At 46.7% G+C, this 72,089-nt stretch overlaps 1 protein-coding gene across 1 annotated transcript; it reads left to right on the forward strand.

Moving 5' to 3' along the window:
- Nucleotides 1-3,031: 3,031 nt before the first annotated feature.
- LOC140720738 (uncharacterized) lies at nt 3,032-47,282 on the forward strand. The gene is made up of 8 exons (XM_073035567.1): nt 3,032-3,130; nt 7,625-7,762; nt 10,096-10,181; nt 32,338-32,486; nt 38,520-38,633; nt 45,485-45,627; nt 46,058-46,122; nt 47,093-47,282. The coding sequence occupies exons 1-8, from the start codon at nt 3,032-3,034 to the stop codon at nt 47,280-47,282; spliced, it is 984 nt and encodes a 327-aa protein (XP_072891668.1).
- Nucleotides 47,283-72,089: the final 24,807 nt, after the last annotated feature.

The following is a 72,089-nucleotide window of genomic DNA, read 5'->3' on the forward strand; positions in this document are numbered from 1 at the left end:
CTCTGTGCCTGACATTGGGAGAGTGTGATGGGACGGTGTGGAGAGAGCTTCAACATCTTTCTAACCTTGTGAGTTGGGTGCTTCGACATAATTCTGATCCCGGGAGTGTGTGACCGGACGGTATTGAGGGAGTTACAACCTATGTCTGGCACAGGGAGTGTGTGATGGGACGGTGTGGAGGGAGTTACAACCTATGTCTGGCACAGGGAGTGTGTGATGGGACGGTGTGGAGGGAGATTCACTCTCTGTCTGACACCGGAAGTGTGTGATGGGACGGTGTGGAGGGAGCTTCAGTTTGTTGTATCTCACACATGCCTCTTCCTCTTTTGAACTTACTTTAAGACGCCTGGAATCTGATTTATAACAATGTTGCTTCGGCCCATCATCTGTTCTGGAAAATAGGAACATTGAGCAGTGAATCTCTCCTCAGCGTCCATTCCATCCTCTGGTAGACAGACAGAGAAAAGGGAATCATTCCCACCGGCCCATCAGACATTCACGGCTTCTGTTGTAAACTGAAGATCACTCCGAACCGTTGGATTTCACAGACTCACCGGGTTAGTGATAGAGTGAAGCTCCCTCTGCACTGTCCCATCAAATACTCCTGTTGTCAGACATAGAAAGAATTTCCAAAAACACTATGCCCAAAACACATTCCCGGGATCGGACAGAGTCAGGATCCCAAAACACAGTCCCAGCTCATACAAGCAGCTTTAGACACAGAGTAAAGTTGTTTCCACGCCGTCCCATGTCACACACCCCGCATCAGACACAGATTGAAGTTCCCACAACACCGTCCCGTCACTCAATACCTGGGTCAGACACAAAGTGAATCTTCCTCCGCTCCGTTGCATTACACAGTCCCGCGGTCAGGCACAGAGTGAAGCTCCCTCCACACCGTTCTATCACTCACTAGCGGTGTCAGACATGGAGTGAAGATTTCCTGCGCACGGTGCCACAACCCTCTCCCCGGATCAGTCACAGTGTGAAGCTCCCGTCCACACGTTCCCACAACCCTCTCCCCGGATCAGTCACAGTGTGAAGCTCCCGTCCACACGGTCCCAACACCCTCTCCCCGGATCAGTCACAGTGTGAAGCTCCCGTCCACACGGTCCCAACACCCTCTCCCCGGATCAGTCACAGTGTGAAGCTCCCGTCCACACCGTCCCATGACACTGTCCCAGGATCAAACACAGGGAGAATCTCCTTCCACACCGTCCCATCACACAGTTCCGGGATCAGACACAGAGTGAATCTACCGCCTCACATTGCGACAACACAGTAATGGATTCAGAAACAGAGCGAATCTCCTTCTTCAGTCCCTCTCTCCCCTCTCACCAATCACCAGTTTTCAGCGTTCCTGTAGTCTCCAACAGTGTGTCTATCTCAGAGATAATAAGTGTGTGTGAGACCAGAGGTAGAAAAAAGGAGAGGGGGGGAGGTGAGGGAGGGCTGTGGAGGGGTGGTGAGTTTGCAGACACTGCGAGGAAATGGTGTGAAACCACACCGCTGCCCTGTACTCGCAGAGATGTAGAGAAACTGTGAACCGAGAGATCGATATCCGGTGGAAGTGAGCAGAAATAACACCAATAGTATGGAGGGAGCTTGAGCCTGTGTCTGACCTGGGGATTGTGCAATGGGACGTTGTGAAGGGAGCTTCACTCTGTGTCTGATCCCGGGAGTGTGTGATGGGACGGTGTTAACGGGAGCTTAACCATGAGTGTAATCCCGGGAGTGTGTGATGGGACGGTGCGGAGGGAGATTCACCCTGTGTCTGACACTGGGAGTGTGTGATGGGATGTTGTGGAGGGAGCTTAACCATGTGCCTGACCCCAGGTGTGTGTGATGGGACGGTATACAAAATAGAACAGAAAGCAGTACAGCACAGTCCAGGCCCTTCGGCCCACAATTTTGTGCCGACCCTTATACCCTGCCTCCCATATAACAACCCACCGTAAATTCCTCCATTTACCTGCCTAGTAGTCTCTTAAATTTCACTAGTGTCACTGACTAAGGCAGTGCATTCCACGCATCAATAACTCACTGACTAAAAAAGACTTCCTCTGACAGATTCTATCTCTAAGATACATTTCCAACAGCCCTCCCACCACCGTCCAATCTCACACGTCCGGGATCAGAACCAGAAAGAAGCTCCCTGCACACCATCACATCACAGACTCCCGAGGTCAGACACAGATTGAATCTCCTTTCAGGGCGTCCGTGAAATCCCTGTTCAAGCTGATCACATGATGGTTAAGTGTTCTCTTTCGAAGTGGAAAAGGGACAATGGTTGACCAAACGCCACGTTGAATAACAGGGTCTGGTTTTGCAGGAATTTGACTTTTAAAAAAACTTGTGAACGATACTAACAATATAGCTGATTGTTTATCCAGATGTTAAGTTAGAAATTGTACACGTTTTGTTCTGAAGATATTAGAGGTATGGATTTAAACCTTTGTAATTTTTACGTGTGATGAGAAAACCACGGGGAGATGGGGTCCAGAGTTGGACCCCCCGTGAACTATGCTGCTAACTAGAGAGAGAGAGAGAAAGATAAAGAGGAAGAGAGGCACCATGCTGCACATGCTGATAATGAGAGAGAGAAACAAGGATTTAGAGTTATGGCTTCTTCGCTAATTGTTGACTTTACTTCCAGGGACTTTGCCTGCTCGTGTGAATCCCTGCTGACACAGCAGAGTGGATGCCAGTTGCCTGCTGAGACAGGGGGGAGTGGCCCAGTTTGATGGACATGATCAGTTGATGGATGGCTTGTACCTTGGCTGGGGAAATAACTGACGAGTCTGCTGAGACAGGGGGGAGTGGCCCAGTTTGATGGACATGATCAGTTGATGGATGGCTGGTACCTTGGCTGGGGAAATAACTGACGAGTCTGCTGAGACAGGGGGGAGTGGCCCAGTTTGATGGACATGATCAGTTGATGGACGGCTGGTACCTTGGCTGGGGAATTAACTGACGAGTCTGCTGAGACAGGGGGGAGTGGCCTAGTTTGATGGACATGATCAGTTGCTGGATGGCTGGGACCTTGGCTGGGGAAATAACTGACGAGTCTGCTGGGACACAGGCAGAAACGCCACTGGACACTGAACGAGTGTTGTGCACCCGCAGGAAGGTGAGGGCTTGGAGGATCGATTCCGGGGAATCGGTCTGAAGCTCACAGTGTGTGAAGGCAGGCCGGTGGGGAACTTGTGTGTGTGTCCATCCTTGCCTGGGTGACGTCTACCACTGAAGACCGGTCTCGCCGGGAACGGAAGGGTCATAATCGGTGACCACAACGGTACAACCGAACAAGAAGACAACGGAAGGTTTGCCTGCTTCAGCTGCTCATCTCCCGTTCGCTCTCTCTCTCTCTCTCTCTCTCCCCAACGGCACAATAGCAACAACCTCAACCCAAACTGATCTCTGCACTATTTTAAGGCTATTAATTTACCCCTAGACTACGACAGAGCTTGGTTATGAATCTTATTCCTACACTCCTGTATTTATCATTGCTAACCTATTTTATATGTATATTTGTATTTTTCATACTGTATTACTTAGGTTACTAATAAAAACCTCTAGTTACTGTACAATCAGGTCCCAACGTATCATTCCATTTCTGCTGGTTTGGTAACCCGGTTACGGGGTACGTGACACTTCCAAACATTAATAAATACAGCAAATAGAGGAGTATCGAGTGTGCTCATGGATTCAGAAGCGTTTAGTAATCTGATGGTGAAAGGGAAGTAACTTGGTTTAATTTGTTGAGTGCGGGTCGTCAGGCTCCTGTACCTCCTCCCCGATGGTACGAATGATGACAAGACATTTCCCGGGTGGAGAAGGTCCTCAGTAATGGATGCGGTCCCTCTTGAAGATGCCCTCGATGGAGAGGAGGGTATTGCCTGCGATGGAGTTGGCTGAGTCGAAAACCCTTTGCAGCCTCTGACGACCCTGTGCGTTGCAGCCTCCACACCAGGCGGCGATGTGACAAACCAGAATGCTCTCCGCCGTATATCCGGAGAAACTCGCGAGTTTTCAATGACAGACCACATCACCTCAAACTCTTCGCGTTGTAATCCCTTCTGTAAAGAGAGAGATATGGACGGTGGTGAAGGTACGTGCAGAGTCAGGTCTGGAATACACTCAGACTCAGATTAGAAATAACCAAGACTAGAGTAAATAAATCCAAAGAGGAAATAAAACTCATACCGTTGAGCACAGAGTGCTCAACGCGAGTCTTTTAACTACAGACATTCCACGAAGGAATGTGCTTGGCAATGAATGGCAGTCTGAGTCTCAAATGGAAAGTAACACTCTCCATACTCCGGGGAATGGGAGCGCCGAACTTGGATGCACGTTCCCTTGAAGGTTAAACCGCATGCTGTTCCAGAAAGCCATCACGGCTGCAGTCTATGAAACCCTCCTCAAGACTGCCTCGAACAAATTGATTGTGCAAGTTAAAGTCCCCCATGATAACTGCTGTTCCATTCTTACATGCCTCAGATATTCCTCTGTTTCCTGTCTGTGACACTGTAATGATATTATTCGCCGTTCAATTGACAACTCACACCAGTGATTTTTCCCCTATACTATCCGTTATCTCTACCCAGATAGATTCAACATTCAGCTCCTTAGAGCTTATGTCTTCTCTCACATTCACCCTGATCTCATCCTTTATGACGAGCACTACCGGAACACCTTGACCTTCCTACCTGTCCTTCTGTATTACGTATTACCTGTATATTTAATTCCCAATCCTCTCCACCATGCAGCCCCTCTCTTCACTGGCCACTATCACTTCCCCTTTGTACTAATTTGTGCCACAAGTTGACTGACCTTACTTGGAAAACGACAGGAATTCAGATAAAGTGTTTTTACACTCATTGTGCTTTTAAAATCATGTCATCTTTCTCTCTTTACACTTGAAGTTTCTTCGCTTCACTTCACTCCACTCTTATTTTTCTTTTTTTTTAATCTTTTGATTTTACTTCATCTTTATCCACACTTGTCTCTTTTACTTTATTCAGACTCCGCCACTCTGTTGAACCCACCAACTACTATTTAGTTTTATTCCACAACCCTTGTTATGCGACTCGCTGGAATCCAGGTCCCATCACAGTTCAGGTGTAGCCCGTCCAATTAGAACAACTCCCTCGTCCCATATACTGGGGCCAATTTCTCATGAATTCAAACCCACTTGTCACAAACCAATTCTTGAGCCATCGATTTACTTCTCGAATCTTCTTTACCCTCTGCCAATTTGCACGTAGCTCGGGAAGTAATCCTTTTCGGTTCTGCTTTTCAGGTTAGGCCCCAGCTGCAGAAATTCCCTCAACACAACCTCTTCACTCGCACGTCCTCTGTCCTAAATATATCTAAATATTTGCAGTGATTTGACCTCCACCGACGCCTACTGCTGACAATTCCAGAAATCCACTCCTCGTTGGCTGAAGAAATTCCTCCTAATCTCCGGCTAGATTGGCATCCTTATATTCTGAATCTCCCCTGCATGTCTTAGTCTCCCTCAACAGAGGAAGCCTTCTCTCCCAGTCCTTCCACCGAGTAAATGTTTACGTTGGATAGGTTTCAATGAGGACAATTACTTAACTATTTTTGTTAGAAATGTCTAACCTGAAGATATTGTAAAAAGTGTGAGTATGAAGGAATATTTATCAACCATTTTTTCAAAAGACCAGTCTATCTTCTTTAAATAGATCTAAAAAAGAAGAATTAATACCTTTATTTTTTCAAAATAAAAAAAATGGATCACTCAAGAAGGCTTAAAATAATTTCTATAAATTAAACAACAAATTTAATTTTTTTTAAGATTAAAACATTACAGAACTGGAGCAAAATTTCTGAAGAATACTTAATCACAGGGCATAAGTTTAAATTAGCAACTTTACCTAAGAGGATAGGTAGAACAGCTCCCAATAACGAGGTTAAAGAAAACTGTTTCACGGCTTTCAGTTCCAAATCCACTCAAATTGGCCGCTCGTTCTTATCAACCCAGTGTAACCAAAAGGACATATATCGCACAGTAACATCCCAGAAATACATTCTTAAATTAGGCACAGCCAGACCTCCATCCTTTTTCCAGTTTTGTAAGTGACATTTACTAATAATTGGTCTTTTATCAAAACTATTTAAGTAAATCTCCTTACATATTGGATGCCGGTACTATTAAGAGCACGAACCCTTTGATGAAGGGTTCCATTGGAAGAATTTATAATTTATTATTACAATGGGAGAAGCGTCCTTTTTGTAAGATTAAACAAGATTGGAAAAAGGAACTTAATTTGACTTTTATGACGGAGGACTGGATGCGGATTCTGACGTTGGTGAACTCTTCTTCGATTTGTGCTGGTCATTCGCTGATCCAATTTAAAATTGTACATCGTTACTATTTCAGTCTTTTTTCTGTATGAGTTGTTAAGAAGAGCTGTGGTTCTTACATTATATTCGCTAAATATTATACTCTACATGATTTGACAGTGTATATTCTTGTCATTGTTTGTACTATTATTGAAATATGTATTTGAGATTATTTCTCCTCTGACTTGTATCTATCCTTATTTTTAAATAAATAAAAAGATGGAAAATGAAAATCTTTCCTGATGTTGGCAGTTATCGTGATAGATGTAAAACTGAGACAGCTACACTGGTTCACATCTTTTGTCCCTGTTCTATACTGGAACAGTTTTCGAAGTCAGTTCTTTTTTACAATTTCTGAAGCACTTAAAATTAATTTACAACCTGAAAGCTTAGCTGCACTCTTTGGAATAAATCCTCAAAATATCCGCGGTATATCTTTGTCTGACCAACATGTTGTTGCGTTTGTCACGTTGATAGCTGGGAGGGCCATTCTGTTGAAGTGGAAGGATACGTCGGCTCCCACTCTGTATAATGGCTCTCTCCAGTGATGTTTTGTCTTAGTTTGGAGAAAATTAGAAACTCGAACCTTCGAACCTATGTTTGATATTGAGAAAAGATGGGGTTCATTTGCTCGTTACTACCATTTGACTAAATTGACAGATTTCCTCCACGATCTAATTGTAATTTTTTTTTTTTAATGGCGGTTTGAAGTTTATCTTTAGAAGATTTTTGTATGGCGCATGACTTCGGGGTTGAACACCTAATGGCTTCTACTTTTTTTCCCTCACTTTTCTTTGCTTTACCAGAATTTATTTTCTTTTCTTTTTTGTGTTATCATAATTTTCAATCTTTAAAACATTCTTTAATTTTCATTTCAGACATTGTAAGTGTTACCTATTTCCATACGATTTTGGATAATAATAATAATAATAATAATAATAATAATAATAATAATAATAATAATAATAATAATAATAATAATAATAATAATAATAATAATAATAATAATAATAATAATAATAATCTGGAAAGATAGGTTACAATGAAGTCAACACAAAGCTGTCTGAATCCCAGTGAGCACAGGCACAGATCCATGCTTTTCCCGACACTGTATTCCATCAGCCACTTTTTTGCCCATTTTCCTCTCTGTCCAACTGCCTGCTTCCTCAACACTATCTGTTGATCAAAAATGTAATGACCGATCTACACGGACTGTGGTTTCCCGATGAGGAAGTCTTACATTCTGTTGCAGGGGGAGATACATTGGCCCAGGATTTGGATCCCGTTGATTATAACTGAAATGATCGTGTTGAGCACGGAGCTGTTGTCTATAAACCGCAGGCGTAAGTATTGCTGTTGTCCAGAGGGTCCAAGGCCCGGTGGTGAGCAGGTGAGTTTGCACCCGCCGTAGACCTGTTGTGGAGGAACATGATGCAGCGGGTCAACGTGTCGGGCTCAGTGTAGATCCTCTGCGATGCGAACATCCAGGAAATTTCAAGTAATTCACGAGGCTTACAAGATGATAGATGGGACATATGGAGATGTATAAACATAGAAGCATAGAAAACCTACAGCACAATACACGCCCTTCATCCAACAAAGTTGTGCTGAACCCAATAAATTACTAGGCCTACATATAGCCCTTCATTTTTCTAAGCTCCATGTACCTATCCAAAAGTCTCTTAAAAGACCCTATCGTATCCGCCTCCACCAGATAACAGATTTGGAAAGATAGGTTTCAATGAGGACAACACTAAGCTGTCTGAATTCCAGTGAGTAGAGGCACAGATCCATGTCTTTCCCGACACTGTATTCCAGCAAAAATGTTATGACCGATCTACACAGATGGTAGTTTCCCGGAGAGGAAGTCTAATATTCTGTTCCTGGTGGAGATACAATGGCCCAGAATTTGGATTCCGTTGATTATAAGTGAGGAAATGAATGTGTTGAACACTGAGCTGTTGTCAATTGACCGCAGCCTGACAGAGGTATTGCTGTTGTCCAGAGGGTCCAAGGCCCAGTGGCGAGCAATTGAGTTACCACCCGCAGGAGACCTATTGTGGAGAAAGACAAGACGCAGCGGGTCAACGTGTTGGGTTCAAAGTAGATCCTCTGCGATGCAAACATCCAGGAAATTTCAAATAACTCGAGAGGCTTACAAGATGATAGAATGTACATATCGAAACGTGGAAACATAGGAACATAGAAAGCCTACAGCACAATACACGCCCTTCGGCCCACAAGGTCGTGCCGAACATGTCCATACCCAAGAAATTACTAGGCATACCTATAGCCCTCTATTTTTCTAAGCTCCATGTACCGATCCAAAAATTCTCATAAAAGACCCTTTCGTATCCGCCTCGAACACCGCCGCCGGCAGTGCATTCCACGCATTCACCACTCTCTCAGTAAAAAAAAAACTTATCCCTGAATTCTCCTCTGGACCTACTCACCAGCAATTTAATCCTGTCTCCTTTTCTATCAACCATTTTAGCCCTGGGAAAAAGCCTCTGATTATCCACACGATCAATGACTCTCCTCATCTTGTACACCTCTATCAGGTCACCTCTCATCTTCCGTCACTCCAAAGAGAAAAGTCCGAGTTCACTCAATCAATCCTCAAAAGATATGCTGCACAATCCAGGCAACTTCCTTGTAAATCTCCTTTGCACCTTTTTTATGGCTTCCACATCGTCCCTGTAGTGACGCGACCAAAACTAAGCACAGTACTCCAAGTGGGGTCTGACCAGAGCCCTAGAGAGCTGCAACATTATCTCTCGGCGCCAAAATTCAATTCCACGATTGATGAAGGTCAATACACCGTACTCCTTCTTAACCACTGAGTCAGCCTGCGCAGCTGCTTTTCGCGTCTGATGGAATCGTACCCCAAGATCGCTGTTATCCTCCACACTGCCAAGAGTCTCACCATTAATACATTATTCTGCCGTCATATTTGACCTACCAAAATGAACCACTTCACACTTATCTGGGTTGAACTCCATCTGCCACTTCTCAGCCCAGTTCTGCATCCTATCAATGTCCTGAATAACATCTGACAGCCCTCCATACCAACCACAGCACCTCCAACATTACTGTAATCAGCAAACTTGCTAACCTATCCCTCCACTTCCGCATTCGGGTCATTTATAAAAATGCCGAAGAGTGAGGGTCCCAGAACAGATCAGTGGGACATCCACTGCTGACAGACCTCCAGGCAGAATATGACCCGTCTCAATCCACGTTTTGTCCTCTGTGGGCAAGGCAGTTCTGGATCCACAAAGCAATGTACCCTTGGATCCCATGCCCTCTTACTTTCTCAATAAGCCTTGCATGGGATACCTTATGAAATGCCTTGCTGAAATCCATATATACTACATCCACTGCTCTTCCTTCATCAACAAGTTTACTCACATCCTCAAAAAAGTCAATCGGGCTCGGAAGGCACGACATGCGCTTGACAAAGCCATGCTGACTATTCCTAATCACATTATACTCTCCAAATGTTCATAAACCCTGCCACTCAGGATCTTCTCCATCAAATTACCAACCACTGAGGTAAGACTCACTGGTCTATAATTTCCTGGTCTATCTCTCCTCCTTTTCTTGAATAAAGGAAAACATTCGCAACCCTCCAATCCTCTAGAACCTCTCCAGTCTCCCTATTGATGATGCAAAGATCATCGCCAGCTGCTCAGCAATCTACTCTCTCGCCTTCCACAGTAGCCTGGGGTACATCTCATCCGGGCCCGGCGCCTGGTGGTTACACCCAAGGTACAGGACCGAGGAAACTGGGAGACAGCCAGGAAGTGGTAAGCTGTTAAGGAACCAGTACATAATACTGCTGTGGCTATCCCCCTGAACAACAGAAATATCACTTTTGGATACTGGCAGGGTGTGGGCGGAGGACCACCTAAAAGAAAAAAGATACGATAGTCAGGTCCCTGGTAGTGAGTCAGGATTGTTAAGTGTGAGGGTCAACAGCTAGATGTCTCTTAACTGAAAACGCAGGATTGGACTCACACTTCACTCTGAGATGCAGAAGCATAAGTCACAGGTATTAGTATCACAATGGAATGAACGGAATTACAGACACGTGAGAGAGGAGCTTGCCCAGGTGGATTGGAGGAGGTTACTGGGAACGATCACCAGCTGGATTTCCTGGGAATAGTTCACAAGGCGCAGGATAGAAATGCCCCTCAGAAGGAGAAGTTCTCATATGGCAGGGGTAGGTTACCGTGGGTGATGAGGGAAATTAAGGACTGCATTAAAGCCAAAGGAAGGGCATGTAAGGTAGCAAAAGGGGTGGGAAGTTGGATGATGGAAACGTTTTCAAAATTGTCCTTACCTCATTAGCTGCGAAAATATCAGTGTCTATTATTAAGGATAAGGATTATAGTCCTTTGAAAGGAATGGTTAAATAGGTCAGAGTCAGCACAGTGTCAGTGAATGAAAATCTTGCCTGACGAGCATGTTAGAGGTCTTAGATGAAGTAACAAACAGAGAGCACAGAGGAGAGACAGGGGATATCATGTTCTCGGATTTTCAGATGACGTTTGAGAAGGCGCCACGCATTAGGAAGCTTAAACAGAGAAAGTCCGATGGCATTACAGGAAGGATTCTGGGATGGAGAGCGGAATGGCGGGCAGGCAGGAAGCAGAAAGCGGGAATAAATGGGTGTCTTTTCTGGTTGGCTGCCGGTGAATAATCGTGTTCCTCAGTGGACAGAATTGGGACCGCTACTTTTAACCTCGCTTGTCATTGATTTGGATCAAAGAGTTGGTGGTTTTGTTACGAAGAAACAAAGGTAGATGGAGGGGTATTTCGTGCCGAGGAAGCAATACGAGTACAGCAGGAAACAGACACAGTGGGACGAATGGGCAAACAATGGCGGATGGAGCCAGTGTTGCGAAACGTATGCGAATACATTTTGGTAAAACGAACAACAGGGCGGACTATTATCTAAATGGGGAGATGTCTCAAGCATCAGAGGAGCCGAGGAACATACGAGACCAAATGTAAGAGTCCCAGAAAGTTACTTTACAGTTTCGGTCTGTGGTACAGAAGGCAAACGCAATGTGATCTCATTGAAGGGGAGTGGAACAGAAAAACAAGGAGATAACGGTGAGTCTCTTTAAAGCTCCAGTCAGGCAGCATCTTGTGTATTTGTAACAGGTTTGGGTCCCATATCGCAGATGGGACGTGCTCTCTTTGGAAAGAGTCCAGAGGTGGTTCACAAGGATAACTTCGGGAATGAAGGGGTAACGTTTAAGGAACATTTGATCGCATGGGGCCTGTACTCACTGGAATTTGGAAGAATGCGGAGGGGGCGGGGGAGAGATCTCATTGAGACCTACCGAATGCTGAAAGAACTAGATCGGGTGCATACGGAAGAATGCTCCCTTTGCTGGGTTTATCCGAAACCAGCGTACACAGCCACACAATTGAGAGGCACGCTTTGAGGAAGGGAGGGATTTTTTTTTTCTAGCCAGGTTTAGTGAAACTGTTGGAATGCTCTGCCACAGACTTCGGAGGAGGCCACGTCCGATGGTACCTTTCAGTCAGAAGTTGATCGTTGATTAGGAGAATATTCCTAATGCTGACATTCTATTTGCCTTCCTCACCAACTACTCCTCCTGGAACTTAATTTTGAGGGAATACTGCACAAGGATTCCAAATTCCCGTTGTGCCGTAGGTCGTTGAATTGTCTCTCCATTTAGAAAACAGTCGACACTTTTATTTCTTGTAACAAATTGCATGTCCATTCACATGCAGACACGGTATTCCAAGAGCCACTAGTTTGCCCATTTTCCTAATCTGTATAAAACCCTCTGTAGCCTCTCTGCTACTTTAAAACTGCTCTACACTGACTGTGGTTTCCCGATGAGGAAGTAAAACATTCTGTTGCAGAGGGAGATGCACAGCCCGGGATGTGGAGCTTGTTGATAAGAACTGAGGAAATGATTTTGCTGAACTCTGAGCTGTTGTCAGTAAACCGCAGCCTGATGTAGACATTGCAATTGTCCAGATGGTCCAAGGCCTAGTGGGGAGCAAGTCAGATCGTGTTCCATTTGGTTACCAATGGCTTGGGTAGGATAGGTGAGGAGGGAATACAGGGAGTTAGGTTAAAGGAAAGGATCTCCAATCTTGCTACCCTTGCCAGGTGCCAGTGATGCAAGAAGCAGGAAGATTATACAATGTACACTCATGGGTTTCAGATAGTTACAGAGAGATGGGGGACAGAGTTCCAGAATTGTTATTGGAGAGGTTGTGGAGGCGGATGGTGGTAAGAACTCACAAAAATATGGAAATCAGATGGTTGAGATCAGTGCAAATATTGTCCTGGGCTACACACATTTCAATGCCGAAGGATCTGCATTGGCTGAAAATAGTGCTGACGATGAGGAAACCGGTTTACAAACAAAGGCAATGTTTACTGAGGAGAGGCTGTTGAGGGAGCAACACTGCAGTCAATTGGCTGAATTGTAGGGTAAAAGGTGGACACCACCGAAAAGGATGAATACATGAGTGAAGGTTTTGAACTTTCATGAGCGGAGTACTTTACTTTACTTTTATTGTCACCAAACAATTGATACTTGAGCGTACAATCATCACAGCGATATTTGATTCGCTGTATAATGGACAAAGCGGTGTTTCAGTGGCAGGAGGCAAAGTGTGGGAATGAACGGAGACTTTTTGGTTGGCTGCCAGTGGTTCATCACTTTCCACAGGGGTCTGTGTTGGAACCAAAACGTTTTACCTTGTATGTCAATCATTTGGACGATCGAGCTGATTGCGCTGTTGCGAAGTTTGCAGAGGATTTGAAAATAGGTGGAGTGGCTGGCATGGTTTACAATGCATTGGTGAGGCATCTCGTGGGGTATTGTGAAGGGTTGTGGGCCCTTTATTTAACAAAGTATGTCCTGAAGCTGAAGAGGGTTCGAAGGAGAGTCAAGAGATTGATTCCATAAACAGAGTTTGATGACTCTGGGCCTACATAGGAATTATGTAAATGAATTTTGACTGCATTGAAACCTCTAATGGTGAATGGCTTTGCTCGAGTGGAGGTAGAGAGGATTTCCCCGCTGCTGAGAGAGTGAAAGACCAGAGGGCTCATCTCAGAACAGAGAGGCACCCTCTAAGCACCCCTTATTCTCCGATTTCCAGTGCACACAGTCCCAGAGCCGTGAAAAGTTCCCCGTATAACAAGTCTTTCAATCGCAGAATAATTATTGTGCACCACCAGTGCACCCTCTCCAGTGTAAGTACATCCTTTCCTCTATCAGGGGTCCGAAAATGCTCACAGCACTTAAACTGAGCCTCATCTGTGTCTTATAATGTCTTAAAATTATCTTTGCTTATATATCCCAGTCCTACGAAATAAATACTGACATCACATTTTCCTTCCTCAGTACCGACTGAACCTGCAAATAAATCATAAAGGAATCCTGCACGATGCCCCTTTGCACCGTAGATGATTCTCTGTTTAGAAAATGGTCAACTCTTATATTTTCTCCACCAAAGTGTATTACCATAGTCTCTCCAGCACTGTAATCTATCTGCTGCACATTTGTCCATTTGCCTAATCAGTCTAAGTCCTTCTGTAGCCTCTCTGCTACCTCAAAACTGTGAAGAAGTCTAATGGAATGTTGGCCTTTATTACAAAGGGAATTGAGTACAAGAGCAAGGAAAACCTCTGGCATTTGTACAGAGCCTTGGTGAGACCACACCTGGAGTATTGTGTACAGTTTTGGTCTCCAGGGTTAAGGAAGGACATCCTGCCTGTAGAGGAACTGCAGCGTAGATTCACGAGGTTAATTCCTGGGATGTCTGGACTGTCTTACGCAGAGAGGTTCGAGAGACTGGGCTTGTACACGCTGGAATTAAGGAGATTGAGAGGGGATCTGATTGAAACATATAAGATTATTAAGGGATTGGACAATATAGAGGCAGGAAATATATTCCAGATTCTGGGAGAGTCAGTACAGAGGGCATAGTTTGCGAATAAGGGGTAGGTCATTTAGGACAGAGTTAAGGAAAAACTTCACCTCCCAGAGAGTTGTGGGGGTCTGGAATGCACTGCCTCGGAAGGCAGTGGAGTCCAATTCTCTGGATGCTTTCAAGAAGGAGCTAGATAGGTATCTTATGGATAGGGGAATCAAGGTATATGGGGACAAGGCAGGAACCGGGTATTGATAGGGATTGATCAGCCATGATCTCAAAATGGCGGTGCAGGCTCGAAGGGCCGAATGGTCTACTTCTGCACCCATTGTCTATTGTCTATTGTCTAAAACTGCCTCTAGTTCGGTAATGTTATTATTGGTCTACACTGAGTGTGGTTCCCCGAAGAGAAAGTCAAACATTCTCCTGCAGACGAAGGTAACAACTTAACCGTACGTTTGGTTAGATGGGGCAGAGCTTCGGTAGTGTATCCAGGACGGATTCCTGTCACAGTATGTTGACAGGCCGATTAGGGGAAATGTCATACTAGACCTAGTATTAGATAACGAACCAGGTCAGGTCGCAGATCTTTCAGTGTGTGTGCATTTGGAGGACAGTGACCACCGCTCTCCGGCCTTTAAAATGATCATGGAAAAGGGTAGAATCAGAAAGAACTGTTTTTCTTTAAGTGGGGAAGTGAAAATTATGAGGCTGTAAGGCTAGAACTTGCAGGTGTGAATTGGGGTGATGTTATTGCAGGGAAATATACCATGGACATGTGGTCGATGTTTAGGAATCTGCATCTTAGTAGTAAATTTGTCCCGGTGAAGAAGACAAAAAATGGTAGGGTGAAGGAACCATGGGTGACAAGTGAAATGGAAAATCTAGTCAGGTGGAAGAAAGGAAGAATACATGCGGTTTAGGAAACAAGGATCAAATGGGGTTATTGAGGAATATAAGGTACCAGGAAAGGAGCTCAAGACGGGGCTGAGGAGAGCAAGAAGGGGGCATAAGAAGGGTAAAGAAAACTCCCTAAGGCATTCTTCAATGGTGTGAAGAGCAAAGGTATGACTGGAGTGAAGATAGGACCAATTAGAGAAGGTGGGAATGTGTACCTGGAAGCTGTGGAAGTGAGCGAGGTCGTCAATGAATACTTCTCTCCGGTATTTACCAATGAGAGTGAACTTGATGACGGTGAAGTCAATATGAGTGAGGTTGATGTTCTGCAACATATTGGTTCTGGGACCCTTACTTTTCGTGATTTTTATTAAGGCCCTGCAGGTGGCGGTAGAAGGGTGGGTTGGCAAGTTTGCAGACGACACAAAGGTTTCTGTTGTGGATAGTGTAGACGATCGTCGAAGATTGCAGGGAAACATTGACAGGATGCAGAAGTGGGCTCAGAAGCGGCAGATGGAGTTCAACCGGAGAAGTGTGAGGTGTTAGCCTGTAGAAGGACAAATTCCAAGGCAGAGTCAAAGTAAATGGCAGGACATTTGGTAGTGTGGAGGAGCAGAGGGATCTCGGGGTACATGTCCACAGATCTATGAATGTTGCCTCACAGGTAGATAGGGCAGTTAAGAAAGATTATGGGGTGCTGGCTTTCTTAAGTCGAGGGATAGAGTTTAAGTTTCGTGAGGTAATGATGCAGCTCGATAACACTCTAGTTAAACCATACTTGGAGTACTGTGTCCAGTTCTGGTCGCCTCACTAGAGGAAGGATGTGGAAGCATTGGAAAGGATACACAGGATATTAACCTGGATTCTGCCTCTTATTGAGAGTGTGATTTATACTCTTTGGAGAAAAGTCGTCAAGTCAAGTCACTGTTTATTGACATTTCGACCATAACTGCTGGTACCGTACATAGTAAAAATGAGACAACGTTTTTCAGGACCATGGTGTTACATGACACAGTGCAGAATCTAGACTGAACTACGTAAAAAAAAACACAAAAAAAAATCTACTCAAAATTTTACACTGGACTACGGACCTATCCGGGACTGCATGAAGTGCACAAACAGTGCAGACATTACAATAAATAATAAACTAGACAATAGGGCAGTAAGGTGCCGGTCCAGGCTATGGGTATTGAGGAGTCTGATATCTTGCGGGAAGAAAATGTTACATAGTCTGGCCCTGAGAGCCCGAACACTTCGGTGCCTTTTCCCAGACGGCAGGAAAAAGAGTTTGTATGAAGGGTGCGTGGGGTTCTACATAATGCTGTTTCCTTTGCGGTTGCAGCGTGTAATGTAAATGTCTATAATGCCGGGAAGAGAGAAGGAGGATGAGAGGAGACATGATAGAGGTATACAAGATATTCCGATAATTAGATAGAGTGGACAGCCAGCGCCTCTTCCCCAGGGCACTACTGCTCAATGCAAGAGGACATAGCTTTAAGGGAAGGGGTGGGAAGTTCAAAGGGGATATTACAGGAAGGTTTATTTACTCAGAGAGTGGTTGGTGCTTGGAAAGCACTGCCTGAGCCACTGGTGGAGGCAGATACATTAGTTAAATTTAAGAGACTACAAGACAGGTATATGGAGGGATTTAAGATAGGGTGTTATATGGGAGGCAGGGTTTAAGGCTCGACACAACATGGTGGGCCGAAGAGCCTGTACTGTGTATTCTATGTTCTATGTTCTATGTTATGTACCCTGGCCCAGGATTTGGAGCTTGTTTTTAAGAACTGAGGAAATGATTGTGCTGAACGCTGAGCTATGGACAATAAACCGCAGCCTGGCGTAACTATTGCTGTTGTGCAATGGTCCAAGGCCCAGTGGAGAGCAAATGAGATTGCACCCGTTGTGGACCTATCGTGGAGAGAGACAAAGTGCAGCTGGTCCACGTTCTGGGCCTCTATAGATCCTGTGAGATGCTAGCATCCGGGATATTCAAATAATTCGTGAGGCTTGCCGGGTGACAGACGGGACTGATAGAGAGGCAGTTACACCCAAGGTGGAGGACACAGGAAACTGCGTAACAGCCAGAAAGGGGAAAGCGGTTAAGGAGCCAGTGAAGAGTACCCCTGTGGTCATCCTCATTAGTAGCAGGTATAAAACTTCTGATACATTCGCGCATACAAACTAAAAGATTTAGGTCCCAGTTGTCGGCTGTTTGGCAGAGACTCTGCCTCTTGATTCAGAAGGGAAGGAGGAAGAAGGGACACGCTGTAGTGATAAGGGATTCGTTAGATAGGGGAACAGACTGTAGGTTGGCTGTGCCAGAATGAGATTCCCGAGTGGTACGTTGCCGCCCGTTTGCCGGGGTCCGGATATCTGAAACCGAGACCTCAGCATTCGTCAGTGCGAGGGTCAAAAGCCAGAAGTCTGTTTACTGAAGAGGAATGATTAAAATCATTCTGCAATTTGTGAGGGAGCACCATCAGTCACACGCATCAGTATCTCAATGGAATGATGGAATTTACAGAGACATCAGAGTGAAGCTTGCCCAGACAGAACGGATGCGGATACCGGCGGGGATGACGGCAGAGCAGGGATGTTTGACATTTCTGGTAATGGTACACAATTAGCAGGATAGACATGTCCTGCAGAAGAGGAAGTTTTTAAGTGGCAGAAGTGGGCAACCGTGGCTGACAAAGGAAGTTAAGGAAAACAGTTCAGCCAAGGAAAAGGGCGTATATGGTAGCAAAAGTGAGTGGGAAGATGGAGGGTTTGGAAGCTAAAGCCAACTAAAAAGGCTATAAAATGGAAAGAATATACTAAACAAACTAACCATTAATATAAACAGGACAGCATAAGTTTATTTTCAGTGATACAAATGTCAATAGGAAGGTGACAATTGATATTAGGCCACTGGAAAATAATGCTGCTGAGTTGTAACAGGTGCGAACAAATGGCAGATGAACGTAATGTGTACTTTGCATTTGTCTTCGATGTGGAGGAAACCAGCACTGTGCCAGAGACCCATGAGTGTTAGGGAGCAGGAGTGAGTGTCATTGCGATTATAAGGGGCAATGTGCGAGTGAAATTCAAAGGTCTTAAGGTAGATCAGTCACCTAGACCAGACAGACCACATCTCAAAGTCCTGAAAGAGGTGGCCGAAAAGAAAACGAATGCATTGGACACAATCTCCAAGAATCTCTAAATTCCCTGAGGACTGGAAGGTTGTAAATGTCGCTTCAGTCTTTGAGAAGGAAGGAACGCTACAGAACTGAAATTATGGGCCAGTTTGCCTAACCTCAGTTGTTGAGAAAGTTTTGGTGTCTATTTTTAAGGATGAGCTTTCTGGGTTCTTGGGGAGGAATGATCAAATAAGTCAAAGTCAGCATGGATTCTGTTGAGGGTAATCTTGCCTGTTAAAGCTGTAAGCATTCTGAGAGGAAGTAACAAACAGAGTTAACAAAGGAAAGGCAGTGGATACCATTTATATAACATATACCAAATACAGCACGGAAACAGGTCATCTTGGTCCTATTAGTCCTTGCCGACGCTTACGCTCACCTAGTCCCAATGGCCCGCACTCAGCCCACAACCCTCCATTCCTTTCCTGTCCATATACCTATCCAGTTTTACTTCAGATGACAATACCGAACCTGCCTCTACCACTTCTACTGGAAGCTCATTCCAGACAGCTACCCCTCTCTGAGTAAAGAAATTCCCCTTCGTGTTACCCTTAAGCTTTTGCCTCCTAACTCTCAAATCATGTCCTCTTGTTTGAATCTCCCCTACTTTCAATGGGAGAAGCCTATCCACGGCAACTCGATCTGTCCCCCTCATTATTTTAAATACTTCTATCAAGATTTCCCTCACCATCTGCGCTCTAAAGAAAAAAGACCTAAATTGTTCAGCCTTTCACTGTAACTTAGGTTTCCCTGTTACTTGGAAATTCAGAAGGAATCTAATAAGGTGCCACACAAGAGGCTCCTTAACAAGACAAAATCTTGTGGTGTTCCGGGAAGGATACTGCCATGGATAGAGGAATGGCTGCAGGCAGGAATCAGCGAGAGGGAATAACAGCGGCCTTTTCTGGTTACCTGCCGGTGACTAGTGGTGTTCCTCAGCTGTCAGTATTCGAACCACTATTTTCCTATTGTTTGACAATTACTTGGATAATGATTTGGATGGCTTTCTGACAAAATATGCGGATGATACAAAGATAGGTGAAGGGGTAGGTAGTGCTGAGGAAGCAATGTGATTGCAACAGGACTTAGACAAACTGGAAAAATGGGAAGAAAGTGACGTATGGAATACGGTGTTGGGAAATGTATGATCATGCCTTTTGGGAAAAGGAGCAATCGGGCAGAAAATAATACAATTGTGGAGTAGCTGCAGAGGGATTTAGAATCCCTTGTTCAAGACTCCAAAAGTTTAATGTATTGGTTGAATCAGGGGTAAGAATACAAATGCAATGTTGGCGTTTACTTCAAGGGGAAACGAATAAAAAAAAACAAGGAGATAACGGGGAGGGTTTATAAGGCAACAACAAGCCGCACTTGGAGTATTGGCAACAGATTTGGGCCCCACATCGCAGAAAGGACGTGTTGTCGGCGTAGAGAGTCCAGACGAGGTTCACGAGGATAATTCTGGAAATGAAAGGGTTAACCTATAAGGAGCGCTCGGCTACTTTGGGCCTGTACCTACTGGAATTTAGAAGAATGCGTGATGATCTTGTTGAGACTACCGAAGGTTGAGAGGACTAGACAGGGTGGATGTGGAGAGGATGTATCCTGTGGTCGGAATGTCCAGAACTAGAAGGCCCATACTCAGAATTGCGGGGCGACATGTTAGAATAGAAGCAAAGAGGGGGTTTGTATTCAGAGAGAAGCGAATAGGCGGAGTGCTCTGCCAAAAACCACTTCACAGTTTTCTGATTGGTCAGGGCATCTAATTATACTGCGAGAAGGCAGGTGTATGGGATTAAGTGTGATCCGGGATCAGCCATGAACGAAATAGCAAAGCAGTTTCGATGGGCGGAATAGCCTAATGTTTAGCATATGTCTTCTGCTCGTGTGATTTCCAATTTCAGCAAATCCATTTTATATAAGGGCACCAACGTTGCTCAGAATGCCACACATGAACCCTCTGCAGTGCCTTGTAAAACTTCAAAAATAAATCTTCACTCTTATATTCTTGTCATGTGGAAATGAATGCGAACATTGCATTTGCCTTCCTCACTACCGACTTCCCCTGTAAATTAACATTGAGAGACTCCACCAGGAATTCCAAATCCCTTTGCGCCGTAGATTGTTGATTTTCTTTCAGAAAATAGTCTATACTTTTATTTCTTCCAGTAATTTTCATGACCATACACTTCCAGGCACTGTATTCCATCTGCCCTTACTTTTCCCATTTTCCCTCTCTGTATAAGACCTGCAGCCTCTCTGCTAATTCAACACTGCCTGTAGATGGGAAATGTTATGACCGATCTGCACGGACTGTGGTTTCACGATGAGGAAATCAAACGTTATTTTGCAGAGGGAGATGCAACGGCTCAGGATTTGGAGCTTGTTGATGAGAACTGAGGAAATGACTGTGCTGAACGCTGAGCTGTTGCCAAGAAACCGCAGCGTGACGTAAGCATTGCTATTGTCCAGATGGTCCAAGGCCCAGAGCAGAACAAGACAAATGGTGATCCTTGTGGGTATCATTGCCATGAATAGGACGCATGAGGAGGGAGTACAGCGAGTTAGGTTCTGAGTTAAAGGGCAGCATGTCCGGGGTATTGATCTCAGGATTGCTGCTCAGGCCGCGCGCTAGTGAGCCCAGAACCAGGAAAACTGTACAGTTGACAGTTATCGGTTTGAACCGGTTTGCAGAGGGATGGGAGCCAGATTGCCGGAACAGATTATGGAGAATTTGTGGAGGCAGATGGTTGTAACACCTCAGACGATGTTCGGAATCATTTGGTTGAACACAGTGCAACTCGTGTCCTGAGCTGCATAGATTCCAATGTAAAAAAAAACATGTAGGGAAGCCGATAATAGTGCTGGCGATGAGGTGACTGGTTTACGACCAGAGGCAATGTGTGGTAAGGAGAGCCTATTGATTGGTGGAAATGGCAGTTAATCGGATGAGCTGCAACGTATAAGGTGGACAATATCGAAAAGGAAGAATACAGGTCAGAAGGTGTTGAATTTGAATGCGCACTCTAACTAAAACACAACGATGAACTTGCAGCACATGTGCAGGTAGGCATGTACGATGTCACAGGCATCACTGAATCATGGCTGAAAGATTGTAGCTGGGAACTTAATGCCCAAGGATACACGTTCTGCCGAAGGCACAGCCGGGAATGCAGAGAGGGCGTCTGAGCTCTGTTGGTAAAAATGGAATTAAGTCGGAAGAAAGAGATGCCATCCAAGCAGCAGACACAGTGCTGGAAGAACTCAGCAAGCCGGGCAGCATCTATGGGAAATAATACAGCCGCCGTTTCGGGCCAAGTCCATTCATCAGTGACCTAGGGTCGCTAGGTGTTGAATCATTGAGGGTAGGGATACGGAAATGCTCGGGTAAAAATATCTGATCAGAATTGTATGCAGACACACAAACAGTGGTAAGGAAATGGCCTCCAAAGCATAACGGGACGCAGAAAGCACATGCCAAAAGGGCAACGCTGCAATCGACATGGGGGAACTACGATATGTAGGTAAATTGGGAAAGTCAGGTTGGTGCCGGATGGCAGGAGGGGTATTTCTAGACAGCGGACGATTTGGCTTTTCAGAGCAGCCCGTAGTTGAACCCAACTGGGGATCAGCTATTCTGGACTGGATGTTTATCTGATTAGAGAGTTTCAGGTAGAAGGACCCTCAGGGTCAAGTTGCTCCCTTTCTAATGACATTTCAAATATTTCCGTCAGAGCCCCTGCTATACCTACACTAACATCCCTCAATGTCCCAGGGAATATCCTGTCAGGACTTGGAGACTAATCCACTTTTATATTCTTTAAAAGCGCCAGTACTTCGTCTTCTTTAATCATCATAGTTTCCATAACTACCCTACTTGTTTCCCTTACCTTACACTATTCAATATCCTTCTCCTTCGTAAATGCTGAAGAAAAGAGATTGTTCAAATTCTCCCCCATATCTTTTGGCTCCACACATAGCTGTCCAATTTGATTCTCTAAGGGATAAATTTTATCCCTCACTATCCTTCTGCTATTAATATAACCGTAGAACCCCTTTGGATTTATTTTCACGTGACTTGCCAAAACAACCTCGAATCTTCTTTTAGCTTTACTAATTTCTTTCTTAATATTCTATTTACATTCTTTATATTCCTAGAGCACCTCATCTACTCCATGCTGCCTATATCTATAGTACATCTCTCCCCTTTTCCGAATCAATTTTCCAATATCCCTGTAAAACCATGGTTCTCACAAACTTTTAACCTTTCATTTCAACCTGACAGGAACATAAAGATTCTGTACCCTCAAAATGTCACCTTTAAATGACTGCCATTTCTCTATTACATTCATCTCATAAAACAAATTGTCCCAATCCACTACTTCTAAATCCTTTCGCATCGCCTCAAAGTTAACCTTTCTCCAATCAAAAATCTCAACCCTGGGTCCAGTCCTAACCTTTTCCATAATTATTTTGTAACTAATGGCATTCTGATCACTGGACCCGAAGTGCCCCCCAACACATACCTTCGTCACTGGACCTATCTCCTTCCCTAACAGGAGATCCAACACTGCCCCTTCTCTAGTTGGTACCTCTATGTATTGCTGCAAAAATCTATCCTGCACGCATTTTAAATTCTCTAAACCTTTTACAGAATGGACTGTCCAGTCTATGTGTGGAAAATTAAAATCTCCCATAATCACAATCTTGTGCTTACAACAAATATCTGTTATCTACTTAAATATTTGCTCCTCCAATTCTCGCTCCCCATTAGGTGGTCTATAATACACCCCTATAAGTGTTACTACACGTCCCATTCCTCAGTTGCACCCAAATAGCCGCTCTAGCCGAGCCATCTAATCTACCCTGCCAAAGCACCGCTGTAATATTTTCTCTGACAAGCAATGCAACACCTCCCCTTCTTGCTCCTCCGATTCTATCACACCTGAAGCAACAAAATCCAGGTATAATTAGTTGCCAATCACACCTCTCCTGTACCGATTTTTCACTATTAGCTAAAACATCATATTTCGAGGTATCAATCGATGCTCTAAGCTCATCCACCTTTGTTACAATGCTCCTAGCATTAAAATAGATTCATTTAGGAAACTCTCTACCTCTTACTCTCTCTTTATCCCTTACGGTGCAAATAATTTTATTATCTTTTTCTTTCTTCTCTCCTACATTTTCGGTCTTAGCCCTCCCCATCTCTGTCACCTGTCTATCCCCGCCTCACACACTGTCTGCTAGCTTTCTCTATTTGTGAATTAACCTCCTCTCTCCTAGTCTCTTTAATTTGATTCCCACCCCCAACCATTCTAGTTTAAAGTCTCCCCAGTTTGTAAGAACTGGAATTTGTTTTTTAAGAACTGAGGAAATGACTGTGCTGAACGCTGAGCTATGGACAATAAACCGCAGCCTGACGTAACTATTGCTGTTGTGCAATGGTCCAAGGCTCAGTGGAGGGCAAATGAGATTGCACCCGTTGTGGACCTATCGTGGAGAGAGTCAAAGTGCAGCTGATTAACGTATTTGGCCCTCCATAGATCCTCTGAGATGCTAACATCCGGGATATTCAAATAATTCTAGAGACTTTCCGGGTGATAGGTAGGGCATATAGGGAGGCAGTTACACCCAAGGTGGAGGACACAGGAAACTGGGTGACAGCGAGACAGGGGAAAGCGGTTAATGAGCCAGTGCAGTGTAGCCCTGTGGTCATCATCATTAGTAGAATGTATAACACTTTGGATACAGTCGCGCATACAAACTAACAGAGAGAGGTCCCAGTGGTCGGCTGTTTGGCAGTGAGTCTGCCTCTTGACTCAGAAGGGAGTGGGGAAGAAGAGACACGCTGTGGTGATAGGGGATTCGTTCGTTAGGGGTACAGACTGGAGGCTCGCTGTGCCGGAATGAGATTCCCGGACGGAATGAGGCTTTCCGCGGGCCAGGGTCAGCGATATCTCAAACCGAATCCTCAGCATCGTAAGTGCGAGGGTCAAAAGCCAGAAGTCTGTTTACTGAAGAGGTGTGATTAAATTCATTCTGCAGTTGGTGATGGAGAAGCATAAGTCACATGCATCAGTATCTCAAAGGAATAATGCGATCCGTAGAGGCATAAGAGTGGACCCCTTGTTCAAGTCTCCCAAAAGTTTAATTTATAGGTTGAGTCTGGGGTAAGAAGGCAAATGCAATGGGGTATTTACTTCAAGGGGAAATGAATAAAAAAGAGACAAACATATAATGCTGAGGCTTTATAAGGAAACAAGAAGGCCGCACCTAGAGTATTGGCAACAGATCTGGGCCCCATATCGCATAAAGGATGTGTTGTCATTGGGGAGAGTCCAGACGAGGTTCAGGAGGATAATTCTGGAAATGAAGGGGTCAACATATAAGGAGCGGTCGGCAACTTTGGGACTGTAGGCATTGAAAATTAGAGGAATGCGTGGTGATCGAACGATAGACCCTTAGAACATTATAGCACAGAAACAGGCCATTCGGCAATTCTTCGCTGTGCCGATCTATTTTTCTGACTACTCCCACTGACCTGCGCCTGGACCATATGCCTCCACACACCTGCCATCCATGTGCCGGTCCATATTTTTCTTAAATGTTATAAGTGAGCCTGCAGTTACTACTTCATCTGACAGCCTATTCTCCCACCATTCTCTGTGTGAAGAAACCCTCCCCCCCACCATGTCTCCTTTAAACTGTTCACCCTTCACCCTTAACACAGGTCCTCTTTCTTTTTTATCTCTCCGCTAGCCTCAGTGGAAAAAGACAACTTGCATTCACTCTAATTTTATGTAGCTCTTCAAAAGACCCATCATTCTACGCTCCAGAGAATAAATTCTTAATCCATTAAACTTTTCCCTGTAACTCAATTTCGCAAGTCCCAGCGACATCCTTGTAAATCTTCCCCGCACTCTTTCAACCTTTTTATGTCCTACCTGTAGTTAGGTGACCAAACCTGGACACAATACTCTAAATTCGGTCTCACGAATGTAATATAGAACCTGACTATAACATTCCAACTGTTATACTCAATACTTAGATTTATAAATGCCAACATACAAAGAGCTCTCTTTACAACCTTATCTACCAATGACGTCACTTGCCGGGAATTATTTATCTGTATTCTCAGATCCCTCTGTTCTACTACAATCCTCAATGCCCTACCATTTACTTTGTATGTTCTACCTTGGTGTGCCTTTTCAAAGTGCAATGCCTCACACTTGTCTGTATTAAACTCCATCCGATATTTTTCAGCCCTTTTTTCCAGCTGATCCAAATCCTCCTCTCAGCTTTGAAATCCTCCCTCACTGTCCACTACATCTCCAATCTTTGTATCATCAGCAAATTTGCAGATCCAATTTACCACATTATCATACATATCATTGATATAGATGATAAATAACAATGGACCCAGCACTGATCACTGTGGCACACCAGTGGTCACAGGCCTCCACTCAGAGTAGCAATCCTCCACTACCACTCTCTGGTTTCTTCCATTGAGCCAATGTCTAATACAATTTACTACCTCACCATGTATACCTGGCGACTGTATCTTTCTAACAAACCTCCCATGCGGCACCTTGTCAAAGGCCTTACTGAAGTCCATGTAGACAGCATCCACTGTCTTCCCTTCATCCACTTTCCGGGTAACCTGCTTAATAAACTGTAATAGATTGGTTAAACAATCTTGCTTTACCATCTCGTGATCTTGTTGAAACTACCGAATGTTGAAAGTGGCGAGGTACGGTGGATGTGGAGAGGATGTTTCCTGTGGTGGGGATATCCAGAACTGGAAGGCACATATCAAAATTAAAGGGCGGCCTTTCAGAACAGAAACAAAGAGGAGTTTTTGTCGCCAGATAGAAGCGAAAATGTGGAATGCTTTGCCACAAACCATACTGGAGCCCAAGGCCGTGAGTAGAATTAGGCGGAATATGACAGCTTTCTGATTGGTTAGGGCGTCAAAAAAAGAGAGAAACAAAAGAACAGCGAGAAGGTAAGTTGAGTGGGAGCCGGGATTAGCCGTGAATGGAATGGCAAATCAGTTTTGATCGACTGAATAGCCTTATGCTTCGCACTGTCTTCTGGTCGTATCAACTTCATTGTCAGCAAATCCATTATTTTCTAAGGGGACCAACATTGCTCATAATACAACAAATGTGACCACTCCAGTGCCTTGTCAAGCCTAGAAAATAAACCTTTACTCTTATACTCTGCTCATCTGGAAATGAATGCGAACATTGCATTTGTCTTCCTCACCACTAACTCCACCTGTAAATTAACCTCGAGGGAATCCTGCACCAGGACTCCCAAGTCCCTTTGAGCCGAGGTTTGTTGTTGTCTTTAAGGAAATAGTCCGCGCATTAATTACTTCTGGCAAATTGCATGACAGTACACTTCCAGGCACTGTATTCCTTCTGCCAGCACTTTGACCATTTTCCTAATCGCTAGATGACCTGCAGCCTCTCTACTAATTCAACACTACCTGTAGATGGGAAATGTTATGACCGATCTGCACGGACTGTGGTTTCACGATGAGGAAATCAAACATTATTTTGCAGAGGGAGATGCAACGGCCCAGGATTTGGAGCTTGCTGATTAGAACTGAGGAAATGACTGTGCTGAACGCTGAGCTGTTGCCAATACACCGCAGCGTGACGTAAGCATTGCTGTTGTCCTGCTGGTCCAAGGCCCAGTGCAGAGCAAGTGAAATCGTGTTCCATGTGGATATTAGTGCCATTGGTAGGACGTATGTGGAGGGAGTACAGGGAGTTAGGTGCTAGGTTAAAGGGCAGGATGTCCAGGGTGGTGATCTCAGGATTGCTGCTCGTGCCGCGTGCTAGTGAGCCGAGAACCAGGAAAACTGTACAGTTGCGGAAGGATAGGGCTCAGATTGCCAGAATAGATGGAGAATTTGTGGAGGTAGATGTTTGTAAGACCTCAGACGATGTCCAGAATCATATGGTTGAACTCAGTTCAACTCGTGTCCTGTGCAGCACACATTTCAATGCAACACAGTTGAATGAAAGGCCGAAAATAGTGCTGACGATGAGGGCAGCGGTTTACAAACAGAGGCAATGTGTACTGGCGAGAGGTTGATGACTGGGGGAAATTGCAGCCAATCGGCTGAGCTGCAACTTAAAAGGTGGGCAGAATCGGTAAGGGTGAAAGAAAAAAAATGAAAAGGATGAACACAGGACTGAATGTGTGGATTTAGAATGTGCGCGGTAAACAAATCACAAAGCTGAACTTGCAGCATAGTTGCAGATTGACAGGTATGTAATTGCGGGCATCACTGAATCATGGCTGAAAGATTTTTGCTGGGATCTTAATGCCCAGGGATACACATTCTGTCGGAGGCACAGCCAGGAATGCAGAGAGGGCGTCTGAGCTCTGTTGGTAAAAATAAAATTAAGTCGTAAGAAAGAGACGACATCCAAGCAACAGACACAAAATGTTAGAAGAACTCAGCAGACCGGGCAACATCTACGGGAAAGAATACAGACGAGGTTTCGGGCCGAGTCCTTTCAGCAGTGACCTCGGGTCGCTAGGTGTTGAATCATTGAGGTTAGGGATACAGAAATGCTCGGGTAAATACATCTGATCAGAATTATATACAGACACACAAGCAGAGGTGACGATCTGGCCTGCAAAGTACAACAGAACACGGGCAATACATGCCAAGACGGCAATGTTGCAATCGTCATGGGGGAACTACAATATGCGGGTAGATTGGGAAAATCAGGTTGGTGTTGGATTCCAGGAGGGGTATTTCTATACTGCATGCGATTTGGCTTTTTAGAGCAGCTCGTGGTTGTACCAACCAGGTATTCTGGATTGGATGTTGGTCTGTCAACCATATCTGATCAGAGATCTTGAGGTAGAAGAACCCTGAGGGTTAAGTGATCATAATATGAAAAAGTTCCGTCCTTCAGTTCGAGAGGAAGAAGCTCAACTCAGATGTATCAGTGGGGAAAAAGAGGAAATTCCAGAGGCAGGAGGGTAATGTTGGCCAGAATTGAATGCACAGAGAGGGAGGGATGACGGCAGAACATCAATGGCTGGAATTTCTGCAAGCAATTCGGAAAGAATAGGACATGTACATCCCAGAGTGGAAGATCTGTTCCAAAGGAAAGCTGACACAATCGTGCTTAACAGGCGAAGTCAAAGACAAGAACAGAGCGACATTGAGGGTTTATTATAGAGCAAAGATTAGTGTGGTTGGACGATTGAGAAGTATTGAAATCTAAAAGAAGGCAATTTAAAAAGTAACTCAGGAGATAAAGATGGAATATGAAAATAAGCTAGGCAGTCATATTAAAAAGGATGCCGAAAGTTTCTTCAGATAGAAGAAACGGAAAAGAGAGGCGAAACTGCATATAGGACAGCTGGAAATCATGCCGCAGAGTTAGTAATTGGCGACAATGAAATGGCGGATGAACTGGATCAGTAGTTTTCACTAGTCTTCACTGTGGAAGACGTTTCCAGTAGGATGGAAGTTACAGGTGTCAGGGTGTCGGAAGAGTGAAAAGTTACCATCACTGGACAGAAGGTTCTTGCGATACTGAAAGGTCTGAAGGTAGATGAGCCAGCTGGGCTTGATGGTCCACACGCCTGGGTTCTGAAAGAGGTGGCAGAAGAGATCGAGGAGGCATTAGTAATGATCTCTCAATAATCATTAGATTCTGGAATGGTTCCGGAGAAATGAAAATTGTAAATGACTCTCCTTTCTTCAGGAACGGGGAAATGTGGAAGAAAGGAAACTCTAGGCCAGTTAGTCTCTCAGCGGTTGGGGAGGTATTAGAGACCTCTGTTAAGGAAACTCTAGGCCAGTTAAACTGAGCTCAGCGGTTGGGAAGGTATTAGAGACCATTGTTAAGGAAACTTTAGGCCAGTTAAACTGAGCTCAGCGGTTGGGAAGGTATTAGAGACCATTGTTAAGGAAACTCTAGGCCAGTTAGTCTGAGCTCAGCGGTTGGGAAGGTATTAGAGACCATTGTTAAGGAAACTCTGGGCCAGTTAGTCTGAGCTCAGCGGTTGGGAAGGTATTAGAGACCATTGTTAAGGAAACTCTAGGCCAGTTAGTCTGAGCTCAGCGGTTGGGAAGGTATTACAGACCATTGTTAAGGGAACGCTGGGCCAGTTAGTCTGAGCTCAGCGGTTGGGAAGGTATTAGAGAACATTGTTAAGGGTGAGGTCGCAGGTTACTTGGCGACTCAAGATAAAATAGGCCGGAGTTCCTTTCAGGGAAAATGCTGCCTGACAAATCCGTTGTAAGTTTTGATGAAATAATATGCAGGTCGTCAATAGAGAATCGGTTAATGACGTGCTATTTGGATTGTCAGAAGGCCTTTGACAAGGTGCGACAAAAGAGGCTGATTAACAAGCTGCGAGCTCATGGGATTGCAGGAAACATTCTAGCATAGGTAAAGCAGTGGCTAATTGGCAGGAGGCAAAGAGTGGGAATAAAGGGAGACTTTTTTATCTGACTGACTGCCGGTGACTCATCCTTTTCCACTGGGGTCTGTGTTGGGGCCGATACTTTTCACATTCTGTGTCAATCATTTGGATAACAGAATTGATGGCTTTGTTGCAAAGATTGCAAATTATATGAAGATAGGTGGAGGGACAGGCAGTTTTGAGGAAGTAGAGAGTCTACAGGAAGACTTGAACAAATAAGGGGAATGGTCAAAGAAATGGCAGATGAATACAATGACGGAAATTAAAATGCCACGCATGCTGGTAGAAGAAATGAAAGAGTAGTCGATTTTGTAATTGTAGAGAAAATGGAGAACACAAACGGAGCCTAACACTAACAGGGACTTGGGAGATTTTGTGCAGGATTTCCTGAAGGTTAATTTGCATGTTGAGTCTGTGAGCAGGAAGTCCAATACCATGTGAGCAATTATTTCTAAGGAATATAAACGCGAAGATTTAAACTTCTGATATCATAAAACAACGGCGAAGCCTCACGTGGATTACTGTGACCGGTTTTGGGTCGCTTATCTTACAAAGGTTGTGCGGAAACTGGAGAAAGTTTAAAGGAGGTTCAGGAATATTATTCCGAGAATAAAAGGCTTGTCATATAAAGAATGTGTGATGGCTCTGGGTCGGTATTCAATGGAATTCAGAAGGATGAGGGGTGACCTCATTAAAACCTCTCGAATGGTGAAAGGTCTTGCGAGAGTGGATGTGGAGAGGACTTGCCCTGTGCTGTTAAGAGTCAAAGACCAGAGGATACAGTCTCAGAATGGAGGGACGACCTTTATTCACGTCGTATTCCTCTAAATTCTAGTGTGTACAGGCCCGGAGCCATGAAATGTTCGCCATATGACAAGCCATTCAATCCCGGCATCATTCGTGTGAACCGCCCTTCAACCTTCTCCAATGTAAACTCATCCTTTCCTCGAAAAGGGGCCAGAAAATGCCTACAACGCTCCGAATGAGGCTCCGCCAGTGCCTTAAAAGTCTCAATATTCATTTTATTTATATGTTCTATTCCTTTCGAAATGCATGTTATCATCACATTTGCCTTCTTCACCACCAATTCAACTTAAAAGTTAACCTTAAGGGAATCCTGCAGGAGTTCTCCCAAATGCAATTTAAAAAAATGATATTTTAATTTTCTCTCCATTTAGATCCAGTCTGTTGGTGGGCACAGATCTGCAGATCCCTACCAGGTTGATCGCCGGCGCCTAACACCTGAAGAATATTCTGACGTTGTGCGCAAACAGAGATCGCTGAAGACGGGGTGCCTAGTCATCCACCCTTCCTTGCACCACGGATCATATCCATGATCACCTGACTCCTCTGCCGTATACATCCACTCCACAATACCCTACACCGACTGCCCGTCACCGACAACCCCGTCCTTCCACAAAATACTCCCCCTCTCCTTCACACCCTCCCTCCACTAAACTCCTCCCAACTCTGTCACCTCTTTGCTCCACTGCACCCTTCTCCCTCACTCCCAAACTCACCGACACAACTCTCTGTTTGCGTATACCGCTCCATAACCAACAGCCCTCCATATCCCCGACCTCATCCCATGCCCTCCTCTATAGATCTCCCTCTCTCTGTTCACCTGGATTGGTGAGGAGAATGGGGGAGGGTTGACACCAGGTTTTACTCCCTTTTCCAAACGCCATTGATCCCTCGGTTCTGAGCCTCTCCACAGTTCTGTGTGAATCGTCCTGTCATGCGGTTCCTGCCGTGTGTGCAATGTCACCACTCCGTCCCTGCCCACTGCTCGCCTCCCCTTGCTTCCTCTTCCGGATACAACGCAGCGGCTTTCAGACACACACACTCGCAGTCTTCTGGAGCGGCTGGAGGTAGGGAGGTGGTGGGGAAGGGAGAATCGTGAGAGGGAGAGGAGGAGCGGGTGAGGTGCGAGGGTGGGATTGGCGGAGACGGCAGATGAGGAATGGAATGGTTACGGGGGTTACGAGTTTCGAGGGTAGTTGTTTACCCTCACTCGGAGGGAGGCGGGTCACTCACCTCGCTGTGTGTTGGGGGTATTTCCCGCAGACAGATAGTCTGATGTCTGAAACCCTGGCGCTGAGCAGGAGCAGTGGGACCGAAATCCAGGACCCAAATGGGGGGCGGGGGTGGGTGGAGCGGCAGGGATGGGGTGGTGGTGGGGTTGCAAGTCCTCAGCACAGTCGAGGCCTTCTATGGATGACACAAATATCTCCGTCATTCCCTCGTTTCTCACACCTGCCATTCCGCTCTACACCCCTCTATCCATTCCTTCCCTCTCTGTCTCCTATTCTCTACACTCTTCCCCAATCACTATTTAAATCGCTACTCCCCTTCTATTTCTACCCCTCCCGTCACTCTCATCTCTCTCGACCGCCTTCTCATACACCGTCAATCTCTCTCCTCCCCGCACTTCCTCCCCTTTTCACGGTCCCTCTCTTCATCCGCTTGTCATCAGGTGTTTGTGGACAACGGCCTGCCGCTACGGGTTTCCTCTGTCGACGGTTCCATCCCTCTCCTTGGCTCGGAGACCCGACAAGATGGCCGAGAACCAGACCGACGCCAACAGGCAGTTCACAGGAACGGATTCACAGGCTACGTTGAGAGGTGAGTGGGGCGGAGAGTTGGAGGGATCTTAGCGCTGTGTTTGACCCCGACATTGTGTTCTGGGATACTATGCTGAAGGAACAATGGGTTGTTAACAAGGTGCCTGTGAATCAATTACAGTTTGTTTTGGAATTTAAAGGTAAACTGCTCGCTGATGTTATTCAAGGATGTGATTTGGAGCGACAGATCTAAAAGTGTGACCTGCTTTCTGCACCAGTCGAAGTAGGGGTGCGGTCAGAATTACCGAGAGACGGCGTGGATGTCCTTCTTGGTAATGATATAGCAGGTGGTGACGTGTGTTCAGCAGTGAAATTAACAAGCAAGCCTGTGAGTGCTGAGGACCCGCCCCTGGATGCTAAGATCTATCCCGCATGCGCAATCACTCGCAGCATGTCGAGAAAGGCAGCATGCGCTGGACATGGAGAGGTTTAAATCTCACAGAGGTGAAGTCGTCAATGAAAACGTGGGAGATACAGAGGGCTATAGCCCAGTATTCTAGACACTAGAATAATGCAGAACAGTACAGGCCCTTCAGCCCTCGATGTTCTGGCGCCCCATATGTTCCGAAAAATGTTAATCCCACACTACCCCGTAACCCTCTATTTTACACTTTCATCCATGTGCCTGTCCAGAGGCTCTAAAAACCCCTAATGTTTTAGCCTCCATCATCCTTGGCAAGTTATTCCAGGCACCCACAACCAACTGTGTAAAAAAAAAAGTTACCCTTGATCCCTACACCTCTCTCCCATAATTCTGTACAAATGCGTTTGGAGCTTGCTATTCATGCCCTGGGAAACAGGCGCTGGCTATCCACCCTATCTATGCCTCTCATAATCTTGTAGACCTCTATCAGGTCCTCTATCATCCTTCTACGCTACTAAGAGAAAAGTCCCAGCTCTGCTAACCTTGCCTCATATGAATTGTTTCCCAATCCAGGCAACACCCTGGTAAATCTCCTCTGCACCCTCTCCATAGCTTCCACAACCTTCGTATAATGAGGTGACTAGAATTGAACACAATACTCTGAGTGCGGTCTCACCAGAGATTTGTAGAGTTGCAACATGACCTCTCTATTCTTGAACTCAATCCCCGAGTCAATGAAGCCCAGCATCCCATAGGCGTTCTTAACTATCCTGTCTACCTCTGCAGCGTCCTTGAGGGATGTACACATTTAAACCGCAAGGTCCCTCTGCTCATCTACACTCTCAATTAACCGACTACTAACCCTGTACTCAGCCTTCTGGTTTGTCCTTCCGAAATGCATCACCTCACACTTGTCCGGATTGAACCCCAACTGCCACTTCTCTGCCCAACTCTGCATCCTGTCTATATCCTCTTGTAGCCTTCGACAACCTGTAGCTCCATCCACAACTCCTCAAATCTTCGTGTCATCCGCAAACTCACTCACCCTTCCTTCCGCCTCTACATCCAGGTCAGTTATAGGAATCACAAATAGCATGGGATCCGGGACAGATTCTAGCGGCACTCCTCTAGTCACCGACCTTCAGCCAGAATACTTTCCTTTCACTGCTACCCTCTGCTTTCTTCCTGTAAGACAATTTTTTATCCAAACAACCAAGGTTTCACTGATCCCTTGTATTGTGACTTTCCGGATGAGTCGTGGGGAGCTTGTCAAATGTCTTGCTAAAATCCATGTAGACCACATCTACCACCCTACCCACATCAATTTATTTTGTTACCTCTTCAAAAAAAGCTCAGTTCGGCTCGTGAAGCACGATCTTCCCTTCACAAAGCCATGTTGACTATCCTTGAGTAGATTGTACATCTCCAAATGCTCGTAGATCCTATCCTCAGGAATCCTTTCCAATAGTTTACATTGCACCGACGTAAGACTCACCAGTCTGTGGTTCCCAGGATTCTCCCTATTACTTTTTTTTTAAAAAAGGAACTACTTTTGCCGTTCTCCAATCCTCCGGCACCTTCCCTCTGGCCAAAGAGGATACAAAGATGAAAGCTACTGCTCCAGCGATCTCTTCTCTCACTCCCATAGCAACCTGGGGTATATCACGTCCGGCCCTGGGGACTTATCAATCTTGATGTTTTTCGGAAGATACGACATCCTCTATCAGTCCATGCTCGAAGCTCATCCACAATACTCCTAGCATTAAAATAAATGCATTTAAGAAATGTTCCACCTCTTATTCACTGTCCATCTCTAACGGTGCAAACAACTTAACTATCTTCTTTTTCTTCCTTCTTTCATACATCTGTTCCTACACTCTGGTTCCTCTCCCCCCTTGCATCTACAGTTTGTTGTTTCAATCCACAGGAGCCTCTCCAGCAAAGCTATCTGCAACAATATTTGTCCCCCTCCAGTTCAGATGTATACCGTCCCACCGGAACAGGTCACAGCTTCGCTGGAAATCTGTACAATTATCTATAAATCTGAAGCCTTCCCTCCTGCACCGTGTCTTCAGCCACGTGTTGATCTGCGCTATTTTACTATTTCTAAACCCGTCTGCACGTGGCACTGGGAGGAATCCTGAGATTGTTCTCCTGGATGTCCTGTCCTTTCACTTGTCACCTAACTCCCTAAATTCAACTTTCAGGACCTCCTCGCTCTTCCTATCCACGTCATTTGTCCCTACATGGACCACGACATCCGGCTGCTCGCCCTCCCTCTTGAGAATACTGAAAACTGGATCCGAGATATCACGGACCATGGAACCCGGGAGGCAACAGACCATCGGGGATTCTCGATCCCTTCCGCAGAACCTCTTAACTGTCCCCCTAACCATCGAATCCCCTATCACTAATGCTCTCTTCTTTTCCGTTCTTCCCTTCTGAGCTGAGCGTCCAGTCTCGGTGCCAGAGACACAACCACTGCACGTACTCACACAAAATGCTGGTGGAACACAGCAGGCCAAACGTCGAAACTATCGACGTTTCGGGCCGAGACCTTTTGTCCTGACGAAGGATCTCGGCCCGAAACGTCGACATTGCTTCTCCTTATAGATGGTGCCTGGTCTGCTGAGTTTGACAAGCATTCTGTGTGTGTTGTTTGAATTTCCAGCATCTGCAGATTACCTCGTGTTTGCACTGCAACTATTCCCTAGTAGGTCTTCCCCACCAACAGTATCCAAAACGATATACTTACTGTTGATGGGAACGGCCACAGGGGTTCTCTGCTCCTCCTGTCTATTCCCCTTCCCTCTCCTGACAATTACCTTGGTACCTGTTTCCTGACTCTTAGGGGTGACTATCTCCCTGTCACTCCTGGTTATTTCTGCCTGTACCTCCCGAATGATCAGAAGTTCATACAGTTCCAGCTCCAGCTCCAGCTCCCTAACACGGTTTGTCAGGAGCTGCAGCTGAATGCACCTTTTACAGGGGTAGTCATCAGGGCCAATTGTGCTCGCCCTGTCATCCCACATACTGCAAACGAAGCACTGAACTGCCCTAACTGATGCTTCCATTACCTGCTCCTAAGTTAATTAAATTAATAAAAGGAACTGAACCGGCCTTACCTCACTTTGAGAGAAGCTCGTCCTCAGCCTCTGCTCGCTTTTTAAATGTTCCCGCTGCCTCACGGGCCGACGTTCACGCGCCTGCGCTGTCGTGTCCCGTTCAAACCTCGCCTCTGCCTGTTCCCGCCGAAGCCTGTCGAGCCAGAGCCGTCCCACTGTGCCTCAGTCCACCCCGACGATGGCCTCAGTATATGGTTGTCTTTTTTTTAAAAAAAGCTTCGGCTCGCTCAGTCTCCCGCCTGCGCAATCTAGACTCTTTTCCCCGATCAGTTAAAAAAAAAGGCTTCTCTACGAGATGCCTTTACTTCTTCCCCCTCCACCTCTTGCTTCGATTTTAAAAAGTTCCCTATTTTCAGACATCAAAAAGCGGAAGGGGTTAAAGAAGGAGGGGTGACATTATCATGCAGAGAAAATTTCACCGCAGTGCACATTCAGGACAGACAAGAGAATTCGTCTAAGTGAGGCGTTATGGGTGGAAATAAGGAATAAGAAATGTATGTCCATGTTCCTGGGGCTACATTGTACACAAACAAACTCTAACCTTGAACTGCGACCTCTGTTTGCAGACCCAATTATTCTATTTGGCAAAAACCTGCTTGCGTTTCCCTTATTCATACCCCTCATGATTTTGTTTACCTTTGTCAAATAACCTCTCAGTCTTCTACATTCTACAGAGTACAGTCCTACCCTATTTAATCTGTCCTTGTAACTCAGATCCGCCAGACCCAGCGATACCCCTGTAAATTTTCTCTGAACCCTTCCAACTTTCTTTACATCTTCCCTGTAGATGGGTGACCAAAACTGCACACAATACTTCAAATTGGGTCTCACCAATCACTCAGACAAGTTCAACGTAACGTCTCATCTCCTATACTCAGAGCATTGATTTATGAAGGTCAATGTGCCAAAAGATTTCTTTATCACCCTGTCTACCTGTGACACAACGTTGATGGAATTATGGACCTGTATCCCTCCCATTCCGTCATCTGCCTTGCGCGACACATCCGTTCACATACACACACACACACACACACACACACACACACACACACACACACACACACACACACACACACACACACACACACACGATCTATGAGGGACACGCAAACTCCGAGATGACTGGGGATTGGTGAGGGTGGGTAGGGGAGGGAGATTCGATCTGTCTCTGACAGCGGTAGTGAGTGCCTCAATTCAGCCCAGAGAGGGGAGCTTCACAAAATATCTGTATCCAAGAGTGTGATATGAGAAGGTGTGGATGGATCTTCTGATGGCTGGACCCTGACAGTCCGTGATGCGACTGTGTGGAGGGAGTTTCACTCAATGTCGAACTCCCGTTAAATGCGATGAGAATGTGTAGGGAGATTCATTTCTTCTGTGACCCCGGGAGTGAGTGATAAGACAATTTCTAAGAAACTGCGCTCCATGCCTGATCAGGGAATTGTGTGATGGATTGTTGCGGAGGGAGCCTCACTCTGTGTCTGACTCCGGGAGAGTACATAGGATGGTATGGAGTGTGCCTCTATCTGGGTTTGAGTCAGACAGACATATGGTTTTGGCGTCGCCAGGAAGCGATCAGGAGCCAGGTAAATGTCGCTCACACGGGTGGGCGAGCGCACATTAAACAGCAGCGATTCACGGAGGTTTCGGAGTGAGGAAAGTCTCGCCGGTCAGTTCTCTTGCGCTGAGCATGGTTCTGTGAGTCAGAATGGAAGCAGGGTGGGGAAGATGAGGCGAGATGCAGTGAAAGGGGCTTCGGATATGTGTTTTTTTTAATTCCCTTTCAAAGAAGGTGAAACCGGTACAGAAGAGACGGTTTCAATTCAATACAAGTTGCATTGCAATTCAAACAGACATGAATACCCATGAATACAGACAAACGAGTCTGCGTTACTGCAGGACAAAGGTGCCAAACACAAAACCAAAGGACACACACGGCACAAAACACAGACTGCATGTACAAGATAGAAAGAGATCAAGTGGATGTCAATATCAGTAAAAGACATTCATGCGATATGTGTGGATTTCATATGTTATTTCATATGCATCTCAGACTGAAGGGAGAGTTGATACAGGTCTCTATCATGACGAGAGACAGAGATAGGCCAGGCAACTGGGGCATTTCTTCCCCCAGAGAGAAATGTCTAATACCATGGAATGGAACTGGCGAGTGCGTATCTTTTCAGAACAGGTGCGGGGCAAGATTTTGTTTACACAGAGATCGTGGGGGACAGGAATGTGCTGCCAGGGGTGGTGGTGATGGAAAATCGATAGAGTCGTTTCATTGGCTCTTTGACGGGAACGTGGATGAGCAGGGTTTAGAACGAGATGAACATTTTGTCTGTAAAAACTATTTAGGTATGAAATATAATTGGTAAAGTAAAATTTTCGGGTCAAGGGGTCAGTTTTGTTCTGTGATTTACGCTCACTGCTCTGCATGAGCAAAAGAGAGTGAACTGAACTCAGAGGGTGGGAGGAACAGGGGTGGGGCGGATCAGGGAATATGACGATGGATTGACAAAGACAAGGAACGATCTTTCCACAGCCGACATGGGCAGAGAACGACCCACAGGGAGAGACAGATCAGACTCAAGCATATGGCTAATCTGCGTCTTAACAGCGACCCTCTTTATCACGGGTATCTGCTGGAGGATTCATGGTGAGTTTCACTCCGGTCGCAACGACCAAACCGCAGAGAATAAAAATAGCCACTGTAACAGCGACACATTCCCAACATTTCCCAGAAACACCCTTTACGGCGATATCAACACACCCCTCACTGTGGTACTGACGGGTCTCTCAGTACGACCACGACACACCCCTCACCGTGACACCGACACAACCCCCACCAACACATCCCTCAACATGATACCGACATATCCCTCAACCTGATACCAACACACAACCTAATATAATAACGATTCACTGTAACACTGAGACGCCTCTCGACGTGGTGCCGAAGCGTCCCGCACTGTGACGTGCACACATCCCTCACTGTGACACCGACACGTCCATCTCTTTGAAACCGACTCATCTCTTCTCATAACAGCAAAAGCCACTCCACCGAAACACCGACATAACCCTCACCGTCACAAAGACACATCCCGCACCGTAACACCGAGAAGCCCCTCAGAGCGTCACCCACTCAGTCCTCACCGTGACAACAACACTACACTGACTGTGAAACCGACACATCCGCCGTTACCAGAACAGATCCTTCCCCGTGACACAGACACACCCTTCACGGTGGCATCGACATTTTTCCACTGTCACACCAATACAGTATGTCACCGACGAGTGCCTCACTGCAACACCGTCACACCTCGCATTGTGACCCCGACGTATCTCTCACCGTGACATTGAGATACACCGCGATGTGACCTGGTACACCTCTCACATGGACCCAGAAACACCTATCACAGTGAGAGCAACACGTCTCTCACTGAAACACCGACTCGGTGTGACGGGGAATCAAATATCACCGCGATACTGATGCAGCTCCCATCGTGACAACAAAACCTCATTGGTAAACTGATATACCCCTCAACGTGTCCCTGACACGTAGCTCACGGTGGCGCCGACGCCCCTCACTGGGGCACCAACACTCCCCTCACTGTAACACCCTTACGGTTACACTGACAGACCACTCTCCGTGACCCGCTCAGTAGCGTGACGCTGACACACTATAAACACCAAACATCCTTCACCATCTCAGATCACCTCTGGCCGAAACTACAAAGACCTTTGGGAAGAAATTTAGAAAATGAACAGGACCCATCACCACTCCATCAGTTAAGATATGTGACATTTCCCACACGGATCTCTCCCAGAGAACCTGTCTCAAGGCGACTCCGAAACACACCTCATAGTGACACTGACACGCCCTTCACCGTGAAACTGAGACACCACCTACACCTACAGGCTCCTCAACGTGACCCGCCCAGCTCCGCACCGTGACATGGACTCACACGTCACTGCAACACCCCCACAAAGACAGTATCGCCCCTCAACATAACACCGATGCACCGCTCACTGAGATAATTACCCACACCTCACCCTGACACAGGCAAACCCTCACCGTGATAGCGACATCTAAATTCACAATGACACTGAGTTAGTCCTCTCCATCACACCGACACACACCTCAGCGTGGCAATCTCACACACGCCGTGGTCATGACATGCCTGTCACGGTGACACAGACACTCTCCTCTCAATGAGACCAGCACCCACACATTACACAGATACTCCACCCGCCCTGACACTACCAATCCCCCTCTTTGACATTTCCCTCGCCTTGACATCGACTTTTTCTTTCCACTGCCACACCAATACACCGGACATTATGACACCGACGACACTGCGACAACAACAAAATCCTCGCACTGTGACCCCGACATATCTCTCACCGTGACATAGAGATACACCGCGATGTGACCCGGTACACCTCTCACATGGACCCAGAAACACCTGTCACAATGACAGCAACTCGACTCTGACTGAAACACCGACTCACTGTGATAGTGAATCAACCATCACCGCGATACTGACGCAGCTCCAATCGTGACACCAACAAAAACCTCGCTGGTTCCCTGATATACCCCTTAGCGTGACCCAGACACGTACCTCACGGGGGCGCCGACGCCCCTCACTGTGCCACCAGCACACCTTGCGCTATAATACCCACATCGTGGCACTGACTCCGCACTCTCCGTGACCCGCTCAGCAGCTTGACCCTGACACACTGCAAACGCCAAACATCCGTCACCATCTCAGATCACCTCTGACCGAAACTGCAAACTCCTTTGCGAAGAATATCAGGAGATTAAAGGGACCGAACGCCAATGTCGACTACGAGTCCATGAGTTAAACTCAACTGCTGAATCCACTATATCTGAGATTTCCCGGCCGGATCTCTCGCAGAGAACTTATCTCAAGGCGACTCCGAATCACATCTCACAGTGACAGCGACACGCCCTTCACCGTGACACTGAGACGCCACTGACACCCACAGGCTCCTCAACGTGACCCGCCCAGCTCCGCACCGTGACATGGACACACACGTCACTGCAACACCCCCACAGAGACATTAGCGCCCCTCAACATAACACCGTTCACTGAGGCAATTACCGAACACTGCGCCGCTCTCTGAAGCAATTACCCACATCTCACAATGACTCAGGCAAATCCCTTAGCATGATGCCGATACCTAAATTCACAATGACACCGACATACTCCTCTTCATCACACGGACACACACCTCAGCGTGATAACCGGACACACACCGTTGCCATGACATGCCACTCACAGAGACACAGACACAGTCCTCTCAATGAGACCAGCACCCACAAATTACACAGATACTACCAGACCCCTCACTCTGACATTTCCCTCCTCTTCATTGTGACCCGGCACACCTCTCGCCGGGGCACAGAAACTCCTATCACAGTGACACCGACACGTCCCTCACAGCAACTCGGACATGCCCCGCGCTGAGACAGGGAATCTATCATCGCCACGATACTGACACAGACCCCACTGTAACGACAACAAAACCTTCACCAGCGCATTGATAACCCCTCAGAGTGACACAGACACGCCTCTCAAGATGGCGCCGACGTCTCTCACTGTGCCATCAGCACATCCTTCACTGTGACACCCTTCACCGTGATACTGACACAACACTCTCTGTGACCCTTCAGTAGCGAGACGCTGACTCACGTGTCACTGTAAACGCTAAACATCCTTCACCATCTCTCTCAGTATCACAAATTCGTCAGTCAGAGATCCCCTCCGACCAAAACTACCATGAGTTAAACTCAACCCTTCAATCCAAGCTTTCTGAGCTCAACTCTAATCTGTCAATTCTTAATCAAATGCACGGCGATCTCCATCACCAGTTCACTGAGATAGAAACGAAGTACAGATCTGTCAAAGAAACCAAGGCTCAAATCTGTGAATTGTTGACCAGCAGAAGAGGTGAGACATCATCCGCCAACTTCACCCGCTCCTCATCACAGGGCAGGCATGGAGAGAGGAAGCGTCACTCTGCTTGACATTGGGAGAGTGTGAAGAGATGTTATGGAGGGTGATTCACTCTGTGTTTGACCCAGTGAGTGTGTGATGGGGCTGCGTGGAGGAAGTTTCACTCTATCACTGAATCCAGGAGAGTGTGATGGGACGTTGTGGAGGTGGATTCACTCTGTGTCTGACGACGGGATTGTGAGACGTAACATTACAGCTTCACTCTGTGTCTCACTCCGGGAATGTCTCATGGGACGGTATGGATCCAGCTTCAGTCTGTGTCTGACAGCGGGATTGTGTGACGGGACAGTGCCCAGGGGAATTCTCCCCATGACTGACCCCTGAAGGGTGTGATGGAACCGTGGAGAGAGAGTTTCACTCTGTTTCACGGAGTGTGTGACGGGACGGTGCAGCGGGGGCTTCATTCTGTGTCTGAATCCGGGAGTGTGTGAAAGGATCGGTGAGAGAGAGAGTTTCAGTCTGTGTCTGACAACGGGATTGTGAGACGTAACATTACAGCTTCACTCTGTGTCTCACTCAGGGAATGTCTGATGGGACGGTATGGATCCAGCTTCAGTCTGTGTCTGACAGCGGGATTGTGTGATGGGACAGTGCCCAGGGGAATTCTCCCCATGACTGACCCCTGAAGGGTGTGATGGAACCGTGGAGAGAGAGTTTCACTCTGTTTCACGGACTGTGTGACGGGACGGTGCAGCGGGGGCTTCATTCTGTGTCTGAATCCGGGAGTGTGTGAAAGGATCGGTGAGAGAGAGAGTTTCAGTCTGTGTCTGACACCGGGACTGTGTGATGGGACGGTTTAGAGGGATTTTCACTCTGTGTCTGACACCGGGACTTTGTGAAGGGACGGTGTGGAGGGGGATTCACTCTGTGTCTGCCCGTGGGAGTGTGTGATGGGACGGTGTGGCGGGATTTTCACTCTGTGTCTGACACCGGGAGTGTGTGATGGGACGGTGTGGAGATAGATTCACTCTGTGTCTGACACCGGGAGTGTGTGATGGGACGGTTTGGAGGGATTTTCACTCTGTGTCTGACACCGGGACTGTGTGATGGGACGGTGTGGAGGGAGATTCACTCTGTGTCTGACCGTGGGAGTGTGTGATGGGACGGTGTGGAGGGATTTTCACTCTGTGTCTGACACCGGGAGTGTGTGATGGGACGGTGTGGAGATAGATTCACTCTGTGTCTGACACCGGGAGTGTGTGATGGGACGGTATGGAGGGAGATTAACTCTGTGTCTCACTCCGGGTATCTGTGATGGGACAGTGTGGAGGGAGATTCACTCTGTGTCTGACCCGGGGAGTGTGTGATGTGACGGTGTGGTGGGAGATTCACTCAGACTCTGACACCGGGAATGTGTGATGGGACGGTGTGGAGGGATTTTCACTCTGTGTCTGACTCCGTGAGTGTGTGATGGGACGGTGTGGAGGGACATTCACTCGGTGTCTGACACCGGGAGTGTGTGATGGGACGTTGTGGACTGAGATTCACTCTGTGTCTCACTCCGGGTATCTGTGATGGGACAGTGTGGAGGGAGATTCACTCTGTGTCTGACCCGGGGAGTGTGTGATGTGACGGTGTGGTGGGAGATTCACTCAGACTCTGACACCAGGAATGTGTGATGGGACGGTGTGGAGGGATTTTCACTCTGTGTCTGACTCCGTGAGTGTGTGATGGGACGGTGTGGAGGGACATTCACTCGGTGTCTGACACCGGGAGTGTGTGATGGGACGGTGTGGAGCGATTTTCACTCTGCGTCTGACACCGGGACTGTGTGATGGGACGGTGTGGAGATAGATTCACTCTGTGTCTGACCCGGGGAGTGTGTGATGTGACGGTGTGGTGGGAGATTCACTCAGACTCTGACACCGGGAGTGTGTGATGGGACGGTGTGGAGAGATTTCCACTCTGTGTCTGACACCGGGACTGTGTGATGGGACGTTGTGGACTGAGATTCACTCTGTGTCTCACTCCGGGTATCTGTGATGGGACAGTGTGGAGGGAGATTCACTCTGTGTCTGACCCGGGGAGTGTGTGATGTGACGGTGTGGTGGGAGATTCACTCAGACTCTGACACCGGGAATGTGTGATGGGACGGTGTGGAGGGATTTTCACTCTGTGTCTGACTCCGTGAGTGTGTGATGGGACGGTGTGGAGGGACATTCACTCGGTGTCTGACACCGGGAGTGTGTGATGGGACGGTGTGGAGCGATTTTCACTCTGCGTCTGACACCGGGACTGTGTGATGGGACGGTGTGGAGGGAGATTCACTCTGTGTCTGACGACGGAATTGTGAGACGTAACATTACAGCTTCACTCTGTGTCTCACTCCGGGAATGTCTCATGGGACGGTATGGATCCAGCTTCAGTCTCTGTCTGACAGCGGGATTGTGTGATGGGACAGTGCCCAGGGGTATTCTCCCCATGACTGACCCCTGAAGGGTGTGATGGAACCGTGAAGAGAGAGTTTCACTCTGTTTCACGGAGTGTGTGACGGGACGGTGCAGAGGGGGCTTCATTCTGTGTCTGAATCCGGGAGTGTGTGAAAGGATCGGTGAGAGAGAGAGTTTCAGACTGTGTCTGACAACGGGATTGTGAGACGTAACATTACAGCTTCACTCTGTGTCTCACTCCGGGAATGTCTGATGGGACGGTATGGATCCAGCTTCAGTCTGTGTCTGACAGCGGGATTGTGTGATGGGACAGTGCCCAGGGGAATTCTACCCATGACTGACCCCTGAAGGGTGTGATGGAACCGTGGAGAGAGAGTTTCACTCTGTTTCACGGAGTGTGTGACGGGACGGTGCAGCGGGGGCTTCATTCTGTGTCTGAATCCGGGAGTGTGTGAAAGGATCGGTGAGAGAGAGAGTTTCAGTCTGTGTCTGACACCGGGAGTGTGTGATGCGACGATGTGGAGAGATTTTCACTCTGTGTCTGACAACAGGAATGTGTGATGGGACGGTTTGGAGGGATTTTCACTCTGTGTCTGACACCGGGACTTTGTGAAGGGACGGTGTGGAGGGAGACTCGCTCTGTGTCTGACCGTGGGAGTGTGTGATGGGACGGTGTGGAGAGATTTTCACTCTGTGTCTGACACCGGGACTGTGTGATGGGACGGTTTGGAGGGATTTTCACTCTGTGTCTGACACCGGGACTGTGTGATGGGACGGTGTGGAGGGAGATTCACTCTGTGTCTGACACCGGGACTGTGTGATGGGACGGTTTGGAGGGATTTTCACTCTGTGTCTGACACCGGGACTGTGTGATGGGACGGTGTGGAGGGATTTTCACTCTGTGTCTGACCGCGGGACTGTGCGATGGGACGGTGTGGAGGGATTTTCACTCTGTGTCTGACCCTGGGAATATGTGATGGGACGGTGTGGAGGAAGATTCACTCTGTGTCTGACCCCGGGAGTGTGTGATGGGACGTTGTGCTGGGAGATTCACATTTCTTGTTCCTGATTTTCAGAGCAAGCGTGTTCCCAGGGCTGGGTGAGAAATCAAGACCGATGTTATTTCATATCCGCGTTGGAAACAACTTGCCATGGAGCGAAGGAATATTGTTCAAAAAATGATGCATTGTTGCTGGAAATAAATTCAAAGGAAGAGCAGGTATGTGTCACACCGAGAGAGGAGATATCCACAACAATCACAAATTCCCAAAATCAAGTACAGAGTGAAGCGTCCACCACACCGTCCCATCACACACTCCCGGGGTCAGACACAGTGAAGCTCCATCCACACCGTCCCATCACACTCTGCCAGGGTCAGACGCAGAGTGAAGCTCCGTCAATACTGACCCTTCACACCATCCCAGCGTCGGACACACATTGAAATTTCCTCTCTCTCTCTCTCTCTCTCTCTCTCTCTCTCTCTCTCTCTCTCTCTCTCTCTCTCTCTCTCTCTCTCTCTCTCTCTCTCTCTCTCTCTCTCTCTCTCTCTCTCTCTTTCTCTCTCTCATCCCACCCCACAGTCCCCGTATTAGTCATTGAGAGAGGCTCCTTCTTGCCAGGATTTTTCCTTCTTTTTCAATCTTTCGCAGGATTTTGTTTCCAACGCTCTCGGCGATGAAGACAGAACAAACTGGATTGGAAAATGCGAAGACGGGTGAGATTCGGATTTTTACTGGCTTTGGACTGAGTCATTAAATAGTTTGGAGTCACTCTGGGGCTGTGGAAAGTGACTGGGTCACGGTCGTGGATTAGATTCTGACACAGGGCTATTGGCGAGAGTGTGGGACAATGGCTTTAGTTTGGAGCGCGATCCGGGTCTGTGGTGAGAGCGGGTGTCACGATCGTAGATTAGAATGTGACACAGGGCTCTGGTGATAAAGTGTGTCAGGGGGATTTGTTTGGAGACACACGGGTCTGTGGGATGTGAGGGACTCACGATCGTTGATTATATTCTGACAGAGGGATTTGGAGCAGGTGCGTTAGTTTGGGGAGTAGTACAGCCTGTGGGTATAAAGTGGGTCGGGGGATTTGTTTGGAGACACACAGGGCAGTGGGATGTGAGGGGCTCACGATCGTAGATTATATTCTGACAGAGGGATTTGGGGCAGGTGCGTTAGTTTGGGGAGTGATACAGCCTGTGGGTATAATGTGGGTCAGGGGGGAAAACTCTGAACATCCTCTACATAGCACCATCCAGAGACAGAGAAGCAGTTTCAGCGACAGGTTACTATCGATGCAATCCTCCTCAGACAGGATGAAGAGGTCAATACTCCCCAATGCCATTAGGCTTTACAATTCAACCGCCAGGACTTAAGAACTTTTTAAAAGCTATTATTAATGCTTTTTGAGATAGTGATTTAGATGCATATCATATTTTTTACTGAGTTAAGTATTGTATGTAATTAGTTTTGCTACAACAAGTGTATGGGACATTGGAAAAAAGAAGTTGAATTTCCCCATGGGGATGAATAAAGTATCTATCTATCTATCTACCTATCTAGTTTGGAGACCAACACGGGGCTGTGTGGTTAGTGCGATGCAGTGGGATTAGATTGGTGACTGTCTGGGGTGTCCGCCTGGAGCTGATTTGACCCTGTTGAAATTGTTTTTACCTTCTTTGTTAGGGAAGAGGCTTCTAGTATTATTCACAAGTATTCCACTGGAAAGTCGGTCTGCGTTAAATGCGACTCTGACGGATGGAGGGACCATTGCAAAGGTCAATACCGTTTTATCTGCGAGAAGTCTCCACATTGGTGCACGGATATTCCTGAAAAGATCCAGGATCTCTGTCAACAGCCCGTAGGGCCAAACTGAATCACATTACAATCCGTTTTCCTGCCCCGTCTCTCTTCCCCACTCTTATCCACCTCATCCTCACATTCCCTCTTCACCGACTACGTCCCTCCCCCAACCATTCCCTCCACTACTCGCATTTCCCAACACTCTCCTACATTCCTCTTTCCCCGTCAATCTCTTTCTATCCAGCCATCCCTTCTACTGTTCTCACCCCCCCCCCACCCCGCGCACCGTTCTCCACCCCTCCTTCTCTTTTATCTCTCTCCCTCCTCTCCACCCATTCCCCTCTGCTCTTTGGGACACAGATTCCCGATCGCGGGGTAAAAGACTGTGTGCATTCACTCAATCTCTGCCCCTCGAGGTTTTACACACCTGTATAACGTCACCCGTGTTTCCCAAAGAATAAACTTCTCACGCCAGCCCTGTCTCCACAGCTCAGCCACTCGAAACCCGGCAACATACTCACAAATCTCCCTCTGCGCCCTTTCCAGCTGTACTGTCCTACAGCAGGGCGACCAGAACCGACACAGTACTTCAGGCGTGGCCTCAACAGTGTTGTACAACTGCAATGTGACCTCCCGACTCCTGTACTCAGTGAAGACCAGCGTGCCACATGTCCTGTCTGTCTGTATCGCGTGTTTGTCACCGGAATCACCATCTGATTTATTGTCTGTGACTTATATCACCTGAGAGAGATCATTTGTACAATCAGTACTGAGCAAAGACGAAAATTTAATGTAAGTTCCAAAAATTCATAAATAAAGCAAATAGGGGAATATCGAGGGTGCTCATCGAATCAGGAAGCATTTAGTAATCAGATGTTGGAAGAGAAGTAACTTGTTTTAAATCGTTGAGCGCGGGTCGTCAAGCTCCTGTACCTCCTCTCCGATTTACGAATGATGACAGGGCATTTCCCGGGTGGTGATGGTCCTCAGTAATAGATGAGGTCCCTCTTGAAGTTTTCCTTGATGGAGGGGAGTGTTTTGCCCGCGATGGAGTTGCCTGAGTCTGGAGCCCTCTGCAGCCTCTGGCGACCCTGTGCGTTGCAGCCTCCACACCAGGCGGCGATGCGACAAGTCAGAATACTCTCCGCTTAACATCTGGAGAAATTCGCGAGTTTTCAATGACGGATCACATCTCCTCACCCTCCTGACATTGTAATCTCTTCTTTCAAGAAACAGACATGGACGGTGGTGAAGGTATGTGCAGAATCCGGGCTAGAATACATTCAGACTCAGATTAGAAATAACCAAGTCTAAGAGTGAATAAATCCAAAGCGGAAATCAAACTCCTACGGTTGAGCACTGAGTGTTCAACACGAGTCTTTTAGCTGCAGACATTTCACGAAGGAATGAGGTAGGCAATAACCGGCAGTCTGAGTCTTATGTGGAAAGTAACAGCTCTCCATACTCCGGGGAATGGGAGTGCCGAACTTGGATGCAAGTTCCCTTATAGGTTAAACAGCATGCTGTTCCAGAAAGCCATCACGGCTGCAGTCTATAAAGTCCTACTCAAGAATGATTCGAACAAATTGATTGTGCAAGATAAAGTTCCCCATGACAACTGCTGTTCCATTCTTACATGCCTCAGATATTCCTGTTTCCTGCCTGTGACACTGTAATGATATTATTCGCTGTTCCACTGACAACTCACACCAGTGAATCTTTCCATTTACTATTCGTTATCTCTACCCAGATGGAATCGACATTCTGCTCCTTAGATCTTATCTCGTCTCTCACAATCGCCCTGACCTTATCCTCAATGAAGAGCGCTACCGGAACACCTTGACCTTCCTGCCTGTCCTTCTGTATTACCTGATATACTTGTACGTTTAATTTGCCAGCTTCTCCACCATTCCAGGCAGTCCATACACTCCTTGTGCTTTTAAAATCATGTCATCATTTTGTTTACAATTTTTTTCGCTTCATTTCACTCCACTCCTACGCTTCACTTTTATATTTTTAGATTTTCCTTCATCTTTATCCACACTTTTCTCTTTTACTGTATCCACACTCCGCCAATCTGTTTTATTTCCATCCCCTACTATTTAGTTTAAACCCACCGCCCTCGTTATGCGACTCGCTGGGACCCGGGTCCCATCACGGTTCAGGTGAAGCCCGTCCCATTGGAACAGCTCCCCCTTTCAGCAATACTGGTGCCAATTTCTCATGAATTTATACCCACTTCTCTCAAACCAGTTCTTGAGATATGCATTTACGAGGGGTGATTGATGGCCTAAGGTAGAAGGAGACGAGTTATTAACTTCAAACTTTCTGCCTTTTTACTTAAAGCTTTGAATTGCACGCGCATGTAACGAGAGCTGAATAACTCATCTCCCTCTACCTTAGATCACGAACTTATCAATCGCCCCTGGTGTGGACCAGCTCTGCAAATAAGGGATCCGTATGCTCCAGGACCGCTGGACGAAGCGTGTGCATGCAGCAGGGGACTAAGTTGAAAAATTAATGTGCTGGGTTTTCTAATATTGACTCCTTCTAGGCCAAGAACTTAACAATCACCCATCGTAAGTCTCAGATCTTCTTTACCCTATGCTTATTTTCACGTGGTTCAGGCAGTTCTAGTTATTGTTTCTGCTTTTCCAGTTAGGCCCAGGCTGCTCGAATTCCTTCAGCAGAACCTACTTCCTTGATCGACGTCTGTTATAAATATATCTTAAACATAACCAGTGGCTTGGCTTCCACCGTCGCCTGCAGCTGCAAATTCCAGAAATTCACTCCTCTCTAGCTGAAGAAATCCCTCCTAATCTCACTACTGGATACTGGCAGTTTGTGGGCGGGGGTTCACCTAACAGATGAAAGTTACGGTGGTCCGGTCTCTGGCAGTGAGTCAGGATTCTTAAGTGTGAGGGTGAACAGCTAAAGGTCTCCTAACTGAAAAGGTAGGATTGGATTCATACTTAACTCTGAGATGCAGAAACATAAGTCACAGTTATCAGTACCACAATGGAATTTAGGGAATTACAGAGGCATGAGAGAGGAGCTTGGACAGGTGGATTGGAGGAGGTTACTGGGGGTGATCACGGCAAAACAGAAATGGCTGGAGCTTCTGGGAATAGTACACAAGGCGCAAGATAGATATGTCCAACAGAAGGAGAAGTTCTCATATGGCAGGGTTAGCCACCGCGGCTGACGATGGAAGTTAAGGACCGCATTAAAGCCAATGGAATGATCTGTAAGGTAGTAAAAGTGTGTGGGAAGGTGGATAATGGAAAAGTTTTCAAAAGCGGCCTTAACTCAGTGGCTGCGAAAATATCAGTGTCTATTATTATGGATAAGTTATGGAGTCTAAGGAATGATCAAGTAAATCAAAGTCAGCATAGTTTCTGTGAATACAGATCTTGCCGGACAAGCCTATTACAGTTCTCAGAGGGGGGTAACAAACCGAGTGGACACAGGAGAGGCGGTGGATGTCACTGTGAGTGTCTGTGAGTGTGAATCTTGCCGGACAAGCCTGTTGGAGTTCTCAGAGGGAGTAACAAACCGAGTGGACACAGGAGAGGCAGTGGATGTCACTATGAGTGTCTGTGTGTGTGAATCTTGCCGGACAAGCCGGTTAGAGTTCTCAGAGGGAGTAACAAACCGAGTGGACAAAGGAGAGGCAGTGGATGTCACTGTGAGTGTCTGTGAGTGTGAATCTTGCCGGACAAGCCTGTTAGAGTTCTCAGAGGGAGTAACAAACCGAGTGGACACAGGGGAGGCAGTGGATGTCACTGTGAGTGTCAGTGAGTGTGAATCTTGCCGGACAAGCCGGTTAGAGTTCTTAGAGGGAGTAACAAACCGAGTGGACACAGGAGAGGCAGTGGATGTCACTGTGCGTGTCATTGAGTTTGAATCTTGCCGGACAAGCCTGTTAGAGTTCTCAGAGGGAGTAACAAACCGAGTGGACACAGGAGAGGCAGTGGATGTCACTGTGAGTGTCAGTGAGTGTGAATCTTGCCGGACAAGCCGGTTAGAGTTCTTAGAGGGAGTAACAAACCGAGTGGACACAGGAGAGGCAGTGGATGTCACTGTGAGTGTCATTGAGTTTGAATCTTGCCGGACAAGCCTGTTAGAGTTCTCAGAGGGAGTACCAAACCGAGTGGACACAGGAGAGGCAGTGGATGTCACTGTGAGTGTCAGTGAGTGTGAATCTTGCCGGACAAGCCGGTTAGAGTTCTTAGAGGGAGTAACAAACCGAGTGGACACAGGAGAGGCAGTGGATGTCACTGTGCGTGTCTGTGAGTGTGAATTTTGCCGGACAAACCTGTTAGAGTTCTCGGAGGGAGTAACAAACCGAGTGGACACAGGAGAGGCAGTGGATGCCACTCTCTTGGATTTTCAGATGACATGTGACAAGGCGCCACACATGAGACAGCTTAACAATAGAAAATCCGATGGCGTTACAGGAGAGATTCTGGCATGGATCGCGGAATGGCTGACAGGCAGAAGGCAGAGAGTGGCAATAAAAGGGTGCTTTTCTGATTGGCTGCTGCTGTCTAGAGGCGAACCTTACTGGACAGCATTGCGACCGTTACTTTTACCATGTTTGTCAACGATTTGGGATATTGAATTGATGACTTCGTGGCAACGTTTGGGGATGATACAAAGGTAGGTGGAGGAGTATGTCGAGCTGAGGAAGCAAAACGATTACAGCAGGATAGAGATAAATTGAAAGAATGGGCAAAATGGCAGATGGAATACAGTGTTGCGAAACGTATGAAAATGAATTTTGGTAAAAGGAACAACAAGACGGATAATTATCAGAACGGGAGGATGTTTCAAATATCAGAGGCGCAGAGGCACTTAGGAGTCCTTGTGTAAGGTTCCCAGAAAGTTTATTTACAGTTTGGGTCTGTTGTAAAGAAGGCAAAGTGAATTTTACCATTTATGTGAAAGGGAATGAAACGGGAAAACAGGGCAATAATGCTGATCATTCTTAACGGTCTAATCAGGCAGAAACTAGTATTTGCAACAGTTTTGGGCCCCATATCTCAGATATGAGATATATCTAAGGCTAATATATGGCTAATGGAATGTTGGTCTTTATTACAAAGAGAATTGAGTACAAGAGCAAGGAAATCCTTATGCATTTGTAAAGGGCCCTAGTGAAACCACACCTGGAGTATTGTGTACAGTTTTGGTCTCCAGGGTTAAGGAAAGACATCCCGGCTACAGAGAAAGTGCAGCGTAGATTCACGAGGTTAACTCCTGGGAATGTCCGGAATTTCTTACGCAGAGAAGTCAGAGAGACTGGCATTGTTCACGCTGGAATAAAGGAGATTGAGAGGGGATCTGATTGCATCATATAAGATTATTAAAGGATTGGACAAGATAGAGGCAGGAAATATGTTCCAGATGCTGGGAGAGTCCAGTACCAGAGGGCATAGTTTAAGAATAAGGGGTCGGTCATTTAGGACAGAGTTAATGGAAAAACTTCTTCTCCCAGAGAGTTGTGGGGGTGTGGAATGCACTGCCTCAGAAGGCAGTGGAGGCCAATTCTCTGGATGCTTTCAAGAAGGAGCTAGATAGGTATCTTATGGATAGGGGCATCAAGGGACATTGGGGCAAAGCAGGAACCGGGTATTGATAGTAGATGATCAGCCATGATCTCAGAATGGCGGTGCAGGCTCGAAGGGCCGAATGGTCTACTTCTGAACCTATTGTCTATTGTCTATAGAGGATGTGTTCTGATTGAGGAGAGATCAGAGGAGTTTAGCAAGGGTAATTAAGGAAATGAAGGGGTAAAATCTAAGTAACATTTAGCTGCTTGGGTCCTGCACTCAATGGAATTTGGAAGAATGCGGAAAAGCGGGAGTGGGCTAAGTCTGATTGAAACCTACCCAATGCTGAAAGAAGACACAGGGTGGATACGGAAGGTCGCTTTCTTTGGTGGGGGTGTGTAGAACTAGACTACACTGCCTCAGAATTGAGGAGCACCCTCTCAGAACAGGGATAGGGTGGAATTATTTCTTGAGCCAGAGTCGTGAATCTGTGGAATGCCCTACTACTGACTGAAGGAGGCCAAGTTTCAGGGTGTATTTAAGTCAGTTTTTGATCGTTGATTTCTTCTCTCCTCATCTGGAAATGAATGCTGACGTGTATTGTCCATCCTCACCACCTACTGCACCTGTAACTTAAATTTGAGGGAATCCTGCACGTGGATGGCCAAACCCTTTTCTCCGTAGACTGCTGAATTTTCTCTACATCTAGAAAATAGTCTACACCTTTATTTCTGATACCAAATTGCATGATCATGCACCTCCCAACACGGTATCCCATCAGCCACTAGTTTGCCCATTTTCCTAATCTGTATGAACCCCTCTGTAGCCCATCTGCTACAAACACTGTTTGTTGATCGGAAATGTTATGGCCGATCAACACTGAGTGTGGTTTCCCGATGAGGAAGTAAAACATTCTGTTGCAGAGGGAGAAGCACCGCCCGGGATTTGGAGCTTGTCGATAAGAACTGAGGAAATGATTGTGCTGACCTCTGAGCTGTTGTCATAAACCGCAGCCTGATGTAGGTATTGCCATTGTCCAGATGGTCCAAGGCCTAGTGGGGACAGTGTCTGATCGTGTACCATTTGTCTACTAATGGCATGGGTAGGATAAGTGAGGAGAAGATATAGGGAGTTGGGTTAAAGGGCAGGATCTCCAATATTGCTACCCATGCCATGTGCTAGCAAGTCTAGAACCAGATTATACAATTTACACACAGAGGTTTCAGATAGTTACTGAGAGATAGGCGACAGAGTTCCAGAACAGTTATTGCTGAGGTTGTGGAAGTGGATGGTGATAGGAACTCACATTAAATTGGTACTCAGATGGTTGAGATCAGTGCAGATATTTTCCTGGGCTGCATACATTTCAATGCAGAAGAATCTGCATTGGCCGAAAATAGTGCTGAAGATGACGCAGCCAGTTTACAAACAGAGGTTATGTGTACTGAGGAGAGGCTATTGAGGGGGCAGCTTTACAGTCAATTGGTTGAGTTGCAGCGTAAAATGTAGACACCATCGAACTGGATGAATAGAGGAGTGAAGGTGTTCAATTTTAATGTGCGGAGTATAATGGATAAAGAGGTGTTTCATTGGCAGGAGGCAAAGTGTGGGAATGAGCCGAGACTTTTTGGTTGGCTGCCGGTGACTCATCACTTTCCACAGGGGTCTGTGTCGTGAGCAAAGCGTTTTACCTTGTATGTCAATCATTTGGATGATAGAGCTGATTGCGTAGTTGCGAAGTTTGCAGAGGATTTGAAGATGGGTGGAGGGGCAGGCTGTTTTCAGGAAGCCGAGAGCATAGAGCCTCTTCTTTAAAAGGAGATAAAATTCGGAAAAATATCTAAGGATGAATGGGATTCTCTAAACGTTAATTTGCGGGTTGAAGAAGGTAAATGCAACGTCGGAATTCATTTCAAGAGGGCTGGAATATAAAGGCAATGATGTAATATTGAGACTTTACAAAACATTGGTGAGGCATCTCGTGGAGTATTATGAACGGTTGTAGGCCTTTTATTTATCAAAGGATGTACTGAAGTTGAAGAGGGTTCTAAAGAGAGTCAAGAGGTTGATTCCATAAAAATCGTTTGATCACTCTGGGCCTACACCAGGATTAAGTAAATGAGTTGTGACCTCATCGAAACATCTCTAATGGTGAAAGGCTTTGCTCGAGTGTATGTGGAGATGATTTCCCCGCTGGTGGGACAGTGAAAGACGAGAGGATACATCTAAGAACAGAGAGGTACCCTCTGTGCACCCCTTATCCTCTGATTTCCAGTGTATTCAGGCCCAGAGTTGAAAGCTTCCTGTATAACAAGGCTTTCAATCACAGAATAAGTATTGTGCACCTGCTGTGAAGCCTGTCCAATGTATGCACATCCTTTACTCCATCAGGGGCCCGAAGATACTCACAACACTTAAACTGAGCCGCACCTGTGCCTTATAAAGTTAGAAAATTCCATCCTTGCTTATATACTCCAGTCCTCCGAAATAAAAAAAAAGTAACATCATATTTTCCTTCCTCAGTATGGACTGAACCTGCAAATAAATCCTAACGGAATCCTGCACGAGGTCCCTTTGCACCGTAGATATTTCTCCATTCAGAAAATAGTCAACTCTTACATTTTTTTCTACCAAAGTGTAGGGCCATACACTCTCCCACACTGTACTCTATCTGCTGCTCATTTGTCCGTTTTCCTATTGTGTCTAAGTCCTTCTGTAGCCTCTCTGCTACCTCAAAACTGCCTCTTGATCGGTAATGTATTATTGGTCTGCACTTACTATGGTTCCCTGATGAGAAATCAAACATCCTGTTGCAGACGGTGATAACACCTTAAACGTCCATTGGGTTAGACGGGGCAGAGTTTCTTTAGTGTGTCCAGGACGGTTTCCTGTCACAGTATGTTGACAGGCCGAATAAGGGGAATGCCATACTAAATCTAGTAACAGATAACGAACCGGGTCAGATCACAGATCTCTCAGTGGGTGAGCATCTGGCGAACAGTGGCCACCTCTGTTGGCATTTAGAATTATCATGGAAAAGGATACAATCAGAGAGGACAGGAGAATTTTTAATTGAGGGAATTGAAATTATGAAGGAATAAGACTAGAAATTGCAGGTGTGAATTGGGGTGATGTTATCGCAGGGAAATATACTATGGACATGTGGTCAAAATTTAGGGATCAGGATGTTGGGGATAAGTTCGTCCCAATGAGGAAGATAAAGAATGGTAGGGTGAAGGAACCATGGGTGACAAGTGAGGTGGACATCTAGTCAGGTGGAAGAAGGCAGCATACATGAGGTTTAGGAAGTAAGGATCAGATGGGGCTATTGAGGAACATAGGGTAGCAAGCAAGAAGGTTATGAAGGGGGCATGAAAAGGCCTTGGCGAGAAGGGTAAAGGAAAACCCCGAGGCATCCTTCATTCATGTGAAGAGCAAAAGGATGCCAGTAGTGAAGGTAGGACCGATTAGAGATAAAGGTAGGACGGTGTACCTGGAGGCTGTGGAAGTGTGTGAGATCCTTAACGTATACATCTCTTCGGTATTTACCAATGAGAGGTAACTTGATGACAGTGAGGGCAATATGAGTGAGGTTGATGTTCTGGAGCATGTTGGTTCTGGGCTCCCTGCTTTTCGTAATTTTTATTAACGGCCTGGATGTGGTGGTAGAAGGGTTGGAAAGTTTGCATAAGACACAAAGTTTGTGGTGTTTTGGATAGTGTTGAGGATTGTCGAAGATTGCAGAGAAACGTTGATGGGATGCAGAAGTGGGCTCAGAAGTGGCAGATGGAGTTCAACCCGGAGAAGTGTGAGGTGGTACACTTTAGAAGGACAAACTCCAAGGCAGAGTACAAAGTAAATTGCAGGATATTTGGTACTGTGGAGGAGCTGATGTATCTGGGGGTAGATGTCCATAGATCCCAGAAAGTTGCCTCATAGGTAGATAGGGTAGTTAAGAAAGTTTATGGGGTGTTAGCTTTCATAAGTCGAGGGATAGAATTTAAGGTTCGAGTTGTAATGACGCAGCTATATAAAACTCTGTTTCAGCCACACTTGGAGTACTGTGCCAAGTTCTGGTCGCCTCACTATTGGAATGATGTGGAAGCATTGAAAGGGCACAAAGGAGATTTACCAGGATGCTGCCTGGTTTAGAGAGTATGGATTATGATCAGAGATTAAGGGAGCTAGGGCTTTACTCACTGGAGAGAAGGAGGATGAGAGGAGACATGATAGAGGTGTACAAGATATTAAGAGGAATAGATAGAGTGGGCAGCCAGCGCCTCTTCCCCAGGGCACCACTGCTCAGTACAAGCGGACATGACTTTAAGGTAAGAGGAGGGAAGTTCAAGGGGGATGAGAGGAAGTTATTTTTTTTACTCAGAGAATGGTTGGCGTGTGTAATGCACTGCCTGAGTCAGTGGTGGAGGCAGTTGCACTAGTGAAATTTAATAGAGTAGTAGACAGGTATATGGAGGAATTTTAGTTGGGGTTGATATAGAAGGCAGGGTTTAAATGTCGACACAGCATTGTGGGCCTAGGGGCTTTTACTGTGCATTCTATGTTCTATGTTATATACCCCGGCCCAGGATTTGGAGCTTGTTTTTAAGAACTGAGGAAATGTTTGTGCTGAACACTGAGCTATGGCCAGTAAACCGCAGCATGACGTAACTATTATGTTGTGCAATGGTCCAAGGCTCAGTGGAGAGCAAATGAGATTGCACCCGTTGTGGACCTATCGTGAAGAGAGACAAAGTGCAGTTGGTCAACGTTCTGGGCCCTGTGTAGATCCTCAGAGATGCTAACATCCGGGATATTCAAATAATTCTAGAGGCTTGCCGGGTGACAGACAGGACATATAGGGAGGTAGTTACACGTAGGATGGAGGACACAGGAAACTGGGTAACAGCGAGGCAGGCGAAAACGTTTAATGAGCCAGCGCAGAGTAGCCCTGTTGTCATCCTCATTAGTAGAATGTATAACACTTTAGGTACAGTCGCGGAGAGAGGTCCCAGTGGTCGGCTGTTTGGCAGTGAGTCTGCCTCTTGACTCAGAAGGGAAGGGGGAAGAAGAGACACGCTGTGGTGATAGGGGATTCGTTAGTTAGGGGAACAGACTGGAGACTCGTTGTGACAGAATGAGATTCCTGGATGGCAAGATGCCTCCCGCGTGCCAGGGTCCGGGATATCTCAAAACGAATCCTCAGCATTCGTAAGTGCGAAGGTCAAAAGCGAGAAGTCTGTTTACTGAAGAGGTATGATTAAATTAATTCTGCAATTTGTGAGGGAGAAGCATAAGTCACATGCATCAGTATCTCAATGGAATAATGGGATTTACAGAGGCTGAAGAGTAGATCCCTTGAGCAAGAATCCCAGAAGTTTAATTTGCAGGCTGAGTCTGGGTTAAGAAGGCAAGTGCGATGGTGGCATTTATTTTAAGGTGAAATTAATAATAATAATAATAATAATAATAATAATAATAATAATAATAATAATAATAATAATAATAATAATAATAATAATAATAATAATAATAAAAAAAAAACAAGGATATAATGCTGATGCTTTATAAGGAAACAAGAAGGCCGCAGTTGGAGTATTGGCACCAGATCTGGTCCCAATATCGCATAAAGGATATGTTGTCATTGGAGAGAGTGCAGGCGAGGTTCACAAGGATAATGCTGGAAATGAAGGGGTTAACCTTAGAGAAGCGTTCGGGAACTTTGGGCCTGTACGCATTGGAAGTTAGAAGAATGCGTGGTGATAGAACGATAGAAACATTGAACATTACAGCACAGAAACAGGACCTCCGGCCCTTCCTGTATGTGCTGAACCATATTTCTGCCTAGTCCCACTGACCTGCACCTGGACCTTATCTCTCCATACATCTCTCATCCATGCACCTGTCCAAGTTTTTCTTAAATGTTATATGTGAGCCTGAAATTAGAAATTCATCCCACAGCTCATTACACACTCCCACCATTCACTGTGTGAAGAAGCCACACCCCTGCCCATATTTCATTTAAACGGTTCCTCCTTCACCCTTAACCCATGTCCTTTGTGTTTTTTCTGTCCCCTAGCCTCAGTGAAACAAGCCTGCTTGTATTCATTCTATCTGTACCCAGCATAATTTTATATCCCTCTTCAATTCTCCCCTCATTCGTTTACGCTCCAGGGAATGAATTCTCAACCGATTCAACCTTTCTCTGTATCTCTGTTTCTCAAGTCCCAGCAACATCCTTGTAAACCTTCTCTGCACTCTTTCAACCGTACTAACATCCTTCCTTTAATTGGGTGACCAAAACTGCGCACAATACTCCAAAATCGCCTTCACCATTGTCTTATATAACATTCCAACTCTTATACTCAATACTTTGATATATAAAGGCCAATGTACCAAAAGCTCTCTTTATGACCCTATCTGTCTTTTACGCCACTTTTTGGGAATTCAGTATCTATATTACCATATTCCTTTGTTCTACTGCACTCCTCAGTGCCCTACAATTTACCTTGTATGTACTACCTTGTTTTTTCCTTCCAAAGTGCAATACCTCACACATGTCTGTATTAATATCCATCTACCATTTTCAGCCCCTTTTTCCAGCTGATCCACATCCATCTCTAAGCTTAGAAAAACTTCCTCACTGTCCACTTCATCTCCAAAATTTGTATCATCAGCCTATCTGCAGATCCGGTTTACCACATTATCATCCATATCATTGATATAGATGACAAATAACAATGGACCCAGCACTGATCCCTGTGGCACACCACTAGTCACAGGCCTCCACTCAGGGAAGCAATCCTCCACTACCACTCTCTGACTTCTCCCAATGAGCCAAAGTCTAATCCAATTTTCTACCTCACCATGTATACCTAGCGCTTGTATCTTCCTAACTAACTTCCCATGAGGGACCATGTCAAATGACCTACTGAAGTCCACGTAAACAACATCCATTGCTTTCGCTTCATCTACTTTCCTGGTAACCTCTGCGAAAAAAAACTCTAATAGGTTGTTTAAACAGTCTTGTGGTCTTGTTGAACCTACCGAATGTTGAAAGGGCTGGGTACGGTGGGTGTGCAGAGGATGTTTCCAGTGGTGAGGGCACATTTCCAGGACGTCAGGGCACATACTCAAACTATGGGGCGCCCTTTCAGAATGGAAGCAAAGAGGAGTGCCTGTTGCCAGAGAGAAGCGAATATGCGGAACGCTCTGCCACAAACCATGCCGGAGGCCAAGCCCGTGAGTAGAGTTAGGCGGAATATAACAGTTTTCTGATTGGTTAGGGCATCAGAAATACGGCAAAGAGTTCGGTTGAGTGGGATCCGGGATTGGCCATGAATGGCAAATCAGATTTGATGGGCTGAATAGCCTTATGCTTTGCAATGTCTTCTGGTTGTATCATCTCCAATGTCAGCAAATCCATTATTTCCTAAGGGGACCAACAATTCTCATAATACAACAAATCCGAACATTGCAGTGCCTTGTAAAGCCTAGAAAATAAACCTTTGCTTATATTCTGGTCATCTGGAAATGAATGAGAACATGGCATTTGTCTTCCTCACCATGGACTCCACCTGTAAATTAACCTCGAGGGAATCCTGCACCAGGACTCCCAAATCCCTTTGAGCCGTAGTTTGTTTTTTTAAAAAAAGAAAATAGTTCACACTTTTATTTCTTCTGGAAAATTGCATGACCGTACACTTCGAGGCACTGTATTCCATCTGCCAGTACTTTTCCCATTTTCCCTATCTGTGTAAGGCTACTTAAACTGCTACTTCAAAACTACCTGTAGATGCGAAATGTTATGACCGATCTGCACGGGCTGTGGTTTCACGATGAGGAAGTCAAACATTATTTTGCAGAGGGAGATGCAACGGTCCAGGTTTTGGAGCTTGTTGGTGGGAACTGAGGAAATGACTGTGCTGAACGCTGAGCTGTTGCCAGTAAACCGCAGCGTGACGTAATCATTGCTATTGTCCAGAAGGTCCAAGGCCCAGAGTAGAGCAAGTGAAGCCCTGTTCCTTGTGGGTACCAATTTCATGGGTTGGGCGTATAACGAGGGAATACAGGAAGCTAGGTTCAAAATAATTTATCCCTCAATGTCAGCAAGACGAAGGATTTGTTTGTTGATTTCAGAAAGAGTAGCACAGCCCCATCTAAATCGGTGGTGCGCAGGTGGAACAGGTCAAAAGCTTTAAGTTCCTCGGGGTGAATATAACAAATGGCCTGACTTGGTCTAACCAAGCAGAATCGACTGCCAAGAAGGCCCACCAGCGCCTTTACTTCCTGAGAAAGCTGAAGAAATTTGACCTGTCCCCTAAAACCCTCACTAATTTTTATAGGTGCACCGTAGACAGGATGAAGAGGTCAATACTCCCCAATGCCATTAGGCTTTACAATTCAACCGCCAGGACTTAAGAACTTTTTTTTAAAAAAGCTATTATTAATGCTTTTTGAGATAGTGATTTAGATGCATATCATATTCTTTACTGAGTTAAGTATTGTATGTAATTAATTTTGCTACAACAAGTGTATGGGACATTGGAAAAAAAGTTGAATTTCCCCATGGGGATGAATAAAGTATCTATCTATCTATCTATATATCTAGAAAGCATTCTTCTAGGATGCATCACAACCTGCTATGGAAGTTGACCATGTCCAAGACCGGAAGAAGCTACAGAAGATCGTGAACACATCCCAGCACATCACACAAACTAATCTTCCATCATTGGACTCACTTTACACCACACGCTGTCGGAGGTTGATGTTCCGCAGCATGTTGGTTCTGGGACCCCTACTTCTCGTGATTTTTATTAGCGACCTGGATATGGGGGTAGAAGGGTGGATTTACAAGTTTGCAGATGACACAAAGGTTGGTGGTGTTGTGGATAGTGTAGAGGATTGTCTAATATTGAAGAGAGACCTTGATAGGGTGCAGAAGTGGGCTGAGAAGTGGCAGATGGCGTTAAACTCGGAGAGGTGTGAAGTGGTACACTTTAGAAGGACAAACTCCAAGACAGAGTAAATAAAGTAAATGGCTGGATTCTTGGTAGTGGGGACGAGCAGAGGGATCTGGAGGGTACATGTCCATGATCCCGGAAAGTTGCCTCACAGCTAGATAGTGTAGTTCAGAAAGTTTATAAGCTGTTAGCTTTCATAAGACGAGTGGTAGAGTTTAAGGGTCGCGAGGTAATGATGCACCTTTATAAAACACTGATTAAGCCACACTTGGAATACAGTGTCCAGTTCTGGTTGCCTCAATATAGGAAGGATGTGGAAGCATTGGAATGGGTACAGAGGAGATTCACCAAGACGCTGCCTGTTGTAGAGCGTATGTATTATGATCAGAGATCAAGGGGGCTGGAGCTTTACTCTTTGGATAGAAAGACGATGAGAGGACACATGACAGAGTGATACAAGATATGAAGAGGAATAGACAGAGTGGACAGCCAGTACATCTTCCTCAGGACACAATTGCTCAATAAAACAGGACGTGGCTTTAAGATAAGTGGCGAGAAGTTCAAGGGGGATATTAGAGGAATGTTCTATTTCCTCAGAGTATGGTTGCTGTGGGGAATCACTGCCTGTGTCAATGGTGGAGGCAGATACACTGGTGAAATTTAAGAGACTACTGGACAGGTATATGGAGGAATTTAAGGGGGGAGTGGTTATATGGGATGCATGGCTTAGGGGTCCAATAAACATTGTGGATCGAAGGGACTGTACTGTACTGTAATATTCTATGTTCTATGTTATGTACTCTGGCCCAGGATTTGCAGGCTGTTTATAAGAACTGAGGAAATGATTGTGCTGAACGGTGAGCTATGGCCAATAAACCGCAGTCTGACGTAACTATTGCTCTTGTGCAATGGTCCAAGGCCCAGTGGAGAGCAAATGAGATTGCACCCGTTGTGGACAAAGTACATCTGGTCAACGTTCTGGGCCCTCTATAGATCCTCTGAGATGCTAACATCCGGGATATTCAAGTAATTCTAGAGGCTTGCGGGTGACAGAGGAGACCTATAGAGAGGCAGTTACACCCAAGGTGGAGGGCACAGAAAACTGGGTGATAGCCAAGAAGGGGAAGCGGTAAAGGAGAGAGTGCAGAGTACCCCTGTGGTCATCCTCATCGGTAGCAGGTATAACAATTCAGAGACAGTCGGACATACGAACTAGTATCTCAAACCGAATCCTCAGCATTCGTAGATACGAGGATCAAAAGCCAGAAGTCTGTTTACTGAAGAGGTATGATTAAATTCATTCTGCAGTTAGTGAGGGAGAAGCATAAGTCACATGTATCAGTATCGCAATGGAATAATGGGATTTACAGAGGCACAGGAGTGGATTCATTGTACAAGAATCCCAGAAGTTTAATTTACAGGTTGTCTGGGGTAAGAAGGCAAATGCAATAGGGGCATATATTTCATGGGAAAATGAAAACAAAAAAAAACAAGGACATAATGCTGAGGCTTTATAAGGAAACACGAAGGCCACAGTTGGAGTATTGGCAACAGATCTGGGCCCCATATCGCATAAGGGATTATTTGTCATTGGAGAGTGTCCAGAAGAGGTGAACGAGGATAATTCTGGAAATGAATGGGGTTAACATATGAGAAGCGTTCGGCAACTTTGGGACTGTACACATTGCAAATTAGAAGAAAGCATGTTGATAGAATAATAGAACCATAGAAAATTACAGCACAGAAACAGGCCCTCTGGCCCTACCTATCTGTGCCAAAACATTTTGTCTGCCTAGTCCCACTGACCTGCACCTGAACCATATCCCTCCATACCACTCTCATCCATATACCGGTCCAAGATTTTCTTAAATGCTATAAGTGAGCCTACACATACAACTTCATGTGACAGCTCATTCCACACTCTCACCATTCTCTGTGTGAAGAAACCACCCCCATGTTTCTGTGAAACTGTCCCCCCTTCATTTTTAGCTTCACTCTTCACTCTGTTTTTTCTTCTCCTCCAGCCTCAGTATAAAAAGCCTGCTTGCATTCACTCTATCTCTAACTATCATAATTTTATATACATCTTCAAATCTCCCCTCATTCTTCTACGCTCCAGGGAATAAATTCTTATCCAATTCAACCTTTCTCTGTAACTCAGTTTCTCATGTCCCGGCAACATCCTTGTAAACCTTCTCTGCACTCTTTCAACCTTATTAATATCTTTCCTGTAATTAGGTAACCAAAACTGCACACAATACTACAAATCCTGCCTCGCCAATGTCATATACAACGCCAGAGGTTCGTATATTACATTTACAATGGCATATTCGAACCGATCTAACTGTGACGCCACTTTTGGGGAATTTTGTATCTGTATTCCCAGATCCCTCTGTTCTGCTGCACTCCTCAGTGCCCTACCATTTATCTTGTATGTTCTACCTTGGGTTGACCTGCCGAATGACCATACCTCACACGTATCTGTATTAAACTCCATCAGCCATTTTTCAGCCCACTTTTAGAGCTGATCCAAATCGCTCTGAGGCTTTGAAAACGTTCCTCACTGTCCACTACATCTCCAGTCTTTGTATATTTGCAGATCCAATTGACCACATTATCTTCAACATCATTGATACAGATGACAAATAACTATGGACCCGGCACTGATCCCTGTGGCACAGACACAGTCCTCAACTCAGGAAAGCAATCCTCCTCTACCTCTCTCTGGCTTCTCCCAATGAGCCAATGTCAAATCCAATTTTCTACCTCACCATGCATACCTAGCGCCTGTATCTTCATAACTAACCTGCATATGAGAACTTGTCAAAAGTCCTACCGAAGTCTATCTAGGCAACATCAACTGTCTTCCCTTCATCCACATTCCTGGTAATATCCTCAAAAAACTCCGATAGATTGATTAGACAATCTTGTTTTACAATCATGTGATCTTGTTGAACCTACCGAATGTTGAAAGGGCTGGTTATGAGAGGATGTTTTCTGTGGTGGGGATATCCAGAACGTGAGGGCACATACTTAAATTACGGGGTGGCCTTTCAAAATGGAAGCAAAGATGAGTGTTTGTTGCCAGAGAGAAGCGAATATGCGGAATTCTCTGTCACAAACCATGCTGGAGGCCAGGCCCGTGAGTAGAGTTAGGCGGAATATGACAGTTTTCTGATTGGTTAGGGCCTCAAAAATGCGGCGAGAAGCAATCCGGGATTAGCCATGAATGGAATGGCAAATCAGATCTGATGGGCTGAATAACCTTATGCTTCGCAAAGTCTTCTGGTCGTATCATTTCCAATGTCAGCAAATCCATTATTTTATAAGAGGACCAACATTGCTCATACTACAACAAATTTGTGACCTCTCCAGTGCTTTGCAAAGCCTAGAAAATAGTCGGTGTCTTCCTCACCACCGACTCCACCTGTAAATTAACTTCGAGGGAATCCTGCACCAGGACTCTCAAATCGCTTTGAGCCGTAGTTTGTTGTGTTTTTTTTTTTAAGAAAATAGTCCACACATGTATTTCTTCCGCAGGCACTTTAGTTCATCTGCCAGTACTTTGCCAATTTTCCTAATCTGCATAAGACCTGCAGCCTCTCTGCTAATTCAACACTACCTGTAGATGGGAAATGTTATGACCGATCTGCACGGACTGTGGTTTCACGATGAGGAAGTCAAACATTATTTTGCAGAGGGAGCTGCAAAGGCCCAGGATTTGGAGCTTGTTAATGAGAACTGAGGAAATGACTGTGCTGAACGCTGAGCTGCTGCAAATAAACCGCAGCGTGACGTAATCATTGTTATTGTCCAGATGGTCCAAGGCCCAGCACAAAGAAAGTGAAATCGTGTTCCTTGTGGGTATCAGTGCTATTGATAGGACGTATCAGGAGGGAGTACAGGGAGTTATGGGCTAAATCAATGGGCAGGATGTCCGGGGTAGTGATCTCAGGATCGCCAGTGAGCCCAGAACCAGGAAAACTACAGCTGACAGTCATCGGTTCAGCAGGCCGGGCAGCATCTACGGAAAAGGATACAGACGACGTTTCGGGCCGACTCCTTTCAGCAGCGACCTAGAATCATTGAGGTTAGGGATACAGAAATGCTCAGGTAAATACATCTGATCAGAATTGTATACAGGCACACAAACAGTGGTGAAGATCTGGCCTGCAAAGTACAACAGAACACGGGCAATACATGCCAAAAGGGCAAAGTTGCAATCGTCATGGGGGAACTACTATATGCGGCTAGACTGGGAAAATCAGGCTAGTGTTGGATTCCAGGAGGGGTATTTCTATACTGCATGCGATTTGGCTTTTTAGAGCAGCTCGTGGTTGAACCCACCAGGTATTCTGGCTTGGATGCTGGTATGTAAACCATATCTGATCAGAGAGCTTGAGGTAGAAGAACCCTCAGGGTTAAGTGATCATAATATGAAAAGTTTCATCCTTCAGTTTGAGAGGAAGAAGCTCAAATCAGATGTACAAGTGGGGAAAAAGAGGAAATTCCAGAGGCATGAGGGTAATGTTGACCAAAATTAAATAGAGAGGGAGGGATGACGACAGAACAGCAATGGCTGGAATTCCTGTAAGCAGTTCGGAAAGAATAGGACATGCACATCCCAAAGTGGATGATCTGTTCTAAGGGAAGGCTGACACAATCTTCTGCCAACATTGAAATGAAAGCGTAGGCAATTTTGTAACTGGTGAGAAAATGGAAAACGCAGACGGAGGCTGACACTGACAGGGAGTTGGGAGAACTTGTGTAGGATTCCCTGAAGGCTGATTTGCATGTTGAGTCTGTGATCAGGAAGTCCAATGCCACGTGAGCATTTATGTCCAGGGAATGTAAACTCAAGGATATAACGTTCAGAAATGATAAAGCACCGGTGAGGCTTCATGCGGACTTTTCTGATCAGTCCTGGGCCGCTTCTCTTACAAAGGTGTGTGGAAACTGCAGAGGATCGGAAGGGGGTTCAGGAATATTATTCCGGGATTAAAGTTCTTGTCATTTGAAGAGTATATGACTGGCTCTGAGCGGGTGATCAATAAACTTCAGAAGGATGAGGGGTGACCTCTCGAATTGTGAAAGTTCTTGCCAGAGTAGATGTTTAGTGGATTTGCCGTGTGCTGGTAGAGTGAAAGACCAGAGGGTACAGCCTCAAAATAGAGGGACGACCTTTATTCACGTCTTATTCCTGTCAATTACAGTGTGTACAGGCCCACAGCCATGAAATGTTCCCCATATGAAAAGCCATTCAATCCCGGAAACATTCTTGTGAACCGCCTCTGAACCATCTCCAATGTAAGCTCGTCCTTTACTCGATAAGGGGCCAGAAACTGCCCGCAACGCTCCGAATGAGGCCCCACCAGTGCCTTGTATAGTCTCAACATTTCACCCTTATGTATATAATCTGGACCACCCGGAATGCTATCATCATATTTGTCTTCTTCACCACTAATTCAACCTAAAAGTTACCCTGAAAGGAATCCTCCCCGAGGTCTCCCAAATCCTTTTGTGTGAAAGACATTTTGGATTTCTCTGCATTTCGATCCAGTCTGTTGGTGGGCACAGGTCTCTACCAGCTCATCATAGGGGACTGACACCTTGAGAGGGTTCACCCACCTGAAGGATGTTCTGACGTTGTTCCTGAAACATAGATGACAGAAGACGAGGGGTCTAGTCACACCCCCCCTCCCTTTCACCACTGACCATCTCCATGAGTTCTGCCGTCTCGGGCCCACCCTCCCACCCCTACAGTCCTGCCAATTCAGTCACCTCTTTGCTCCACTGGACACTTCTCCTTCATTTGCAACCTCCCAGACGCTTCTCTGCGTGTACCGCTCCATCACCAACAACCTTCCACATCTCCGGCCCAACCCAACCCCTCCTCTACAAATCTCCTTCTCTCTCTTCACGGGAATTCTGATGAGGTTGGGAGAGAGTTTGCGCCTGGTTTTACTCCCTTTATCTACCGGATATCGGTCCCTCGGTTCCGAACCTCTCCACAGTTCTGTGTGGCTAGGCCTGTCATGTGACTCCTGTCGTATATGCAATGTCACCGCCTCATACCCGCCCATTCCTCGGCTCCCCTTACTTCCTCTTCCCTCTGCAGCACAACGGTTCTCAGACACACACACACACACAGACACGCAGTCTCTGAGGCAGACGCTGAAGTCAAGACTTCGGGAACGGCCAGAGGTAGGGAGGTGGTGCGGAAGGGGGGAATAATGAGAAGGAAAGAAGGAGCGGCCGAGGAATGAATGTGGGAGTGATGCAGACGGAGGTAGTGGGGTTGGGGCAGAGGGCAGGGAGGGGCAGGTAGGGGAGAGGAAAAGAGGAAAGGTGTGGGGGAGGGAAGGGGAAGCGAATGAGGGTGTGAAGGGGCAGAGAAATGGAGAAGGAAGACGGAGTGAACGATGGAGAGTGTGGGGAATCGGGATTGGAGAATGTGCGGGACGGCCGAGTGTTACGAGCCAAAAAGCACCTAAACACAACCCCACCTTCGAAAATTCGGAAAGGGAAACTGTGGTGGGATATGTGGAAGTAGAGCGAGTGGGAATGGGAGAGAGTCGGGGAAGGAGGGAGAGAGAGGGAAGACGGAAAGGAGAGAGATAAGAGATAAGTGGAGAAAGGTGGGAGCGAAAGAACGAGAACGAGATGGTGTGTGTGTGACAGAGAGAGAGAGAGAGAGAGAGAGAGAGAGAGAGAGAGAGAGAGAGAGAGAGAGAGGGAGAGAGAGAGAGAGAGAGAGAGAGAGAGAGAGAGAGAGAGAGAGAGAGGAGAGAGAGAGAGAGAGAGAGAGAGAGAATGCTGTGTGATAAGGAAGGGAAGATAGAGGACGAGGAAGACGAGTGTGCGTTGGGGGTGTGTCCTGTGGCCAGTCACTCCCCAAATCTCTCTCCTCCCTCTATTTCTCACCACCCGGCCCCGGCCATTCTCATCTCTCCAACCACCCCCTCAAACGCACTCAATCTCTCTCCTCACCGCAATTCCTCTCCCATCTCTCGGTCCCTCTCTTTCTCGGTTGTTCATCGGGTGTTTGTGGGCGACGGTCTCCCACTACGGGTTTCGTCTACCGACTGTCCCTTCCCTTTCAGGAGCTGAGAGACTCGACGGGATGGACGAGAGCGAGACCTACGCGAACATCCGGCTCACAGGAACGGACCGACAAGCTCCTTCGAGAGGTGAGTGGTGCGGAGAGAGGGAGAGAGCTTACCGCAGTGTCGGACCCGGGGAGTATGAAGTAGGACCGCGTGGACACAGCTACTGTCCATGGCTGCGGCGGGGGAGGTGGGGTGGGGTGGTCGGCCGGTGCTGAGGGCGCTTTACTCGGTTTTTGACCCCAGCAGCTTATGACGAGTCGCTGTGAAGAGAGCTTTACGTAGTGACTAATTCGGTAAACTGTGAAGGGACAGTGTGCCGAGAGCTTCACTGTGTTTCTGTCCAGGAAATATGCGATAGGACAGTGTGGAGGGAGATTCTCTCTGCGAATGAAAGCGGGTGTGCGTGATGTGGCGGTGCGGAGGGAGATTCCCTCTGTGTCTGTCCCCGGGAGTGTGTGATGGGAAGGTGTGGATGGAGATTCACTCGGTGTCTGACCCCGGGAGTGTGTGATGGGACGGTGTGGAGGGAGCATTGCTCTGTGTCTGACCGCGGGTGTGTGTGATGTGGCGGTGTGGAGGGAGATGCACTCTGTGCCTGACCCCGGGAGTGTGTGATGGGATGGTGTGGAGGGAGCATTTCTCTGTGTTTGACCGCGGGTGTGTGCGATGTGGAGGTGTGGAGGGAGTTTCGCGGTGCGGAGGGAGTTTCACTCTGTGCCTGACCCCGGGAGCGTGTGATGTGACGGTATGGAGGGAGATTCACTCAGTGTCTGACTCCGGAAATGTGCGTGGTGACGTCGTGGAGGGAGATTCACTGTGTCTGACACGGGAGTCCGTGACGTGACGGTGCGGAGCTAGCCCCACCCTGATTGTCACCCTCTGTGTTCTGTTCCCAGCTGAACCGGATGTATCGTACGTGGAACTGAATGTCACGGCCCTCTCGTCGCCCCGGGTCCGGAGAGATGGAGGTCAGTTTCATCTTTGCTGGTTTGACTCTGTTTAGGAGACGTGTCCATTCCTGTCGAGAGATCTCAGAGCAACATTACTGTTAACGCTAATGATTCGTTGCTGTAGAGTAAGTCAGAGGGAACCCATGGTATAGGCCCTGATGAGGGAGATCTGTGGGAGAGTCGGTGTGGAGGGTGCGCTCTGTGGTGGGATCTCTGGACGGAGTGCTGTGGGATGTGATGACGAGGCGGTGCTGTGGGAGGGTCGATGTGGAGGGTGCGTTCTGTGATGGGATCTCTGGACGGAGCGCTGTGGGATGTGATGACGAGGCGGTGCTATGGGAGAGTCGGTGTGGAGGGTGCGCTCTGTGATGGGATCTCTGGACGGAGCGCTGTGGGATGTGATGACGAGGCGGTACCGTGGGAGGGTCGGTGTGGAGGGTGCGCTCTGTGATGGGATCTCTGGACGGAGCGCTGTGGGATGTGATGACGAGGCGGTGCCGTGGGAGGGTCGGTGTGGAGGGTGCGCTCAGTGATGGGATGTGTGGACGGAGCGCTGTGGGATGTGATGACGAGGCGGTGCTGTGGGAGAGTCGGAGTGGAGGGGGCGCTCTGGGACGTACGGTGAGGATTCAGCACCTTGAAGCGGGGGACAGTGTTTGGTGTGGATTCTGCCTTCGTGAGGGGAAGTGTGGACGGAGCACTGTGGGAGGGGGCGCTGAGGAGGGGGTGCTCTGGGAGGCGTGAATGGTGGGCGTGCCGTGGAATTGGGTGAGGAGGGGCTGCTTGGGAGTGTCGCTGAGGAAAAAAAGGACATTGAGGAGGGAGCACTGTGGGGAGCACGGAGAGGAGGAAACGCCTTGGGTGGTGTCGGAGTGGAGGAAGCTCTGTGGGAGGGTCGGTAAGAAGGGAACACCACTGGAGCCGTGGTGACGAGGAAGGCCAATAGACACCGCTGTGGATAACGTTAACGACACTCGAACCACTTTTCACTCTCCTCTGTTCTCTGTGTCTCCATCTCTCTCTCCTCCTCTCCCCACTCTCCCTTCCTTCATCCCCTGCCTTCTCCCCTCTCCTGTGCCCTACCACCCTCCGCCTCACAAACTCCTCTCTGAACCTCTCCATCTTTTCAACCACTTTCTCCCACTCCCCTTCCCCCTCTCTCTGCCCACTCTCTCTAAACTCGCTCGCCTATCAACATCCCTCTATATCTCCCCATACCTGTCTCCCTCCCCTCTGCCCTCTCCCCGCTCCTCTCTCCCTCCCCTCTCCAAAGCTCACCCCTTTTCCTCAATCTCAAGCACACTCCCCTTCCCTCACTTGCCCTACTCTCCAAACTCCCCTCTATCATTATCTCACCTCCCGCTACTTCCTCTCCACTCTCTTCCTGTTCTCTCCCCTTCACACCATTTTCTGCATCGCTCCCGCTCCGCAAGCTTTTCTCTTTATCGGTCCCTTCCCCTTTTCGCCCTCTCGCTCATGCTTTCCCCTATCACCCCCTCTCTCACAATCTGTCTCTCTCTTCCGCTGCCTCTTGCCCCCACATTTCTCCGACCCTCACTCTCCTGTCTCCTCCGCTCTCTTTGCTCTCTCTCGTCCCTTTCCCTCTCGCCCCACTATTACCATCTCTCTTCCTCTGCCACACTTTCCGTCTCCGCATCCATTCACATTCCCAATTCTCTCTCTCCCATTTACCCGCTCATTGCCTCTATCGCTCACCACTGTCTGCTCTTTTCCAGCCATCTCTCATCCTCTCCCCACTGTCTTCCGCCGTTCCCTCACTTTCATTCTCTCTGCCTCTCATCCTTTCTCCTTTTTACTTAACCCACACTTTTGCTACTCGCTATCTCTGCTCCCTCACTCCTCTTTCTATTACCTTCTCTCTCATCCTCCCTCACTCTGCGTCCCAGGCGGTCTGAGCTCCACCTACGCAGAGGTGAACGTTCCGAACGACGAGCCCGTCATCGATGAGGATCAGGCTCCGCCCATTGCCGCGGGACCGCGCAAGCTGCCAACCAATGTCCAAGCAGGTCAGAGTTCACAATTATGACGCCATTGTGGACACGTCACGTGTTATATGCAGAAGTGTTTCTATCTTTTAAATACTTCAAATGTCTCTCCTTCAGCCACTTTCCTAGCATCTCGGTCAACATACAGACCACCATTTGGGTACAAAAAATTGTCACTAGTGTACCCAATTAAATTTCTTTCCTCTCTCACCTTCGCCGTGTGCACTGTCGTCCGCGATTGTTGTTGATGCGCCTCTCATGGTTTTGTACAGTTCTGTAAGGTCACCCGTACACTCCAAG

This window comes from Hemitrygon akajei, unplaced genomic scaffold (genome assembly GCF_048418815.1).
Source record: "Hemitrygon akajei unplaced genomic scaffold, sHemAka1.3 Scf000046, whole genome shotgun sequence".
In the NCBI taxonomy this organism is placed as follows: domain Eukaryota; kingdom Metazoa; phylum Chordata; class Chondrichthyes; order Myliobatiformes; family Dasyatidae; genus Hemitrygon; species Hemitrygon akajei.

What these genes read in the sequence shown, in the direction of transcription:
- LOC140720738 (XM_073035567.1), top strand. Translation starts at nt 3,032, where the DNA reads ATGGCTGGGACCTTGGCTGGGGAAATAACTGACGAGTCTGCTGGGACA. An exon ending in TGTTGTGCACCCGCAGGAAG is followed by an intron (nt 3,131 to 7,624) that starts GTGAGGGCTTGG and finishes ATTCTGTTGCAG; the next exon opens with GGGGAGATACATTGGCCCAG. An exon ending in CAAGGCCCGGTGGTGAGCAG is followed by an intron (nt 7,763 to 10,095) that starts GTGAGTTTGCAC and finishes CTTCCACAGTAG; the next exon opens with CCTGGGGTACATCTCATCCG.